At 38.2% G+C, this 72089-nt stretch overlaps 1 long non-coding RNA gene across 1 annotated transcript; it reads right to left on the reverse strand.

Annotated features, from left to right (window-relative positions):
* Positions 1-13915: 13915 nt before the first annotated feature.
* LOC137096643 (uncharacterized) lies at positions 13916-47970 on the reverse strand. The gene is made up of 3 exons (XR_010909574.1): positions 47819-47970; positions 36222-36413; positions 13916-15594 (listed from the first exon to the last, which is right to left on the reverse strand). It is a non-coding gene; the product is annotated as an uncharacterized lncRNA (long non-coding RNA).
* Between the last annotated feature and the right edge of the window lie 24119 nt (positions 47971-72089).

The raw sequence follows: 72089 nt of genomic DNA on the forward strand, positions 1-72089 counted from the left end.
TTTTTGTACCAATTGTAGCTTCCGAGAGGTCTTCAAAGGCAACCTCATGTAGAGTGCATTGCAGTAATCCATATGAAATGTAACTAAAGCATTGACAACCATGGTCAGATCTGAATTTTTGAGGTATGGTCAAAAATTGTTGGTACACAAGTTTTAATTGTGCAAAAGCCCTCCCAGCCACCACTGACATCTGAACATCTAAGGACAGCACTGAGTCCAGGAGAACCCCCAATCTGCAGACCTGTGCCCTCAAGGGGAGTGTAACCCAATTGAACACAGGCTGACTGGTAGAAATAATAAGGTTAGTTCAAAGGATACAATGTGTGCAATTCCCAGCAATATCTTAGTTAATATCAAGAAAGTTAGGAAGTGAATCCAGAAACTCTAACACAAATTCATTATACGCTTTCCTCACATCTCTCAATTCACTGTGAAGGGATTATGCAGATAAGAGGAAAGGAGTCTGAGTGTGATCAGACAACATTCCATAGACAATTGATACAAAAGGTTAATGTAAGACAAAAGGCATGCATGCTTGCTAGGTCCTAGCAGAGCCACAGCTTCTATTTCATATAATTTTATACATTTCATAATCAGGGGTCTGATTTTTCAATATCAATTATAGTGCTATTTTATTAAGTTATTCTTTTGAAAACCATTTTATAGAATTTATAAGAGTTTAGGAAACTTTTGACCACTGAGCAAAGCAGGCACAAAACTGAGTAATAATCATATCACTGTCATGACTATGAACACAAATTAGTCAACATGTAGCATTTTAAGCAAGTGTAAAACTGTAGTGCTGTAAATCAAATTCAGCCAAAAAAAAATTCTATGAAAACATTTATGGAAATGTAGTGCTTTGTATACTTTGTGGAAAAAGCATAAGCTTATCATTAACTTCTTTCACTGAAATCTATAGAACTGAAATATCTTAGCTCTGTTCCCTCCTTCTAATTGTATTATTGTTAGATTTATGATCTAAATCTATTTGTTAGATCAACACTAGAGCTGGACAATTGAATTAATTATCTGAATTGTAAATCAATATTTTTGTTAATATCAGTGAATCAATGGGTCTACTTCTAGTTTGGTCTAGCAATTTGGTCTAGTCATATGGATTTAGTAATCAAGTGAGCATTCTTGAACTATTGACTATGAATGCTCCAAATGCCTTACTTTTGAAATCTATTTTTGTAAGATGCTAATTAGGTGATCACAGAACCATGCCAAGATTGATTCACTATTTTTCTTTAATTAGTTACAGACAAGTGTTCCAGCATTATCCAAATTTAATTCTTGTTTTGACTAAGGAAGGAAAATGGTAACTATGTGTTTAATTTGTTAACATCCTGAAGTCCTGAGATGCTTCTAGGATAAGAATACACATCTTTTCTCATTTTCATTGGAAAAAATGTTTTGAAGAATTGGCCAATTACCACAAAATATTTTTAATTTAATTGGAAAAAATTAGTGGAACTTTTTTTGCCCTTTTGGTTATTTAAATCTTTGCTATTTTGTGGCTTTATTTATTAATCTGAGTCCAAACTCACCACTTAACTTAACATTAAGTTCCTTTGAACAGCATCATGTATAATGTCAAGTTTTTCTCAGAGCTAGTTCTAATTTGCAACTACTTTAATTATGTAGATGTCTGTACTCACTTGTCAATAATAGAGCTGTAGCCAGGTATAGATGTGTGTGTGTGTGTTGTTGGTGGTGGTTGTTGTGATGGTGTATGTGTCTGTGTGTGTGTGGGGGGGGAGGGTCCTGCTTCCCTTTTCAACAAAGACTATCTAAAGTTCTCTTAATCATTCTGCAAATCCTTGCTTAGAGAAGGACTTCCCTTACCTGACCTATATGGATGGATAAGTCATTTTACCTTAGAAAGTATAAAATTCCTGGACAGTCATCTCTATCTTGCAGCTTTATACTGACTCCAGAGGTTATCCAGGAGACATGTTTTGCCACTTTGGAATTTTTAATATCTTTATAAGAAAAATGATGGCAATAAAACCTGCAAACTGAAGCACATAGATTTTGGTGCTAATGGTTCGCCATTTTAACGAGAGTCCTTAATTGTAGTTATATATTCTGTATGTGCTCTTTTCCCATCTGCAAACTTATACAAAAGTTTTAAAAGCATTTCAAATATGAATTAAATTAAATTTGGTTAAGATCATGGCTATTAAAAAGAACATGGAAAAAGGCTCTTTCCTCTTTGGTATTAAAGCTGAGTATTCTGATGTAACCTCACTAGATAGGGAGCTCCTTCTTGGTGGGGATGCCATGGTGGGTCCATTTGAGGTGTGGAGAATGGATCAGGCAAGACCCAGCTCAATCACTTCAGAATACTCTGGAACTTCCTGGAATCTCTGGATCAAATTTCATGTCCTCTTCACCCACAGTAATGTTTAGATGAAACAATTTTGTTCCTAATCCAGCATTATCTGGATTCCAAACAGCAGCAGAATTTTAACTCCACTTTATTTTGACCATTTATAGAAAGCTCTATTTCTTCAATAAGAAACAAAGATGCCTTTTCCCCATGTATTTGTCCTGAATGTATGGCTGAAAAAAGGTGTGTTTGATCTCAATTTGCCCTCTTCTCAGAACCCTGTTTCCTGACACCCACACACAAAAATCAAAAGATTATTATGGCCAATCACACACGAGTATCCCTTCAAATTTCTCAAATTCACCCATATCTGAACAATTACTTTTAGTAGACCATGTTCTTGTGTTCTGAACAAACTCATACTAGTCAATAGGTTTTTATATATCTGTTGTCATTTTAAATCTAGGATGATGGCCTGGGTTCCTATAAGAAAATACCGCATTGGCTGATGTACATGTATGTTTGAGTATTTTTAATTTTTCTTGAATTAATTAATCTATCTTTACTCGTGATGTATTCTATGCCTCTAGATTCTAAATAATTATTTTTTTCTCTCTATTTCTCATTTTTATTTTTTTAAATTGCAATATTATATCAAAAATATTATTTTCAAAAAATCAGGACACAGTGGCATTCCACTCTGTAAACAGCAAACATATTTGGACATGTATACCCAAGAACACTCCCCACATCACTTTCTTCTGTATACACTCTTTGATGTCAATAAAACTGCCTGAGTGAATGGTGTGAAATTTAGAGTCTAGCACCCAAGTCCAAAACACATTTACTTGACAGCATGTCTCATTGATTTCAATGGCCTTTGCTTCAAATGAAGCATGCTTATGATTGCAGCCCGAGGCTGAACTCTTGAAAACAAGTTAGGAAATAAAATGAGTGGGAGTAGCATTGCAGCTTGTGGTTGCTTTCTGCAAGCCATTTATACCACTTGGTGATCCATTAGAGTCAATGGGCTGTCAAAGTACAAGTGACCTGCAGCTTTGAGTCATTGGTGTTTAATTCTATTGGCTCTAGCAAACCAGGTGATTTGGTATAGAGCCTCACAATCAAGAAGACTATTTGCAGAAAATAATGTAGGCTGCAACAAGAAATCAGAAAATAATTGTACCTTGGGTAAAGGAGATTTAAGTACTGAAAAAGCAAAGTAGAAAGATGGAAAATCATGACAAGAAGTGGCTGGCAGGCCAACAAAGGGATAATGAACAACCAGAAAGTTCAGTGAGTCAGGAATCACTGTATTCTTTCTAAATTCAGGATGCTTGTAATACTAAAGCACTGGGGTGGGCTGGACAGGGGAACCCACACTAAAACTCAAAGCAAAATATAGTACTTGTAAAATGTACAACCTTCCATGAGCACGTTGAAGAAATTAGTATTTTTTATTAATCTCAGAAATGTTTCTTTGGTAAATGTCTTGATATTTATTGAATTAAAAAGAAAGATTAGTCATCTTTTCTTTTAAAAAAATCTAATGGGATTTGTCCTTAATGCCTTTTCCTTTCACTCTCTTCCTACCCAATCGAAGGGAGGTCAGATAGAGGGTATTTATTTATATCTTTTTAGTTCCATAATTATCACCTTTAATTGCTAGTCATTTTCATGTTTATTGTTTGTTTGCTGACAAATGAGAGGGACTAGCATTTTTTAAATATTTGGATTCACTTCCTCTTGGAATACACAGGAAAGAGATTAAGATGTGAGCAGCTGCTGAATTCCTTCTCCTTCTTGCTTGCTGTTTATTTCTCAATATTAAAATGAAATCAGGTTGATTAAATCTTCAATGTTATGCATATTTTCTTTCATCTCTGGCTTTCACTCCATTATTAAATCTAAATTGAACCCTTATTTAGAGACACTTAATTTCAGTCGTTATCCTTTTATTTATTTTTTTCATTTATTTCCCAGATGGCAAATTCAAATGCCATGACAGTCTTTGGTTTAAAACAAAAAGCTAGGCTGCCTCATTGTGATCAATCCATGTGGTGTGTTTTTTAAAAAACAACAACAACATGGTAATTATAATTTGAGCAAACCTCCTAATACATTATCATTATTTAATCAATATGTCTTTATACTCAGAAACTGATGTTATACACCTTGATAATTATACTCAGTAAAGTCACAAATTGCACTAATTTAGGAATCAATTATAAACTGAACTATTTGTCTACCATTTAACCCTAATGAACTGTTGCCCTATAGATGTCGCTCTTCTTTTTCAGATACTGCAGGAACTGTTATTCTCTTCTTCCCTCTGCTATTCCCAAGAACCCCGTTCTATTATACTGCAAAATCCTTGAAGCTGACCCACATGGCCATTCCATGCTTTACAGCAAGAAGGCAGTATCATTGATCTATCTGACTTTGGACCTCATCATATTGAGATTGGAAAGCATGGGTGACCATCCTTTTAGCATAGAGAATCTCCCCTCTAGATTGTCAGCCATCCTATTTTGAGTTCTGCCTCTACCATCATACTCACACATGGAAATCTAAGATCTGGCAAAACATTAATCTTACATTCATCACTTTTTAATCAGGGAAAACTACAATATCTGAAAGTCAAGAAACCCCTTGTCCTGCACAAAGCTTCTTACATTAAAGGAGACTGACACCACATTAAACCCTTTTCTTTCCATGGGATAAAACTGTCCTGCTTCAAACCCTTTTTGATAAAGAAGACACAGTGCGCCATGTTAAAATAATTTCTTTCCATGGGATAAGCTCCATGCCTCTCCATGCTTGAAAAGAGGCTGAAGTGTCCTACAACAGGGACATTTCTCAATGTGATGAGGTCCTTCATCCACAAAGACAGAAGCAAAATGGTGATAACTGCAAAGAGATCCACGGTGGTCCTTTAATAATCCGGACACTTTTAGAATAATTTCTCTATAAAGAGGCACACAGAAACTTCTCCTGTTTGGTTTTTTTTTTCAAAGCATAGATTGGTCACCTAAGGTTTTTGCAGTAAGCCTGGGGAGTATAGCATGTCTGACATGTGGATATTTATGCTATCCTGAGGCATATAGGATTGAGGGTTATATCTGCTAAATTAGGAAATGGCCACCGTTTTCTGAAAAATGTGCTATTGACTTTGTATGTTTACTCTCGATTGTGTGTATTCACTTAAGTGGAGACAAATCCCAGAATCACATATTGCAATCATATTTATGACACAGTTTAGAACAAAAGTATTGGATCTCTTTCTGCAGTAAAATAATTAAATCACTGAGAATCAAATAGAATACATGATTCAGATGGATGGCTGTGAACAGCTTTGTAGCCTGGCTGTTCAAAATAAGAAGGCAGATCTGATGTGTGGGAATAAGAATAATGCTTTTGGCTAGCATGGGTGATCATAACATTTTGAATACCTTTTTCAATCAAACTCAAGCCCTAAAACCTTTTCTAGCTTGCTCATTTGATTTCATGCCTTTTTACTATGCTTCTTACTTTTGTTCTTTCTTTGTTTTGCATTATGGAGAGGTAGATAGCCTGGAAACGGCTATGTTGGCCAGAGCTCATCCCTATCGAAGGCACTTTACAATTCGAGCACAACTGGAGATGATGGTCTTTTGTGTCTCTCTGGCAATATGGATGGTGAGGTGTCATGCCAGGAAGAACAACTATAGAAGATCAATTGAAAATCTCTCTGTGTGTCACTGAGAAGAATAAACCCCCTTAAGATCCAAATAGAAACAATTCCAAGAATTACATCTTGGAATGCCAACAGGCATATAATATTTGTTCCAACCTTTTTGCTTGGTAATGAATTGTTTCATTTTATACCCGTTTTATATTTTTATTTAATGCAAATGAGATTCTTTTTTATTTCTAAAAGGATTTCAAAGATGTTTAAACAAAATACAGCTAAAAGATGATCACATATACCCAAAGGAACAGAATAGTCTCTTCTACAGAATGTTATTTCTCTATTGATATTTGGTTTGCAAATTTTTCTCCTATCTTAAATTATACCTGGAGTCATACTTTACTACCCTTAAGACAAACTACAGGCAGTCTCTGAGTTACAAACATCCGACAAAATGACTCAAAGATAAAACAGGGATGAGACAACAAGAAGTGAAAGAAATCTTGCTCTAGGGAAACAATTCACTCCTGAAAGACTTATCATGGGGAAAAGGTGTCTCAATTGAAGTTTTTTCATCAATCCTTGTTTCCACAGCAAACCAATTTCTTTCACAATTCAATTATCACAGGGACAGAAAGTGAGGTGAAATCTGAACAGGAGCACAAACAAAAAAACGAACCCCACAGAGATATTAACCCTTCCCTAAGCTATCCAGAGCATATATATATGGAGTTACATACAAATTGAACTTAAGAACAAACCTACAGAACCTTATTCTTATTCATAACCTGTATCTTTTGGCATCCCATTTTTTCCCCTCCTGTTCTGTTTTTAAGTCTAGTCTAGGGGTGTGACCGCACTCTTTGGTCATTAGCAATTGTTCAAGGATTTCCCTTTTCTTATTTAGTAGTGTAGTCGAGCCAAGACTCAAAAGGCTGAGATGAATTTTTGATAAGCATGCATAGTTATTTACTTGTCCAATCCTTCTGGTTACTTTTTTTTCTACTCTAACTTATCACCAGTCAACACAGTAGTTAGTGAACAGATGGATTTTGTTTCCCAATATAAAAACATTGTCTTGAATTATCCCTGTAGCAGTAAAGTATGCTGGATTATCTTATTAATCAGTAAACTGGGTAATACAGGCCTATTGCTTTTACAAAAGGCTTGAATCTGATTTAAAAAAAAAAGAGGGTAGGGAGAGAGAAAATAACAGAACAGTCTGGATTTTTGGATTCTCCTGTAGAGATGTGGCTACTGAGAATGCCATAATGAATGACTGCACAGCAAAATGTACCACTGTTCACACAGCAAGCTACATTTTCCTCTGGCTTTTCTACTGTATATTTTTCATCCTGATCTGTAATGTTATCTTCTGAAGTATAGTGCTTCAGTTTCCAGAAAACACACATATACAAACTAGCAATATATTTTGATTTTAAGACTCCTTGTAGCTGTAGTAAATTGCTTGCTTAAATATTTTTAAACTTTGGTTTTGTTCAACTGTGTATCCCCGCTAATTGAAAGATCTCCCACAAGAGACATAATCTTTTAGGCACAGTTATTTCTTTTTGTCTTTACGACATGTCATAGATTTCTCCTATGCAATGAGAGATGCCAATTCAAATCGTAAATGTGGTATTTCATTAATTAACTGTAACAAGAGAATTTGAGTGCTAGCATAACTGAATAAATTAAGTGACAAGACTCTCAATCCTCAAAGGAATTATATCAATAATAACTCTTTTCTTTACATAAGCCTTTTTATACAGGACCTGAGCTTTTTCTAAGCAGGCAATGGTCCAGCATGACAATTTAGCCATCTTTTGCCATTTTGAATAGCTTCCTTTCATCTTCAATAATGTCCCCTTAACTTTTGTCATTCTTTGATTCTTAAATACAAGAAGCTTATCAGAGCTAAGTAAGTGAAACGTCCCTCAAAAAATGTCTGAATAACAGAAACATTTGCTTAACTCTCACTTTGTTTTAGGAGATATGAATAGGTGATTATTTGAAGAAGAATTCTAAAGAGATGGAGGAAGGCCAGACCTTTCTGGAAAACAACTGTTGTTTTAGATAACATGCAGTGTTCCAGGTAAAAATTAAACAGATGCAACTTTCTTGTATTTAAAACAATGGACATGCTTTTAGATTAATAACCTGCATCAATAATCTCTGACATAATTCTTGGTTGCATGGACATCATATTTAAGTTGCTTGGAAATAGAACACTGGAACATTGGAATTGGAAAATGGAATTGCATCAGAGCATTGGACTCCAGGGCATGCCTTCTACATTGCACATGGTTTTGCCATTCCCATTTTGCTTCAAATGGCAAAACTCTTTCTACAGACTCTATACTGCTGCAACCAGAGAAACAATGAACTAGAAGAATCTTTTTTTTGGATCAGATTGGCCATCAGATTTTTTTTTCTGATGTAAACTAATCTGCAAAGTTGATTGTTTTGTATGAGATAGGAGGAGGAGGAAGAAGTAAGTGAAAGACAGCTTGAAAATCAGATAGACAACATTCAAGACAACATAATTCAAAATCATGGTTTATAAGAACTAAAACAATGTCCCTGTCATGCTCCCATGGAAACCTCTGTTTCCTTCTTAGTTAGGAGAGGTTAGCCTGCGTATTGTATATAGCCATTATGGGAGGTTTCCATAATTACCCCCTTCCCTTTAAGATATCCCCTTCCCCCTCCCCTTTCAGAATTTTCCCCAGGGATGGAGCCTCTCAGCTAAACTCAGCTGCATCTCTGTAAGTCAGCCATTACATCAGGAGGTGTCAGAGGAGTGAAGATGCTAAAATATCAAGGGTGATAGGCAATGGTTGATCGATAGAAGTTAAACACATAGTTGGTTCTGTAAGCAAAGGGGCTTTGTTGAAGACACAGAGAACAAAAAAGAAAAGAGGCAAGTAAGCAAAGATCACTGTTAGAGCAAATTCCAAACTTTTAAAGGGCCTTTTGCCAGATCAGGATAAGTTGGGATTGGAACCTTGCTATTGTTTTATTAACGTCTTTACCAATTATTCCTCTGAGCATATCAACTCTGTTCTCCATAAGATCACAACACCTCCATGCAAACAGCTTGGAGGGGCAAAAAAGTCCCTCTCAACTCCCTTTCTCCTAATTTCAGTGGTAACCAAATTACGCATGAATATGATAGAATTGCCTCTTTAAATCAGATGTTGGCTTTAAAACACTGCTTCTTAAACTGTGGGTTCCAACCTCAAATAGAGTCCCTTTGGGGGGGGGGGGTTATGAAAAATGTGGCAATGGTGAAAGGTTTTGGAATACCACCCATTTGCACAAATTTGTTAACAACATGTAATGTTCACAGTGGGCTCTGCAGCAAATGCTTCAGCTGTACTCCACAAAAAGAAAAATCAGTCTGTTTAACAAGCCCAGCACATGCTAATGTATTATCAGTAAATGTTTGATTTATATATCTATATGCCTGAGGTAATATACACATTTATTGAGTGGAAAGGGGTCAGGAGTGGAAAAGCTTTAAAGGAGACCTGCTTTAAAGAACCCTCCTGGTAGTGTTGGATGGAAACTAGGAGAGGTAGCTACAGCAGAATATGAGTGAATTTACCATCTGCTCAGGAGAAAAAATCCTGCCCACCCCCAATAACATTTCCATCACTCCCCAAATTTCTAGCACTGCTGTCCCTTAAAACTTCAGTTGAGCATTTAAAAATACAATTTAGGGGAATGAAAACTCAGCAAATATTAGAGTTCCAGATGTGAATTTTTTTAACGCCCCACTATTCTGCTTGAAATTTGGGAACTGTTGGGAAATGTTCATTGCTAAATTAGGTGCTATACTCTTATGTTGTCATTTTATCCCCCTTATATTTATGCCCTGGAGTAGCCCTAACACCTTATCAGAAGAATATTAGGTGTTGCAATCCTACCATCTAGTGGCCTGCACAGTTTCTGACATTGCTCTAAACCAGGGGTCCTCAAACTTTTTGAGCAGAGGGTCCGTTCACAGCCCCTCAGACTGTTGGGGGACCAGACTATAGTTTGGGGGGAAAACCACAAATTCCTATGCACTGTTCAGATATCTTATTTGTAGTGCAAAAAATGAAAGGACAGTACAATATTTAAAATGAAAAACAATTTTAACCAAGTGCTTAACTTAAGTGCTTTTGGATGATATAGTCAAGTTAATTAGGATTGTTATTGTTGTGTGCCTTCAAATCTTTTCAGACTTTGGGAGACTCTAAGCCAAGAGTTTAGGGCAAGTAAATGACCATGGAGAGCCACATCCAGCACATGAGCCTTCATTTGAAGAACAATGCAATAATTAAAATGAAAAACAATTTTAACCAACATTAACTTACCAATATTTCAAGGAGTCTGCTTTTGGATTATATAGTCAAGTTAATTAGGATTTTATTGTTGTGTGCCTTCAAATCTTTTCAGACTTTGGGAGATCCTAATCCTGGAATTTAGGGCAAGTAAATGACCATGGAAAGCCATATCCACCACGTGGTCCTCTGATCTAAATAAAGTCTTTTACAGATAATATATACATTGTTAAAAAAATCTCTTATGTGTGTATACATCTATCCACCAACAGTGGATACATATATAATTAAACACATTGAATTTGGTGTGTTAATCTCATCACATGGAATTAGGACAGTAAAAAAAGTATCAGTTTGGAAATATCCAATCAGTGATAGCAATTATAGCAATTGAAGGTAGCTTTAACACAGTCTTATTGTGATGACATGAGTCAGTCTGGTGTAGCTCTGTTGCTAGGAGACCATTACCATGAAAATAATTATATAGTACACATAAAAGTAAAAAAGAAAGACCCTGTTGATTAATACATGAATAAGAAGCAAGTATTCTCTTTATTGTTGGCAGAAATAAAACACAAGCATCAAAGAAGCCTGTTGTAAGCTAAGGGTGAGTGGAGAATTAAGATTTATATGTTGATCAGAGAAAAAAGCTACACTGAACAACCAAAAAGATAGAAAAAAAATCTCCCCAAGAGTGGTAGAGCATCTTAATCATTTGATCAAAGGAATATTGGCATATGGATCTGAAGCAAATGTGTATGTTGGATAGGACGAGATGTAGTTGGTATAATACTTTTACTCTGCCCCCATCAAAACAGTCAATAACTGAAGTCCAACATAATATGGATTGAAGAGCAGGGATTGTATGCTATAAGCAGATAAAAGAAACTAAAATCTTACTGATCAATGACCTTAAGGGAAAGAGGATTAGGATTTGTGATATGTGATAAATTTACTTTATTTAGATGTTGTTGTTTTTTTTTTAAAAAAAAAAAACACTTTCCAAATTCTTCATAGGATGTGCCATTGGGTGTTCATATACTTTTTTTTTGGACAAATTGTGTATTGCTGTGAAGTGGGGTGGGGGGGGGGGGAGAAAGAGTGAATATGTTTAAGAATATGCACATATATAGAAAACATGGGAAACACTATTTTCAAGAATTTTAGTAGTCCCAGGAAGACAACCTTACTTCAAGTGGCTACACTGAAAGGAAAGGAACATACACTGACATTTGAAAACAGGCAAATTTGCAGATAGAAAATTTCAGAAACAGTTAAAAATGAGTCATTTATAGTAGTGTTTCCCAAACTCTATTCCTCCAGATGTTTTGGATTTCATGTCCCCCAGTTCCTAACAGCTGGTAAACTGACTGGGATTTCTGAGAGCTGAAGACCAAAACAAATGGAGGAGCAGAGATTAAGAAACACTGATATAAAGCAAACCAGTATTCGTAAAACAATTCTATATCTATATTTATATATCAAATCCATTTTCTCCCTATGCCAACATCTATTCTTTTGTCCACAAATTAAAAAACCCACTCTGGTCATTCCATTATTCTCAGTTTGAGATTGAATCTTTGTTTCACCCACTGCAAATAAGACTGATTTGTAGGTCACTATCTTATTAGTGTAACTCAGCAAAAAGATAAGTTTTATTGTTGCTGGCCATTTAGCTATTTTGGTTAAAGTACACATTCAAAACTGTCTTTCCTGGAACTTTACAGAAGACACATTCAAGGGCATAAAAGACTGGAGCATAACCTTTGTTCCGTTGTAATGTTTCTTTTCTTTTTTTATATAATATATTCTTTATTGAGATTTTTTATATTACATAATAGTTAAAAACCAGAAAAAAGAAAGAAAGAAAGAGAGTACAGGCAAAGGGAGAAGAGGAAGAAAGAAAAGAGGGGGGGGGGAGCAAGGTTTCCCTTCTTCTTCAAGTTGACTTCCAGAGTTCTTCGAGGATAGTTTCTTCCTTTTCTTTCGTTCTTCTTCCTTCTTAGTTTTCTTAAACATATTTAGTTTTTTGACTAGTCTACTAAAGATAATTGTGTATTTACAAGTTTAACCTTTCTTTCTTTTTTGAACAGATTTTTTTTTATCATCTCACTTCTCTTGCATTAAGTATTCATTAAGTGGTGTCCAGTCTGTACATGTCTCTGCTATTCCTTTATTTCTTTGTAATAGATAACTTAGACTATCCATATTTTTAACATCTAATATTTTCCTTTTCCATTCTTCCATTGTTGGTATATCTTCCTTTCTCCACCTTTTGGCGTAGCACATCCTGGCTGCCGTTGTGGATAGGAATATCAATTTATCTGTATTTTCATCGATTTTCATATCTGTTATAACCCAATAGAAATAACTCAGGTTTTAGAGGGATTTTAATTTTTAGGATTTTTTGTAAATTATATCTTTTTGCCTTTTTGCATTGCCACCACATGTGGTAATGCACATGCCGTTCCGCATTTCCAACACTTGGGTTTCAAATTCTTATAGCATTTACTTAATTTGTAAGGGCTCATGTACCATCTATAGAATATCTTTGCCCAATTTTCTTGAATATCATATGCCCGTAAATATTTTATTTTTTCCTCCAAATCAGTTCCCATTCTTCTAATCTTATCGATCTACCCACATTTCTTGCCCATTTTATCATACATTCTTTTACTCCTTCCTCCTCTGTGTTCCATCCCAACAGCTTTTTGTATATTCTGGATATTTTTTTCCTCCCTGTATCCCATATTGCATCCCATTTATTTCTTTTTGTCTCAAATCCTATTTTTTATCATTTCCAAAATATTACTGGATCTGCCTATATTGTAGCCAGGTCATGTTTGGATAATATTTTTTTTATTTCCTCTAAAGCTTTTAAATTTATTTCTTCTTTCTCTTCTTTTATCAGTTCTTTATAATTTGGCCATTTGATCCAACCTTTTTCTCTTCTTTGGCAGGATTCCAGCGGCGATACCCATGTTGGTGTTTTATTATACATTCTTTTTTTGTGTTTGTTCCATGTTTTGATAATTGCAGCCCTAATGAAATGGTTTCCAAAATTCTTTTCTAGTTTTGTTTTGTCGTACCAAATGTACGCATGCCAACCTCTTCGTAAATCAAAGCCCTCTAAATTCAGTAATTTTTCATTCTTTAGTTTTATCCATTCCATGGCCCATGAGAGTGCACAGGCCTCCACATATAACCCAAGATCCAGTAGTCGTTGTAATGTTTCTAAAAATGCAATTTTCACAGTTTTGTCTACAATTTGAAATGGAAGCACAAAGGTCCTCCTATTGCTTGTAAGATTTTAAATTTGAGAGACAGTAAGGATAAATTCATGGCTGATTAATTAAACAGAGAGAAATATTTCACATGGTTGGCAGCATTCCTCCATGTCATTTTGCCACTTACTTTTCAACAATTCACTTTTAAGATTAAGAACCTAAGGAAGAGCTGTTCTGGACCAGATCAAAGACCTAACTAGTACATCTTTCTGTTTCCATAATAGTTAACTTTATTAATAGGTGAATGTTCTAAGAGAACATTGTCCCAATATGCATCCATTTACATTTGCTTACACTGTGCTTACTACTACTACTACTAATAATAATAATATAATAAACCTTTATTTATACCCTGCTACCATCTCTCGCAGGACTCGGTGCGGCTTACAAGAGGCCGAGCCCAAATATATCATAAAACATAACAACAGCAATACAACAATAAATAACTCACAACCAAGCAAAACAATACAATAATGACATGACATAATTAAAACCTGTGGCAGGGCCAAATGTAAGAATTAAAAATTTTAAAATGCTGGATATTTTAAGATAGGTGGGCGTGCAGACAGTACTAAATCTCTCGTAAAGTGCATTTGGGACATATTGCTTGGGAGTCCTTATTCTGGGAAGGCACACTGGAACATCCATGTCTTCAAGCTCCTTCTAAAGACTGCCAACGTTGGGGCCTGCCTGAGGTCCTTGGGGAGGGAGTTCCAGAGTCATGGGGCCACCACCGAAAAGGCCCTGTCCCTCATCCCCACCAATCACACTCGTGAGCAGGGCCTCTCCAGATGAAGGAAGAGATCGTGTGGGTTCGTATACAGAAATGCAGTCATGCAGGTAGATGGGTCCCAAACCATTTAGGGCTTTGTAGGTAAGCACCTGCACCTTGAATTGGGTCTGGAGAATGAATGATAGCCAATGGAGCTCCTTAAACAGGAGGGTTGACCTCTCCCTGTAAGGAGCGCCAGTTAACAGCCTGGCCACCGCCCATTGAACCAACTGAAATTTCCAGGCCATTTTCAAAGGCAGCCCCATGTAGAGTGCATTATTCACCATTATAATGTTTTACTTTAATCGCCTTATGGAATTTGGCATTATATGTAACCATGGACAACTCTCTTCTCACTTCTAAATCCAGACAGTTAAAAAAAACACTGGTTCCAATACATGTAACAAAAATTGAAATATTTTCTGTTCCTGGTTTGAAAGTGTTCTTATTTAGTTATTCAGTACCTACTTTGAAAGTAGTTGTTATCCTCCAGAAACTTCATTTTTGTGGCTGTCACAAACTATGATGAAGTGGTTGAGATTCTATGAGATAGTCATAGAGTCTCAACTATAGAAAACATAATGCAGGATGTCCCAGAAAACCAAAGTTTTTGCAGTTCAATAAACTTTTTCCATGTTTTTATGACAGAACCAATTAGGAAGTGACATTTAGAACCCAGGAACAAAAATAGTGTTACATACTGTTATAAATGAACAACATTTGGATTTTTTAAAAAAGAACATGGTCAAATATGTAACAAACTGAAAAAAAAGAAATTGTGTTAAAATGTGACTTGATATAAGTCCAAAACTTTTTCATAGTTTCAAGAAAAAAATCTGAAATTGTTTCATAGCAAATAATTACATCCATGCAATGCATATGCTTATGACAAACCACACTTTCTATCATCCAGTGTAAAAATACATGCAGATTTTTTCCTACACTATGATTTCTGTTTTTAATCTGTCACCAATCCATAAAACTGTCTCATCTCTTCAATCATGACTGTTGAGTGTGTTCCAGAGTTGTTAGGGATAGATGTTGACAAATGCTTCCCTGAAAGTCCATGGAAGCAATTATTGCAATCCTACAATTTTCCAGCAGAATCTAACTCCCTGTCTGTCAGCTTCACATCCCTCTGGCCCTCAGAAGTAAAGTTCCAAACACTGCCACATGTTTTCAGGACCCTCTAATGGCTGAGGGAGAGACAGGAGAAAAACCATAAAAGCATTAGAGTGGAAGAACAAAATAACTCTGACTTTACTTCATTATGATATCTCCTTCTATAAACATGAAAATGTCCCCAGGCTGATTTAGAGTGAGAGGTCGTACATGGAAACCCATTTACTTCTCCTCTTTGGATCTCATTGTTAGAAAAGCATTTACTATTGCCTGTGGTGAATTAGGCCTTGAGAGGGGGAAAATCTGGAGCTTTGCTCTCCACCATATGCAGAATAGTCCCAACCAGATGAGGCAGATGGATGAAAATGTATGAACCATTCTTGTTCCAATATTTGGATATTTATGGTCCTATATTTACAGACCTTCATGTATCAACACTTAATGAGAAAATTCAAGTGATAGAGCTTATGTAAAACACAGTAGTCAGGTGGTTTAATTGGTTTATATGTTAGACATCACAAATCACTGATATTGTATCCATTAATTTTGTTTTGGAGCTCAACTCAGGATGCTAATTTTGACCTGAAAAGTGCCAAGTAGTTTAAGGCCTAGGTAAGCTGAAAGATCAAGTCCTTCCATACAAATGATTTTCTTAAATGATATGTGTTACTGTTAGTAATGACATTACATGATAAAAACAAGGAAAGGATTCAATAGCACCTCTTGAGATTATCTTTCCCGCTGCTTGATAAAGGAATGAAGCCTCTGGTTTCCAGAATGGACTTGAAGTCATGACTCCATATACACTGACAATTACTATTTAATGTGATTGACTCAAAACTGCTGCAGCAAAGTCCAAGTTAAGCCCTCCAGAGCACCTTAACAGATCTTAATATATTTCATATCCCAGAGAGCAAAATCAGCTCTGCGAAATGCAGAGCACATTGTACAGTAGATACTTACCCTTACTGCTGGAAGTAGGAGTCTGAAAAAACACAAACCAAGAGCATAATTGATTAGCAGGAAACTTATTGACCCAATAGAATCCTCTTCCTGGCCTCAAATAAGTAGGCATGGTTAGGTCAGTTCGGAATTCTCGGAATTTGGATTAAATTTAGATCAAATTCCTTTTTGAAGCGATTTTGAAGTGATTTGGGAACCCGGAAGTATCCTTGCCCTTTCGAAGCCACTGTCGCCATCTTTGTTCTGAGTCAGGAAGTGAATCGGAAATGACTCAGTGTTTGGAGGCAAGCACTCAGTGAGGCAAGCAGCAGTTTGCATGCTGGGATGCTTGCCTTCAGCCAATGAAGGGAAATCATGTGGGGATGGGCGGGGTTACGGCACGTGTGCCTCGTGGGTTCATTGCAAGCAGGGGATGCTAATGGGTCAGGAAGGCAGCTTGGGTGGGAAAGATGCGACCGAGCAACAGGGTTACAGATTGGGAAGGAAGGGAACAACAAATTGGGAAGAGAATGGCTGGTAGCAGGCCCGTTGCCTGGGACGCTTGTTTGGGGAGGGAAGAAGGGCAGGGCAGGGCAGCACAAAAGGGCAACTGGGAGAAGTGTTCTTCTCTTGCCTGCCACTGTCTGCCAATTGAATTAAAGGTTCTAGAGACTTTGGATTTTGGGATCCCAGAAAGTCCCTTTGGATTTTCGGAATCCCCTTATCTGCTAACATTTTCAAATAATTTGTAATAATAATTTCTAATAATAATATCTCTGCTTGGGGTTGCACACTACTTTTTTTGTAATTTTTTTGTACTTTTTTACTTGTGGGAGATAGAAATCTGCTTTTATCTGTTCAAAATTTCCTTGGGAAACACCCAACACTACTTGCCTTGAGGCATCCCTGCTTTGGGGGACACACTGTGCTTGTGACAACTACAAATCTGCTTTTATCTGTTCAAAATACCCTTGGGGAAGCAGTTTTTCATGTATTGTGCAATTGCACCCGCCATTAACGAAGTGATTTGGAAAATTCGGAAAATTCTGACTTTTTCCGGGAAATTTTGAAAATCATTATCGAACCAAATTGCCAGCACCCCCTACATCCAAAATTAATTTTGAACCATTTTTTCTGTGATCAAACAAGCATAAAAATCAGTTACAGACAAGACACTTGTGCAGAGAAATTGGCTCCTCTCAAACCAGTTGCAAGCTGCATCATAGTATTGCCTCCCAATGTGTGCTGAGCACTGTCCACCTTTCTTTCCTTCCTATATACATCCACTCAGTATATTCCTTTAAATTTACTTGGGCTTACTCTTGTGTAAATAGATATCTATCTGAAAGTGATCTTGGGACCTATCCAGACAGCCCCCGAAATTGAGACCTATCTCAGTTTTACCGGAGGCAATCAAATGATGCCTCTGGAAAAAATGAATTACTTCAGAACAAACCATGGGTTTGTTCCAAATTAATTTCATACCCAATTAGATCAGGTCCTTCCTGAAAGTTTTAGGCCTGTGCTGACTCTTCCATGCAATCTCAGGACTACAGGGGGATGAGTCCCTATTGCCATCCCAAACCTTTTGGCTCCTGCAGGATGGCATCCACCCCTTCTCCCCAAACCCCCAGTTTCCCTGAAAAGTTAAGTAAAAGGTGTCTGGACATCATAAGGCCCCTCTTCACATCCTCCTGATCTGAGGAAATGACACATGAGGAGATGGGGGAGGAGGTTGTCTCCTTAGGCATCATTTCCTCCCATCAGAAGGAAGCAAGAAGGGAACTTGTAGAGGCCAGGTACCTTTTGCTTAATTTTTAGAGGGAAATTGGGGGACTTCGGAGTGGCTGAATACCATCTTGAATTTAAAGTTCATGTTTGGGGAGGGGGGCAGTGGGGACTCAAACCCACTTCAGCACAGATTTTAGTCCTGTCTGGAAGTGCCCCTGGTTTCTCCCTCCCTGTTCTTAATACAGGCAGAATACAAAATGTGGTTGCCAAAAGCATGGAGAACAAATAAACAACCATTTCCAACTTTCTTTAACAAGTGCTCAGATTAAGAGCAATGACACTTACTTATGCTGTGTTTGTGTGTGTGTGTGTGTGTGTGTGTGTGCAGAAATTATTGGATAATTCTACTACTTTAAATCCCCAACATACATAATACCCAAATATTATGCCAGATGCAGTTTTGGCTTCATTTATTGGCTAAATATACTGAAAAGCAACAGAGTAGCAGGTCTGTTTCCTGCAAAACATATGGGATAGAGTCACTATAGCTTTGCATTGTACCTCAATGTTCCAAAAATTGGAATCCAAGCTGCCTAGTAGTATCAACAAACTCCAAGTAGCACTGCTAGATTTCAATTAAAAACAAGCCAACTGGCAATCTGACAACTACATCTTACATTGTTTTTTCTTCCTTTCTTTCTCACTAGTTTTGTCCCCTTCCATTTGCATTATTCATATAGTTTTGCCTTCTTCCCCTTCTGGGCAGCAGGGATTCACATTTTCTTGTCCATTCTGTCTTTGTGTCCACATACTCATATAGGTATAGGTCACAGATCAATTTGAACTTCTGAAGGGAAAGGTTGACTTGGCAGCTGTGTTGTTCCAGGACTGCAAAATAACATAAGCAGATTTGTCCTGTAGAAGAGGGTTGCATCTTTTGCAGAAATCTAGACAGATTCCTAATGCTACATCTACTTTTAAGCAAGATTTTTTATTTACAAGCAACCCTATTACTATTTAGGAGGATGGGCTTTAGTGATTAAGCAAGTACAAATGATTACAGCAAAAGACTATAAACCAGTGTAAAATCACTGATAATTTCAAAGTCTTTTTCAATAACACATGTATCCCTCCACCCCATCCAGTGTTTTCTAAATATCCCTTTGAACTTGTCAAACACTGTTAAGCATTACCCTGTGAAGACAAATTCCCTTTCTGCGTTATATGAAATTTGACCTTCTAAGTGCATTATATATGCAGATATTTTGTCACTTGAAGTGATGCATTCAGACTGCATGATTATTTGTTGTACAAAAGCTTTTGCTTTACTTTTCTCTAATAAATTAAGAAAGAAAATTAAGTAAGATTTCAAGAACCTTTTTACAAATATTGTTCATGAAATCATATATACCACTATGCACAGTAGGGCTGCGCAAATGTTTCTTTAATGGTTGTAAGTCAGATCAAATTCATTAAATTCATTCTTATGACATAATATCCAATGTGTAGACATGGCCCACACCAAAAACTTAAGAACCAAAGCTTATCCAATACTATTTTATTTGAATTTTTAAACCTCGGAAGCCTCCTAAAGTCAGTTTCATTTTGAGCGCAAGCGAGCAAGTGAAGGTCAAAAAAGCTGCCATTTCTCTTTAAATTAATAGCCTCTCACCATTAGGAGAGGGAAGCAGCAGGGAGAAACACTGGGAAAGAGACCGAGAAAGCACAGAATTCTGGGAAATGTAGTTTGGGAAGGTGAGGAGCCCTATGCCAGAGAATTCAAAAGACTCTGCTCTAAACTACATTTTCCACAATCAGAACAGGCAAAAGATTTTCCCTCTATAGCAGCAGCCAGCTAGAGTTTCAAAAGGACTGAGTGATACTTCTAATAAGTAAATCTCTGTGTTGGGGTAGGAAAAAAAAACCCTAAATGGAAGTTCTATTGTTTAATATGAGACATTCAATGTGATAACTGGTGTGGTTCTTTAAAAATGTTCACGTCAAAACTTTTCTAATATTCCCTAAATTTCTTATCCTACAAAATTAAGATGTCAATTCTTACTTGCCTTGTTATATGTAAAGACAATTCTCAGTTGCCTACAAGGCAAGCATTTTTTTTACAGTTTTGAGACCTTTTGCGTTTGTGATTACAACAGGATAAATTGTGCAAGTTACACAGCCTAACTACAGTAGTCTCTGTTTTGTTACATAGACATGGAAGAAGCAAATGCATCAAATTACTTCCCCCCCCCCTCCCCTTCCTCCTGGTCAGTCAGACATTCCTTAGTGCCTGCTGTTATGTTTTTGGACTTTGCTTCAAATGAGAAAAATAGCATTTTTTTCATGGAAACATTTTAGGCAAATGACAGAGACTTAAATTAAGATCAAAGTATCATCCAATTTGCACTTTTGCTGAGTGAAAGAACTCAAGTGTGGGTTTTACTTTCTCAGTTTCTTGGTGTACCAAGACAACCTCTTTATTTAGAACTAGTTTAGGTACCCCACAATGCTCAGGTTACGTCTTTTGTAGTGCTGTTTATAAGAAAAAGTCATTGATTGCTTTTGTTTTTTTATTATTGTTTCCATTAGAAATGCATAAGTTTTTGGGTGAATAACTTCCGACAACGTGGGTCAATTCGCCACAATCCCTGCCAAGTTTGGTCTAGATCCACCAACAGTGTTAATTGATTGTGAGTGAATGATCATTTCCAAGGTCTGGGGTTATTCTGGGACCCCCCAAAATAAACTCAATAACAACTGTCCACTATTTTTCATGGTGGCTTGGGTACTAAGTTTGGTCCAGAGATACAATGATGACAGGATTCAGAAGGTCTCTGGATGCAAGGTGAATTATAATTTCCATCAAACAGAGTCACCACAACTTCCAAGTCCAGGGTCAATCACCTACCCCCCCCCCCAGTCCAAGGGAAAAGAGCTCTCCACTTTTTTTGGATTATGGAGGTTCTATGTTCCAAGTCTGGATCAGATCCATTATTGGCAGGAGTCAGAGGGTTCTTGATATGAGAGCCATTTTGGAAACATAGATGCATACATAAACACAAATATACATACAAATGTATTTTAGTAAGGCAGTTAAATTGGATTCATTCTGCAGCATAGATGCACCCCAGCATTTTCCTTTCAGTTGCTGAAAGCTTGGGTACTCTAACATTTTGTGTTTTTTAAAAAGAACTCTAAATAGGCAGCAACTGCAATGCACACCTTTTTGGCCAAAAAAGTCCACTTTAGCCACTGCACATTGCATTCACGAGCAAATTTTTTGGGGGTTTCAGGGTTTTGAAATTTCAGATGCACATTAGCTTCAATGGCGCACTAGACTCTTGTAAATACAAGTATCTCTTCCAGACCCCTTTTTTCTAGAAATTTCAGCTGCTGCTCATTTTAGCAAACCTTCACAGATAATCCCAGAAGGCTGTGATACTTTTTTTGAGGAGGAAGTCACACTAATCCCGTCCAAGTTTTCTGCAATACTGGAAGCACCCTCCTCTGCTGGAGACCTGTGCCCAACAGCAGCTGAGCCAGACCAGAAAAACTGCAGACCATGACAAAAAGTGGTACCATGTGTTTTGGAGATAAACCTATGCACAAGCCATAGTATGTTACAATACCAGCACTATTTCATATAAAATGCAAATAGTGTAATAGTAAGAGGATGGAACTAAGCATCTTAGATAGCAGATTCAGGATACATGAATAAAAAAGCAGGTTGTGGATGTATGGATAAACAAGAAGTTACTAGTTTCCAGGTGTCCATCACATCTGGAATTCAGAAGAAAATGTCTATATCATATTGGAAGTTGAGTCAGGTGAAAGATCATTGAAGCTGTGGATGGTGGTTTTTAGTGGTGTTTTTTGGTTTAAGTAGATACAGAAACAAGGTTAATATTGTATTGTCGAAAGCTTTCATGGCCAGAGGTCACTACCTCTGAGGATGCTTGCCATAGATGCAGGCGAAATGTCAGGAGAGAATGCCTCTAGACCATGGCCATATAGCCTAAAAAAACCTACAACAACCCAAGGTTAAGCTATATCTGTGAAAGTTAATTGAAATATTTGGAGACCGTATCATATGTTAACTAATTTTTATTCTCTGCCCTCAGTTTACAATCAATGTAATGTTATTGTTACAAATTAGAACTGAGTTTTTCTAAGTTTCATAGAAATGTATAAATAATGAAATGAACTGCCGGTTTATTACCATGAGTAAAGCTGCATATGTCTCTGAATATAAAATAATTTATAAAGAATGGCACATTAGCAATCCACACAAGGATATGCTAAAAATGTAACACAATGTGTCACTGCTTTCTATTCACTGCATTCCTTCATAAATGAAATGAAAAGATTTTGGCCAAAAGAAAAGAAAGAGAAAAAAACAGAGAACTATGCAAATAGCAAGGAAAGCAGTTTCAAAGAGATATCCTAATCAGTTTTGAATATTTGGTATTCTTAGCACATTATACAATGCTGCATTAGAGGTCTTAACCCTCAAGAGATGGCAACAATATTCAGTGTCAGCAAGCATTCAACAGCACATAACTCTTGACTGCAGAAACCAGAAAGGCAGATATCAGGCAACCACTAAAGGAAAGAAAATGCTTGTGAAACTTGTTAAAGCAGGGGAGAGATCACAATTAAATGGTAGAGCATATATTTGATAAGGCAAAAGCCCCAGCTCATCTAATTCAACAACCACAGGCAGCAATGCTGGCAAATCTGAATTACAGACTCTTTTATGCAAACAAGAGTTCCTATTCCAGCAACATATAACATTAAAGATACAATTGAAAATAAATGAAACAATATGACAATACTCATAAGGGGATCCAGTTAGAACTACAATATGATATAACATTTTTTGCAATCCTGTCCTAATGCTGTGGTCCAATAATTGTTCTCCTCCAGCACACCAGCTATTTGGCATCATATGGAAGTTGCTATTGGCAATTGCAGAGTGTTAGTTGTTGGGATCAATGGAGGAACCATTTTCATATTGCTATCCTGATCCCCACTTACCCTATACCATTCTAATGGAGGTTCTTAATGTTTCAAAAGGAATGATATAATCATAACGTGATCTAGAACAAGAAAGTTCAGGAGATAGTGAGAGTAGCAATCTGGCACATCTGGAGGGCATGAGAATAGTGAAGGCTGGTACAACATATAGTTTGCCTAGAGAAACTATATGTTGTAGAGAAATAATCTCAACAAGTTTAAACTGACTTCACATGCACTTCATCTGGGAAGCATACCTTCATTTAAAAAAAATAATAATAATGAAAATAAGTCCCAAATTATATTTAAAAATCATGAAAAAACATGTACTAAAATACCTCATAATTCTGCCTATTAAGAGGGAACCTTTTGCCATGTTTTCATGCTACATGCAAGTGGCAGGTTAAAACCTGGCACCTCAATTAGTGGCTGATACCACTAGAGAAAATCCCCTCCTGGGCACACAGAACTCTGGGAGACTTGAAAGGCACTGAACAGACTATGCTCTGGTACCATGTGATGTAGAGCCAATCTTGCCAATCTTAAGAAATCGGTGAAGTTCATGGCATGCAAGTATGGAGAGGAGCAAACCACAGGACACCTACTGCAATGCAGTCTGAGCCCTGCCACATGCACAGTGGAGGACCTTCTTAAAGCAACACCAGAGGCACTCCAAGTGGCCAGCTTCTGGTGAAAGGAAATCTAGCATAATGACAAGTTTCTAACTTTGTTTGTGGTTTTTTAAATACATTATAACTGTAATCACAATTTGCTTCTGACACGGTAAATAAATGTTATGTGCAAGAATGAAATTAATAAAGATTTGCACCCACTTTTAAAATGGGACTAGAATGAAAATAAGATGAATTTTCTACAGCAAAATATCGACTATATGTGTGGGTTTGCATGCCTCAATGTGTGTAGTTTATGGTGGGATGAAACAGTGCTTTTGTAATAGCAGTAAATGTAGCAAATAGGTGTGTGAGTTTGTACCCTGCAGGTGAAAATAAATATACCTTTCTCTTGACCATCTGGTTTTGGTCCTTCTTTATTTTGTTTTAAAATGCTGTTTCTGCAGGGGATTTTTCTTTCCAGACCAAGAATGGCTGTACAAGTTGATTTTGTATTCATGCTAAGGCAGCACTTTGAAGTCTGTGTTGTCTGCATGAGCACCAAATGGAGCAAGAACTACTCTCAACAGGGGAGGTTTTATCCCCCTGCCTTCCTAATCTCTTTAATTTTTCCCCTCAATATATTCACATATCCCAAAGTGCTGTGAAATATTATGAGAATAAAATATACTAAACCTTTGAATGGGCATGTGAGATGCACTTCACTTATTTTCCTGAGAAAGTCTGCATAATTCTTAAATTTAGGATAGTACTAAATAATGTATTGAAAGAATTAGGTTTCTTGGAAGGTATCTTCTCAGCTTCAGAGGACTGCAAAGGCAAACCCCCACTGAATACATCTTGCCAGGAAAATGATGTAATAAAGTTGTCATTAATCAGAACAACATTAAGGCACACAAAAACAACAACAAATATGATGAAATGTCATCTCCTAGTGAAAGATTGGAGAACCAGCATGGGGGTGTGGTCTTAGTATTGGTTTTGGGTGGTTCAATATGGACAAATTAAGTGGGCTCAATCCAGCATTCCAGATGCCAGATTAAGTCCATTTGGCAGTCTGACGGGAACTCCATTAGCTGCCTTAACAGCTTCAGAGAGTCCCCTCTGCCTAGCCATGCCAAATACAGTTTAGTGCCACCGAGCAGGGACCCTAAGGGATACCCTCCTCCTTCCTCCCAAGTTAATTAGCAAGGTGGCATTCTGACAGTAGTCTGTCAGACTTCTGAGGGCAGGGCAAGTGTGCCTGTTGCCAGCCATGAAGCAGAGGGAGAAGCAGGAGGGGACTGCCATCTCATATTCCTGAGCTGCCTAAGGCTGGGGAGTGCAGGATAGCTGTCAAGAGAGCTGTGGCTGGTTCTACTTAGGAACCAGCCCAGCTGTCTGAACAGTCCCTCAGAGGAATAACCAAATCCTATCTCAGGATATGGTTCATTCCCCAGACTGTTTTAACCCATGGGAAAAGCTGCATTAAGTAGTTTGCCCTGGGTTAATCTGGATCAAAGGCAAGCCCTCTTCAAAACAGAATTTTTAGGAGAGTGTTTCATATGAGTCTGGGGCCCCATCTACACTGCCATATAGTACAGCTACAAATTGCTTTTTATGTTCATTGTGGATTCATATAAGGAAATTTAACTGCTTTGAACTGCATCATATGCGTTCACACTGATCATATAAAGCAGTTTGAAACTACATTATATGGCAGTGTAAATGGGGCCTGAAAAAGTTTGATTTGCCCATAGTCACCCATCAGTCTTCACTGGATGAATGTGGATTCAAATCCTGATCTCCAGAGTTGCAGTCAAATACTCAAACCACTATAACATTTACACTGATCATTTAGCTCACTGTAGAAGAGGTCCAACATCGCAGTGGCCAAATACCACACAGGGCTCATCCGGGATAATGTAGGCTAATCTAATCTATAGTAAGGAAGTGGGATGAAAAAATCGAAAGGAACTGCAAAAGGTATGACTAGACAGCTGCAGGAAGTTTTCTTTTCTTTCCCTAATGACTCTCTGAGTTGTGCTATACCTCATAAGCATCTTGCCAAAGTTGCAGCACTGTGCAGATATAATAAAGTGTGCAGAAGCAGATTCTCTGTTGTTTCTTCTGACCCTCAATCCTGATTCTTCCAGGTTTGTCCTCATGAACCCCATTTCCCTTTGGGGTCATTTGCCTGTGGCATGCTGCTGTCCACTGTGTAATTTCAAGCTCTGATTTCTTTCAATAATACACAGGAAATGAGAATACATGAATACTTTAAGAGAGACTTTGGGAATTGCTTCCCTCTTGTGCTTCCATTTATCCACCTGTGTACCTGTGGCTACATCTTTTACATCCTTTCATAAGCTGTTTTGTGATTTTAAAATGAGAACAAGCACTGGAGCAGTCTACAAAGAATTCTCTTTTTTGGATGGTGGGTGGGAGGGATATACAGTGCTCTGTAGCAGTGCATTTTGTGCCCAATATAAGATTTTATGTGAACCTTTTATCATATGTTTTTTCATGTAACCCCATTATTAAGCACACATTATGGATGTGCATTTTGTAGTACCCTCTCTTTTAACCCTCTTTCAACCAGTTTTCAGTCCTGTTTAGATGGGTTCTTAGACTTGAGTCCCATCTCCAAGATATCTAATCCTTTTCCTGATATATCAAGATAGATCCAATTAAATCTGGCTGTTTGTGTGTGTGTGTGTGTGTGTGTGTGGTATAATCCATGTTCACTTATGCACAGTTCTTATTTTCTATATGTAATATTAGCAAAATATCTAAAATGAGCATTCCATTCACTATTCCTTTTCTATTCCCATCCAATTAACTTTGGCCAGTGAGCCCCAGTGAATTCTAACCTGCCTGATGAGATCCTCTGAGAGATATAACAATATAGCATGATTTGGATGAGGCAAATTAAACCTTCATTTAATCAACATCCAAGTGAGTTGTTCATATTTGCTAAGCACTGCATAATAGTATCTGTGGATGCTGACTTGATTCCCAGTCCTGTCTTAGTTAAAGTTCTCATTAATATGAATCATTTATTTTAACAAGGCCTAATTCATACATTACTTTGAACATGGTGATCAAGTCTAGTAGAAGAGGTGCCCTGTCTCAACAAATATATTAAAAGAAAGCATGCATCTTAATGAGTTTGGGGTATGGAAGATATGCAAAAAAAATTTAACACAGTTTAAAGATATCTGGAGAAGTCATTTTGTCCTTTCTGCTGACTACTGCATAGAAATAGTAGCTTCATTACAGTAGATATGGGGAATCAGGCATGTAGCCATGGGGGGAGCTAAATTTTGACGGTGGTCCGTGAGAAGGCCTTACTGGTACATTATTTAAACTGTTATGTTTATTCATATCATGATCTGATCACCATGCTCAATATATCCCATATGCATGGGGGTATTGGGGTAACAATACAAAAGGTTTGCTAGGGTAGACCCTCTTTCACTCAGACACAGCCCCCCAAACCAAACTCAGCCCCCCCCCAAACAAAATCCTGGCTACTGGCCTGTGGGGAATGTGTGGTTCTACAATCCCCGACTGTTGTTCATGATCTCTGGTAGTTGGAATATAGCAAGAAACAAAAGAGCATAAGTTGCCCACACTGTATTAGAAGTTAAGGTAATCTTTGCCCCTTCATTATACTGTACTGATATCTTTCTGCCACATCTATCTACATGTATTCCCTTCTATCTCAAATATTTTGACCAAAGAAAGTCACCATGTGCCTTAAAGGGCGGTTCCAGACAGGAAGTTATCCCAGGACCATTCACGCTTTAAAAATGTGGATGTTCCTGGGGACCTATCCACACCCACCCCAGGAAGTGTGCACTTTCAGAGGTGGGTGTTCAGATGCTCTCATGGGACTGACCCATGAGAACATTTGGAAGTCCAACCTCCCTCACTCAAAGCCCCCAACCCCCTCTTAACAGTAAAGAAAACTTACCCAGCCTCCAGCACAGTGTTGCAGCAGCTCTTCCGGTGTGTAGAAGTGACACACCAGGAGAACTGGGGGAAGGGGGGAAGAAAATAGCTCCTCTCCTTCCCCCCTCCCCCATTCTCCTGGTGCATCATATCTACACCCCGGGAGAGCTGCTGCAATGTTGTACTGGAGGCCGGATAAATTTTCTTTACTTTTACTAGGGTTTGGGGGGCTTTGGAGGAAAGGGATGGGTATTCCCACAGTTTTCCAGACTAATTTAGTCAGGAAAACTGTGGGAATGGTGTCTAGACTGCAGCCCAGACACTGGAAATAGTGGGTTTATCCCCTGCCTTCCAAGAAGGTGTGGAATAAATCCAATATCTAATTAATGAGCTACAAACCAGGGTTTTCCTTGTTTGTGGTGAATTAATTTGGGATTGTCCCAGATGTCATCTGGATAGCCCCTTCTTTATTGCGGGAGTCACCACAATAAAGGAACTGTATAGATGTGACCATAGAGAAACAAACAGTGACCTTTTCCTGCTTCAGCCTCTGTATGAGGCTCTGCTCTGTTTTTATCTGAAAGTTATCTAGATTTCTGAAGTCCCCATTATACATATGTTGAATCCACGATGGAATGCACATGAAAAAATATTTCTAGTTCAGCATGAACTTGCACGATATATTGTATTGAAAATTAAATTTGTTGAATATCCATAAATTCAGAGATAAAGCCATGTTTGTTTATATAACATTTTTGTTTCATGTATTTATTTATTTTGTTTCATGTATTTATTTATTGGATTTATATCCCACCTCTCCTAGACAGGGATTCATGAGAACTGAAGTATACCTCGCACTACCTGCATTCATACCCCAAACTTCTAAAATGAACTCTGGAGATTTCCTGGAGATTGTGTCCCTCCACCTTTCTGACTCTTTTTTAAAATATCAAACACCTTATTAAGCAGTACGTCAACAAACCCTCTCTTTTTCCTGTTTTCTCCTGACCCAACTATACACCAACTGTGATCAGTGTAGATGAACCATTGAGGCAGTCAATCCCATTTTTGTAGATATACTAGTGATAACAATGCATGAAACTATAGAAAGTGGTTTCATAAGATCCTGTGAGCATATTACTTTTACTGATGCAAGGGAATGATACTCAGATTTTCCTCAGAAATTATTCATGTTTCCTCAATGCTAAATCAGAAAATCTAAAGAGGAGAGTGCCTTTCAGACAGTGGAAAGGTCTAGGAGGGACAGCGGGGATGAATGGAGGTGGGAAAACATGAGCAACAATCTTCTCATTCTCAAGTTTTGATTAAGACCAGATAATGAATAAACCCCTCACCTTAGGTAGAAGAACCTTATTAGGATTACTGTTTAAAGTTTATTTATTTATTTAATCAGGTTTCCACTGTGTGACCATATGTAAACTGGGAGCTAAACTATAGGAAGCTTAACTGTAGAAAACTAAATTATAGGAACATCTAAGTAAAATGTTTTCATGTGGAAATGATATTTGAATCGGCCATGCAATTCTCTTTTACCCTAGCTCTCTCATAGTACAACTTGACTGATGTCTGTACAGGACTCTGGCCCATTCAGTCCAATGGGGTCTATCCCAGGCAAAGATGAACAAGACTGCAGCTTTTAATTTTGCACTTCTATTTCATTTTACTTGTGTCCACTTAAAATTCAGAACACCTCTGGATGTCTTTTTATCCCCCATTCCTTGTATAATTCTAAATGTGTTTGACCTCTTTTATTAGAGGGAGATTCTAAAAGTGTATTTATTAAACAGTGTGTTAAAAAATTTAAAACAATGCAGTTTTCCATTCACTTCATGATTATGCATTAGTTTCAAAATATGCCGAATAAGGCCAATAATAAATATTCTCCAGGCACCCAAACAGAAGCACTTTTCTACCTTCTTCCTCAGAATTGCCAGACAATTTGCATTTGACCTGTGCCTCTGAGTCAGAATGCAAATGCACTTTTTCCCCAGGTTGAATTCTAATCTGTCCTTAATTAAGGCAGGAAAAATTAAAGCAGTTATATTTTTTGCTTGACTAACTAATAGGCTCTGTTTGTATTTACTTTTAATAATGCAGTGATTACTTTAGTCCTGATCCTACACGACTAAATTCATTTTCCATAGTGTATCAGATTTCTTAGCTATCTCTTTGAAGACATTTCCTGGGGTTCCCTACAAGAGAAGTGTACTAGAGAAAATGAAATCAATTAAATAATATGAGGTCAAGCTGCCTTCCATTGCCCTCCATAGAAGTCTGGCTAAGGTGTTTAGTGACTGTAGGCCCATCTGCAAGAAAATGCAGTGCAAATGGTGCATTAGCCTGGCTGTGCAAATGACACAACATGGAAAATGTGGAGTAACCTGAAGTAATAATAATAATAATAATAATAATAATAATAATACTTTATTTATATCCTGCTACCATCTCCCAAGGGTCTCGGTGCAGCTTACATGAGGCCAAGCCCACAATACATCAATACGAGCAATAACAACCACAATACAAAGCAAAATACAAATACTAATACAAAGCAATTAAAATAAATCTCATACACAAATAGCGTAAACATTGAACAATAGCACAAAACACATTTAAAATCTATGACTGGGCCAAATGTAATTAAAGTTAAAATAATAATAATAATAATAATAATAATAATAATAATAAGTAAATAATGTAATGTGGGTTAAAAAAATGCCTGCAAAGATTTGAATTTTCTTTGAAGATCCAGATCTTTGCAGGTGTAGTCAGTGGAGACAGACATTTGAGGTCATCATACACAATCCCACGTGGCATTCCCACAGCTATCCCAAGCTTCACAGGCTTAGGCAGCCTGGGGTGGTGGAATGGCAGTGCTCCCCTTTCTTACCGCCCCCCTCCATTTCACTCCCAAAATTCAGAAAAACCTGATACCATTTCAGGAGGCTTCTCTGTAGGTCTAATCTACTCAGTGAGGATGTGATAGAGCTTTGGATAGGGAGGGGGGCTAACCTCTCCAAAGCTCCATTGCATCATCACTCAGGATGATCCAGGAAATGGAGAGCCTTCTGCTTCAATAAGGAGTATTTCACTTCAGTTTAGGGGGGAACGGGGGGGGGGGGGGCAGGGGGATAGAGGGACACTCCCCAAGCCCAGCTGTGCCAAACTGGTGTTGGCATGGCTGGCCAGTATGACTCATAAAACATTATTCTGTGCAATGTACACAACTGTTCTTTACTTGTCCCCAGGTAATCCAAAGTAGATTCAATGCCTGTTGTAAAAGTTTAGTTAACGACAATATTTCAATTTGTTATCTTTGAATGCAAAATCTGTTCTATTAGTCTGATACTTGTGGTCTCAATTCCTTAAACAACTGTGCAAATATCAGTGTGTCATGGCAAAATATTTGTCTTCAAAAAAATTCACACATGCAATTGTTTACAGGGAATCAGACTCATTGTCCACTAAGATCAGTGTCATCTGCACTGACAGGCAGTGACATTGCAAGACCTCTGCTACATCTGATCCTTTTAAGTGGAGATGTCAGGGACTGATCCAATGGGATACTTTCGCCTACAAAGCATGTGTTCCACGATTGAAGTAAAGCTCCTCTTTCAGTTCTTAGTCTAATAGTACATCTTAACAACTATGTGTGCTTTGATCTCATATTATTCACCAAAAAATCTTGACACAGCCAAGTTCAGTCCACATGCATTTCATCTTTCTACAAATGTTATAATCCAGGAAAGTACCACTTTTCTTAGCCATGCCTTTCTGAATTGCTTAATTTATCTTGAAATGAATGAAGTGTTCCCTATGCTGCTTGAAGTCATGGATACTATCTCAAAAAGGATTATTAGGGCCTTCTGTTTTTTCCTTTCTCTCTCCAGTCCACCTCTTTTATTGTTAGGAATCTTACCAATACTGAAAGATATTTTTTCCCTATTTCCCCCCACTTTTTAACCTCTGGTATTCTAGCAGCAATATCTTCATCCTCTCTTATTATCTGGCTCTTTTGCTACTTCAGGAATCTTAACAGCAGTGCCTCCAAAAGACTCTCCCTTTTAGCCATTTTAAAATATCTCATGAGTTATGAAGCTGGTTTCTTTTCACTACTCAGAAATGTTCCTTAATATAACTTGAAACGGTCAATTGAAATGTGTGTTAAACAATGAATCACATTCAATTCAATTTCAAAGTGAGTGCCATGTTTTCTCAGTGATTTTAATGGACTCGATTTTCTCTTTTAAGAAACTTTTTTAGAATTGTAACTACTGTGGGCCTTTGTTGGTAATTATTTTCCTACCACCAGTAGTTCTCATCCTGTCTTGTTGCCACACAACCAGTCAAATGTACACTTCAAAACTTTGTATAACCACAAAATTCAGTAAGACTCCCTTCTCATTATGAACGCATGCCTTTGCAGCCTTCATTCAGTTAATTGCAAATGATTAGTTGAACTTAACTCCAGAACTATTTGCTTAATTGGGTTGTGAACCGAACAACCCACCATCCACTTCCTATTTTGCTATGTGCGTTCACTGAATTATCATGAGAAAGTAACTTACAGGTCCCCAAAGAAGCATGTGTGTGCATTCATTAACTTGCTGCAGAAACTGGAATTGATGTGATTGTGTATTCATATCACAACATTTTCTGTGTGATCATGTGGATGTACCTCTAATAATTCACTCACATGCACAATCCGATGCATTGTGAAGCAGATAAATAGAAAATGAACATATTTCAAACTACTGACATACAAAAGAGTAAACAACATCATTTTTTTTAAAAAAGAGAGAGAAATAGCATGCATGTTGATGCCTTTCCATAAAAACGATCAAATAATTGAAAAAGTCATAATAATGAGAAGGATGATTTTGTAAATTTGCCTAGAAGTCTGCCAGGGCATGGCAGATCACCATATTTAGTGTGGTGAAGAGACAGGGAGGCTCTGAGATCATGCGTGAGTGAATGAAATTGAGTCTGCCAGCTCATTCTTTTCAATCTGGAACTTTTTCATTGTCTTTTCTTCTTCACAGTTTTCAGGAGATTCTCCAGTGCTATTAGGTTTGGGGTTTCAAGATACAGGGTGAGGCAACATAACTTCCTTTTTCAAAACTTAATAAAACCCATTGTATGAATCAGAAATTATACATACATACATATATATATATAAAAGGCCTGGGTAACAACGGAAAAAATTGTTTCTAAAATCGATTCGTTTTTTGGGGGTTTTTGCGTTTCGATATTTAAAAGAATTCCGAAATTTTCCTTAAAAAAAGTTCAATATTTACGAAATTTCGTAAATGGTAAAAAAATTACAAAACACTAATGAAACAATAACGAATCGATTCATTAATGGCAGCCGCGATCGTGCAATACGCTAAAAAAACTTCTGAAGCTTCCCTCTCCCTCTGTTGTTGACTGTTGGTGTGATATTATAATTTTTTTTCACTAATTAAACAAAAAACAACTATAAAACTTGCCCCAGACATGCGGAAATAATAACGAAACGACCTCAAACCAATAACGAAACGAATACATAACGAAATACGAAGCATTTACGAAACGAATTGAAAAATTCGTTTTGTTTTTACGTTGCTCCAGAATGGTTCGTTATCGCTTCATTAACAAAAAAAATAACGAATTTTTAACAAATTACGAATTAACTAAACAAAACCGCCCAGCCCTAATATATATATATATATATATATATATATATATATATATATATATTTTGTAGGCACATACATAAAGTTTTGTTTTACGTAGTTTTGAAGATCAAATTAGGTAGGTGATGTCCCACATTCTCCATTCTCCATACACTGAGTAAACCGATTTCTGGCATTTGTCATTATTCTTGCCAGCATAGCAGATGATATGTTGGCAATTTCTTCCTGGATGTTGGTCTTCAAATCTTGTAGCGTCCTTGGATAAACACAGGATTTCAAAAAACCCCGCAGAAAAAAATCACAAGGGGCCAAATCATGGAGAGCAGGCCGGCCACTCCAAATCCACTCAAAAAGTAGGCCTCAATGGCAAAAGGATGCTCCTCACTGTTCCAACGCATGATGGTGACTGAACTGTGTCGGGACAAAACTTTATACTCCTGCCTCTCAAATGAGACCACTAGTGCTCTGCTATGTCTTCAACCAACTGAATGGTGCGCATTTTAAAAAAGGAAGCTATCCTGCCTCATCCTGTATGAGCAGAACTATAACTGGTGGAACTACTACTTATGTGCTCATTGCTGAAGGGGTGATACCAAGCAGGAATTGAAATGGTTTGTTGGTTTTTGGAAGCTTCCTTGATTCCTAACATTGGGGGTGAGTGGGATATAAATGATGATGATGATGATGATGATGACGACGACGACTATAAGATATAAGTGGAATAGTTTTGTTTTATACATGTTCATCTACATCTTGTTTATTTGCTACTCCACTGTGTAATACACCTTTGAGTTAGCATCAACCTTGTTAATATCATTACAACACTTCCTACACTGTAAAACTTTCAGCAGTGTCACTAAGTCTCATTACATAAGTGAAGCTATTCGTAACATACTCTTTATGTGCTTTCAAATATTAAAATGTCATGTATGTTTATAGGTATTTACATTTTTCCATATGCTATCAGGACAACTTTACTGCCAAAGGGGAATTTTTTTCAGAAGGTAAATCCGAACTTCAGCTGGGTAATGCATTTGCATAATTATCTGTGGCTGATTAGAGCAAATTGTTGAATATCTATAATAATAATAACAGCAGCAGCAATGACAACAACTTTATTCTTGTATCCCTCCATCATCTCCCCAAAGGGACTTGGGGTGACTTACATGGGGACCAAGCCCAGCAAAAACAGAAGTAAGATATAGCACAATTAAAATACATTGCATTTCAATAATTAAAACAATAAAACCAAGCAACCGACATCATAAAAACATAAGGTCAACAATAACCATCAACCAGTAGCCGAGAACAGTGGGTGTGTTATGATCTAGGAGGGTGAGGCAAGGGCTAGTGAAATGCAGCTGTAAAGGCAGGACTGGTAATAAGGTGCTACAGAGCCAGACAATGATTTAGGGCTAGAGAGGCCTAGTCAATAGATGAACTGATTAATCAAAAGCACAGTCACAGAAACACATTGAAACATCCAAGTTTTCAGGTCTTTATGGAAGGTGGACAGGGTGGGCACTAATCTAATCTCCCTGGGAAGTGTGTTCCAGAGACAGGGAGCCACCACTGAGAAGGCCCTCTCCCTCGTCCCCATCAACCGTGCTTGTGATGAAGGTGGGAGCAAAAGAAAGGCCTCCCCAGCAGATCGTAACACCCGTGCAGGTTCATAGGGGAAGATGCGATTGCTAAGATAGGCAGGACCCAAACAGTTTAGGGCTTTGTAGGTGATAACCTGCACCTTGAATTGGGACTGCAAACTTAACAGCAGTATTATGGACTTGAGGGTGAACTCTCTGCTTCATTGTGACTAAAGTGCCAATGAAATACAACTAAATAATGGGCAATGGTCTTGACTCAATAGGTAATCATGCACCATCATATCACTATAGAGTTGGGCAATGATCAAATGCCAATACACAATGGCCATAGGGTGCTCATTGTACTCTGTGGTGAGTACTACAATGTGGCTTCCTGTTGTGTCCTGAATGTGGGATGCTATAATAATTTGCACCAAGGATAGGGAATCACTCAACAGTTTTTATTACACAATCTGTGGAAAGGAGCTGGGCTCATTGGTAATTCTCAAAAAAGAGTTTTAGTCCAAAATCCCTAGTTCCAAAATGATTTTACAACATCAGGTTTTCCCATCATTAGCATACAAAGCTAATGTGAAAATGGACATGTTAGGTCTCAACATTGTGCAAGACCATCTCTACTACAAAGCATTAGAGCAAAATTTGCATCTGTCATCACAGAATGCAAATGAAGACATTTCACCAAGGTTTCATCCCAAGAGGGGCTATAGGACCCATGTCTTGTTCTAAATCAGTTTGAACTGGAGAGACAGCAGATGTACCCCCTTATCTCTCAAAAGATTTTCTTCTCTGAATCCCTTTGTTTAAACCTAGTAGCCAGAGCCTATTGAGCTGGCCTTGGCAAAGACTTGAAAATAGTGTGCTATCATGAAAATGTCCATGTGTGTTTGTGTTGGCATTTTTTTGTCAGCACTAACCTGAATGTATCCATTGTGTAGTGGGCTTCTACTGGACATGTGCATCTACTCTGCACGTGTATGTCATCTTCAATGTGTGCTGATCAGTGCAGGACAGCCCTAATCAGGAATCAGGGATTATAATCTCCCCCCCCCCCAAAAAAAAAACCTGGGTACCCCCACCCCACCACACACACGCACTTAGGCTGTTCTTATTATAAGCAGTACAAAAGATTTTGTTAACAATTACATACCTTCCAGCATCTCACAGATGAAAATCGAGACTTGTGTTGTGAATGATCAGATGTCATTAGTGTAGAAGACACAAGCCAGGAGAGACTGCAGTAGTTCACTCTTTGCTGAGGCCTCCTGGGAATCGCAAGGTTTTCCCTTCTTCCTGCTTTCCTCCCTTCTGTTGCGCTGACTGAATTCAAATTATTTTTGTTCTTTGAAAAAAAGTTACAGAAAATAAATGGAAACAAAGAGGAAAGGTGGGAAGGGAGACTTGGACATTTTTAAAATGGGCCAACAGAGAATTAAATAAAATCGTTCCTGCCAAATTGGGACAGTTGGATGATATGCAGCAGATATTCGTTTTAGACCTAAACCACGAAACTCACATTTTTTCTTAATCCGACTTATTTCACAGGGAAGTTGTGAAGATAAAATGGTGAGGAGTGCCATCTGTGCCATCTCGATCTCATTAGAAGAAAATCACAACGGTAATGGAACTGATTAATAACTAACTAAATAAACATTTTAATAAAGCAGTGCACAACATTATTATCAAGTGGCCTCACAGCACATGACATCTCTGCTTTTTGTGTGGATGAAGTGGTAATATTGTCAAGCATGCTGCCTGCCAGGTACACTTATCTGCAACAAAGAACATGTTGGCTTTGCACTGCATCCAAAATGTGTGTGTGTGAAGGGGAACTGCAGATATTTCTTTGCAAACAATTACCTTAACACGGCATAGATTTCATTATCTTCTGACTAAAGCAAATCCAGCTATTTCCCTTCCTGCAACTCTTCCTGTCTTTTATGCTAGAATGCACTGCCAAAGCAACAGTCACTTTTTTAAATGGTTTCTAGAAAATACCAACTGTTCCCTGATGCATTGTGTTGTTTGGAACAATAATTTTCATGTTACTTAGGAACAGCATCTTGATTATATGAAAACAGCAGTCTCTGTCTCTGAGAAACTGTAATTTGATATGCCTTGCTCCAAGCCGTCACCCATCATTGTACAAAGGTGGCTACACACAACTTCTCAGCATCATTATGTAAAGCAGGCATGCAGAGTTGGCGCCTCACCTACATTTGTTTCAAATCACTGGCTCAGAAGAATTGAACAGAGAAGAAAGATTAAGAGTTATTCTGCCCTGTTTGCTTGGAATGGTTTCATTTGACAAAGAGCTTAACTTGCATTAAAGCAAGACTGATAAGAGTTCCTGTAGATATTACCCAATCTTTTCATTGTTTGAAAATGAATTCAAAGAGAGATTTTCTCTCCTGCACTGAAGTGCTAATAAAGCCCTAGCTCTCTTGATGAAGTTGTGTTTTTCGCTACTCAATTCAATTACATCATCACTATTTAAATACACTTTAATTATCTGCATACAGTGTTCCGCAACAATGTCTGAATTATTTCTTTAAAATAGCCTGGTCTTAACAGTAGAATCACAGTCACAGAAACACATTGTTGAGATATAAAATTATCTCAGACTTTATTGGTTTTAGCTGAGGAACCTTGGTACAACATAGCACAATGTATCCAAACATCAAGTACCCCGAATGCCATCTGATTAACTCCTTTCTCAGCCCATATACTGTAAGACATTGTGATATAGCGGGATTTTATTTCTATTTAGGCACAAGAAACTGCCTGGTTCCTTGACCACCTGATTGTGAATGCAGGCCCAAATCTTCCAGTTGGGATGATGGGAAAGGTCATGATTCTTTCAACCCTTAATAGAATCTCAACATTGGAGGAAATTGTCCTATGTCCTCCAAATGATAGTTGGTCTAGTGTTGTGACCACCAGCTAAGGTTGTGGCAGAAAGAGAGAAATGCAACCAGTTCAATAGTCAGCAACTACAACTGTAATCATAATCATGCAGACCAAGAACAAAGAAAAACCAGTGGAAGGACAACAGTCCAAGTAGTCGTAGAATCATAGAATAATAGAGTTGGAAGAGACCACATGGGCCATCTAGTTCAACCTCCTGCCATGCAGGAAAAGCACAATCAAAGTACTCCTGACAGATGGCTATCTAACCATTGTTTAAAAGCTTCCAAGGAAGGACGTTCCATCAGACTCTGAGTCAGAGAGTTCCACTGCTGAACAGATCATATGGTCAGGAAGTTCTTCCTCATATTCAGGTGGAATCTCCTTTCCTGTAATTTGAACCCATTGCCCTGACTCCTAGTTTCCAGGGCAGCTGAAAATAAGCCTGCTCCCTCTTCCTTATGACATCCTTTCACATATTGATACATGACAATCATGTCTCCTCTCAACCTTCTCTTCTGCAAGCTAATCATATCCAAATCTTAAGATGCTTCCCATGGGGATTCATGGTCTCAAAATATTTGAGCATTTTAGTTGCCCTCCTCTGGACACTTTCCAGCTTGTCAATATCTCTTTTAAACTGTGGTACCCAGAATTGGACACAGTATTCTAGGTCACCTCTAACCAAAGCAGAATAGAGAGGCACCATGATTTACCTCAATCTAGACACTATACTCCTTTTTGATACAGCCCAAAATCCCATTGGCTTTTAAAGCTGCTGCATCAGACTTTTGGCTCATGTTCAACTTGTTGTCTACAAATACTCAAAAATCTTTTTCACATGTACTGTTGTTGAGCTAGGTATCACCAATTCTGTATCTTTGCATTTCATTTTTTCTGCCTAGGTGTAATATGTTACATTTGTCCTTGTTGAAATTCATTTTGTTAGTTTTGTTCCAGTTCTCTAATCTGTTATGGTCATTTAGAATTCTGCTCCTGTCCTCTGGAGTATTAGCTTTCTCTCCTAATTTGATGTCATCTGTCCCCTTGATGGATTAGTAAGGGGGCTTGTGGGTACCAATGAACCTGTGGCCATAACCACTGGAGTCAAGCACTTCCAAAGAGGGGCCTCAGGGGAGGTTCCAGACCAGGCACAATCCGAAGACCTCAATTATGGATCACGTGGAAGACAACATGGTACATGTTACAATGGCTGTGAAGACAGAAGAAGGCTGTAACAGATTGAGAAGCCACCGTCATCATGTTAACCATGTCACTGGTTAGGATTCTCACTCTGTAAAGACTGTGTGTTGATCGGCCATGCACTGACTTTCACTACCCAGGTATTTAAAAAGCCAGAAGCGATGCCATAGCAGAGAGAGTAGAGGGTGTTGGTAATTATTTTGGGCTATCCCAGGAAGGTCTTACCTTTTGCCACACTGCTCAGAGAAAAGTATGGATCATTTTTTTAAAAAGTTAAGATACAGTATTCCCACTGATTCATGGCTAGGTTGATTCATGTTTTGTTTTGGGGTTTTTTGTTTTGTTTTTTTGGTCAACCTAGCCATGGTTTTGTTTGTTTTTTAACTAGACTTATGCATGACTATATAGGGTATAAGGAATGTAAAGAAAATATTAATACATCTCTCCTTTAGAAACTTAACTCTGACACATTCTCCTCAATATTTTTTGATGCTATGCTTCCAAAAATGGTTAGGTTTAGCCAATGGTTTCTGCAATGTGATGATTTTTTGCATGTGGTTTACACAAAAGGTACTTATTTTCACACAGTCCAAACTTGACAGTCACTTCCAGCTTTGTAAGAAAGGCAGAGTATACATCAATATCCACTCCTGTCCTAACATTTAGTCTGAAATGATTAAAGTCATACAACAACAATCCTAATTAATTTGACTATCTCATTAGTCAAAAACAGACCCATACTTCACATTGAAATACTGTTACATTCATGATGAATAAAATTGTTATTCATTTTATATATTGTATTGTTCTTTTAGGAGGCTTTTTGCACTACAATAAGATTTGTGTGGTATGCATAGGAATTTGTGGGGTTTTTTTTCCAAACTATAGTCTCCCCCACCAACAATTTGAGGGACCATGAACCGGCCCTCTGCTTGAAAAAATTGAGGACCCCTGTACTAAGGCTTTGCTTTAGGGTAACACAAAGACTTTCACTTGTGACCAAGATTGTGGGAAGCTAGCCTACTCAGAGCTTAGAGAATAATATTTTTGGGCTACAGCTCACACACTCTCAGAGAACATAAACACCAACTTGTGTTTGAAAAAGTAACACTTCTGAACTGTATATGAGAACAACACACATTAGTTATGCACCCTACACTCCCATATAAAGTATATTATAATATAGTGTTTGTTTGGATTATCTCCAACTTAAACACCACAGCCTTCTTACCTGACTTGCACTGGGTCAGTTGAAATGTTGAATCCTGTAATGTGCATAATTGAATCCAGCTGAAGTTGCAAACCTGAGTGACCACAAGAGCCCAAAATCTATTAACAGCATGCACTTCAGTGCTTCTCTGAGACTGAAAGACCTTGGCTTTGTTTACATTCAATAACAGCCAGACAAGGAGTAAATGACCAAACTGCATACACTTCACAACATACTTAAAATGTCTTGCTTGAATTGTGATTGGCTAGGGCTATGTTAGCAAGAAAGAATCACTGTTCAGGATGGTACTCAGTAAAGAGAAGTTAGGTGCTGCTTGTTTTGTGGCATCGTTGTTTAAGAATGGCTGAGTGTCATAACCCTGGATATTGAATATCTTGGCTACCTAGGTCCAAATTGCTGCCATCCTCAGAACTTCCAAGCTTAGTAGTATGTGTTACAAATAATGAAATTAGCAGATTCTGTGGTTTAGTGGTGGGGAACCTATGGCATGCAGCACCCTCTCTCCTGAAATGTGTGCTATCACCCACCCCCCACCCCTGCTCACTCTCTTGTCTACCCATTCTGTTCACCCCCATGCTCCCCCCCCCAAGTGCCCAACCCCCACCCCATTTGGGCACTCATTCTCCAAGAGGTTTTCTATCATTGCTGTAGGGTATATGTCAGGGGAAGATAAGTCAAAGTCACTTCTGAATATTTTCTGCCTGAAAAGAACCCTACTAAGCACATGGGCAACATAAGTCAACAGGCAACTTGGAGGCAGATACATACATATAAGACCATGGTAATGATCCTCTTTATCTACTGTTGACATTAATATAAACATAGAATAGTACAGAGAGAGATAGGAGACAGAAAAAATACCAATAAAACTAATTTTGAAAATTACACTAGTAACACTTATGTAGAATATTTACATATAAAATAATGAGTAGTGATGTTGCTAACATGTCATATATTATAAAAGCTATAAATAATGCTACAAAGATGCTAGAAATGAATCCATGATCTGACTTAGGTTGTTGTGATCTTGATTCAGCCCCACAGAACATAAACACCAAACACCTGCTGTAATGTGGCTTTCCTCTGGATTAAGCTATTGGAGGAGGGGGAATCCTGAGCTAAGATTCAGGTTGTCCCCTGAGTTATGGGATGTCAAGACAGCTGAACCAGTTCCTAAATGAAACTGTCCACACTTACCATGACTTTGCTAGGGAGACTAGGTGAGGAAGAGGGGAGCGTTCCCACTCCTACCTGCTTTAGCAATAGGTGATTTGACTGATGCCAATCAGTACACACCATGACTGAAGTAAATCATGAGGTGCTCTGCTCGGTAGTTGCTGCTCAGTAGTGCTGAACAATTTTCAGTGTGACCGGGCTATGGTAACTTACTGCCACCACTGAAGAAACCAGCTTATCTGTTTGAACGCATCTCTCCCTATGAACCTTCCAGGAAGTTGAGATCGTATGAGGAGGCCCTGCTCTTGATCCCGCCTGCCTCACAGGCACGTCTGGCAGGGACAAGAGACAGGGCCTTCTCTGTGATGGCCCCCCGGCTGTGGAACTCCCTGCCTAGGGATATTAGATTGGCCCCTCCCTCCTGACCTTTCAGAAAAGAGTGAAAACCTGGCTCTTTGAGCAAGCATTTGGAACATCAGCATGATCAGATAAACTCAAACTGGAATATGAACAAGGAATGGCTAAGACGATGGAAATGGTTCAGGAATTGAAAAAAGAAGACATAGTTTTTATAATTGTATTGTTTATTGTTTTATGGTTTTAAACGTATTATGATGTGATTTTTGTTTTTTGTTTTTAACCGATATATGTATTTACATACGACATCTAATTGTTGCTGACTTGTACACCACTCTGAGTTGCCTTCGGGCTGAAATGGGTGAGATAAAAGTGACGTAAATAATAAATAAATAAATAAACTAAGGGAGTCCCTACTGAGCTCAATTCAGTGTCCAGGACAGTTAATCAAATGCTTTTGGGGTCAGTATAGAAAATAACTTGATGTCATTCATGGCTGGTAATACAAATCACTAGCTGAAATACCTAACAGCCAGCCACTGCATGGAGACAGCTTGAAAGACAAGATACATACTCTATTACATACCAGAAGATAGTGGCAGATATGAGGAATGCAGCTCTGAAATTAATACTATGCATCCTCTTAGTTGCTAAAATCATAGTCATGCCATCTTCTTGTAAGATCTTATGATATCAATCCAGTAACCACAAACATTTTTCACAAACAATTTTCACTGGTCAGCATCACTCATATTTTCCATCAAGGCAACAAGATACTAGAAGAACTCTATGCTCTGCCATCATTTTTTAAAAAAAACAGCTTTTACTATGGCCAATAACACAATCAGGAGGTCAATGACTGGGAGCAATATTTTTCTTGATTCACATGGCATACACAGAATACCTTCCTGGTGAATTATATCTTTAATCTATCTTCTGTGGCTTGACAGAAGTTTTTTTAAAAAAATAATCTCAATTTTGTGTTTTCAGGGGAAAAAATATGTATTTTATACATCTGCCTTTAACTCTTGGTAATAGCTTTCACTCACAAGCAAGTCATGGTAAAAACAGGCATGCATTCCATTCATCATAGCTGTTTGTTTACAATACCAGAAAATAGATATTACCAAGATTTTCTTCTACAATTTCACTGTTATATGAAATTGCTAGAAATGTGTCCAAGACATCAAAATTGAATGATATTGGCTGAAGGTTGCATTTTAAAATACTGGGTTATGCTCACCTTGCAAATGTATTGGCCCAGAGTTTTTTTCCCCTTTCATCCCACCTTGAGAAGATTAACTAGCATAAATCCAGGAAGGCTGCTGAAAATAAAACAGTTTTCTATGTTTTGTAAAAGAAAAGGTGAATTGACCCTTAATAGTGTGGTCAATTGCACATTACATCAAATACGACTCTTCATTTGAAATACAGCCTCAAGTTTCTTCTCTTCACAAAATTAAAAATAAAATTCTGAATAGAAACACTCTGCAGAGTAAGGGATCAGAGCAGGTTTTGTCTTGATGACCCTTCATAGGAGGAAGGTTTAGGAAGGCAACATTCATCCTGCTGTTCAGCTGCATGTTAGCAACACCTGCCCCTCACCTTTACTGTGCTGACAAGCCATTATTTTTACCCTTTGGCAGAAGGATCAGACAACTTTGGCAGCACTTTGTCTTTTCCACTGAACACTTAACTCAACTTAGAACCCTCTGCTGTGCTCATGTTTTGTTGTCTGCTGGATTTCCCTCTTTCATTGCCCCAGTACAAGACACATTTTACTTCAAAACAGGCCTGCCACTATTCAAGACACAGTGGAACACATGCACAGATCTGTAAAAATGGTATCTGAGGTTAATATTAAGTGAATCTCAATACTATTTAAATCCTTAGTGCTAAAAATGACTTAAAATTAATTTTCAGAAGTTATTTCCTATAGCATGTCCATAATTAAACGAAAAGTTGATACACTAAAGACCCTTCTACACTGACCACTAATGCGGACTGGGCTGAATTTTACTCTTCCATTCTATGTCTCACTTTTGTTTTGTGTATTTTAATATGCATTTATGGAAATATGTTTTAATATGCGTATTCTACAGAGTATTTTTCAATTATTATGTTTTGATTACATCTTTTAGAAATGTTGTAATCGTCCTCAAGCCATGAGGAGAGATGGGTAAGAAATAAAATCATCGCCGTCATCATCATCATCATCATCATCATCATCAAGCCCCCAGTGGCACAGTGGGTTAAACTGCTGAGCTGTTGAACTTGCTGAAGGTCAACAGTTTGAATCTGGAGAGCAGGGTGAGCTCCTACTGTTAGCCTTAGCTTCTGCCAACATAGCAGTTCAGAAACATGGAAATATGTGTAGATAATAGGTACCTCTTCAGAGGGAAGGCAACTGTTATTCATGCAGTCATGCCGTCACATGACCTTGGAGGCGTTTATGGACAACACTGTCTCTTTGGTTTAGAAATGGAGATGAGCACCACCACCTCAGAGTCAGACATGACTAGACTTAATATCAAGGGAAACCTTTTTTTTTAATTATTATTATTAGATGGCATCCAGAAAAGAAATCCCTCAACAATCGCATTGGTGGAAGGGAGTCCTGACTACAAAGCTACTAGGTAGTAGGATGTGCAAAACTTTGTAATTCATTTGTCATATCTATTTTGTAAGATTTGTATATATGAACAGATATTAAGAAACACAGGAGGAAGGCGGCACCCATTCAAAAACTTAAGAATCAAAACACCTAATACCTTTGGTTTAAATTATGTTATCCTCAGAAGCCTCCCAAAGTTAATTTCATTTTCAGCACAAGCGAGGGAAAGCCAAAAAGACTGTCATTCCTCTTTAAGGGAACTGAGCGAGCTGGGAAAGAGACAGAGAAAGCACAGAATTCTGGGTAATGTAGTTTGGGAAGGCATGGATCCTATTATAGACAATTCAAAAGGCCCTGCCCAAAACTACTGTTCCCAACATTTTGCTCAGCATCAGAAAGCCTCAATTGCAATAAGGGAGAGCTATTTTCCCTTTGTAACAGCAGCCAGAGATCTAATAAATGATTGAATCTGCAAAGAGAACTGAATAATACTAGTAAGTAAATCAGTGCTGGACTGGGAGCAAAATCCCTAAATTAAAGTTTTATGGGTTATGTTGTGCCATGTGTCATACAAAGACATTCAAGGAGATAGCTCATGTGGGTTTTATTTTTAAACATATTGGCCAAAAAATCAGTGAATGTATGAATCTTTCTGAAACTTGGTGGGAATTATCCCGTTATCTTGTGTCATTGTAAAGAAAATTCAATGAGATAGCTTTTGTTTTTTAAAAAAGAAATTTGGTTTGTAAATAATTCACAAATTTCCCCAAAATCAATGGACGAGTGAAACATTCTGAAACTTAGTAGGATAACAATGGTCAATCTGTTCTATAATTGCAGCATGTTTCATGCTAATAGCTCTAACAACAAGGGAGAAAGGCATCCCTGAAGTTTCCCCATTGGCACAATTACTTAACAAAAAATAACAAAAAGTAGTTACCTAATTATAGTTACAATACAGACCCCATTTATTTTCAGAAGTACTTTAAAAATGAATCCCCCCCCCAATTTAGTAATCTGTATTGAAGCATTATTTTCATTGATCACATAGGCCTACTGGGTAATCACCCAAAGGATACATCAGCCAGAACACTACTTCACTAAGAACCTCATCACATTAAGGATGGGATTTGGCATGCATCATGGTGAATTCAGCAGAATCCTTCATAGGGACCGTGTCTCCCCATCCCTTGAATCATGCAGCTTGTCCCTCACCCCATCCCACCACCAAGCTTCCCCCCGTTGTTGCCTATGTGACACAGGAAGCTTCCCATGTTGCTGCCATGGTGGTTCACCATGCTTTCACTTCAGTTGTGTCATTGAGCCCCATCAGAAGCTGGTGGGCTCAGTGCTGCACGTGAAGTGAAAGTGTCATAGGACAAGCAATTTTGCTTGTCTGATGAGGCTCTTAGAGAACTGAGAATGGGGACAACCACCTTCCCCTTCTTCTGTTGGCATGTGGGTACTCTGGCTGATGTTAGCCCATGTGTCCAAGATAAGGTGGGTGTGATTTCACAGCTGGGGATAGCCATGGCATGGGAGGGGGAGTGACAGTGGACTGATATATAGTACTGTGGTGGGCAACAATGGCAGATTCAGAGGCCACTTCATTGTTTCTGAGACCCATTGGGGATTACATGGCCTACATAAATGTGCCCTGGTACATACTACTGCAAAAGTTTTTTTTAAAAAAAAAACCTTGAATATATCTAGAAATACACTTCTGGTTTTGAACAATGTGAGTTTTTAAATATTAAGTTTCAGATATAGATCTATACATCTGAGCTGGAAGAAGCAGAGTTCCTCAACCCCTCCATCCTATTTCAAATCCACCCTCTGTCCCCTGATCATGTTACAAGCTGTTATAAGGCTTGGAATCCTACTGAATAGTGAGGGTGATGTGTCTGTGAGCAGGGCTTTCTTGCATTAAGAACAAATCTTGGAGGCATCTGTCTCATTAGAACCATCTAATTTTAGCTGGACAAAATGGCAGCAAAGTCCTGGTACCATTTTACAGTAACTTTGCCATACAAGTAACTGGTGCATCCAGCAGCAAGAAAATATTAGTAGCAGCAAAAATCACTCTCAATCGGTACCTCTCCTAGACAACAGAACAGAAAATGTCAGAGGAATAGAAATCTGGCCTTTGAAAACCCAAAGGAAGATATGTCTTTTAGTATCATTTGCATGTGTAAAATGTCAAGTCAACCTGTCACTTTGACTTTGGTACACATTTATAACAGATCTGTGGTTTCAAGTAATTTACTTCTGTTCTTGCTATCAATAATGCATGTGTTTTCCAGGAAGAGAGAGGGGTGGGTGGGGAAATTGTTGTTATGATAGTTCTCTATCTGTAACTAGCAATGAGTTGCACAGTAATCTTAAGGATAAAAAAAAGATATGAGTTGAAAAATATATCAGTTGGAAAACTGTCCTGTTTTAAGAAAACCCAGCTGTGTTTCTAAATTCTGTCTCTTGTGATAAATGTGAACAATGATAGCTTTGCCACTTAGAAAGGGGAAGTTATATCCTGCAACAAAGAAGAAATGGAAATAATATTTTTTTAAAAAAATTAAATGGGAAAACATGGCTGTCAAGTGTACAGAAACCAATATGAGAAAATCATTAAAATTCCAGATTTATTCTGTACAATATTTGCATGTGTTTGTTTTGCACAGAAACCAATATTTCCTTCCCAGAAACAGCATCTTCTGCACAGAAACCAATTTTTGGCACAGATTAATTGCAGAAAATGTTGCAGTTGAACACTTACAGCATGCAAAACCATTTTTATTATTGTATAATTACTGGATTAGGGTCTATATGTGGCTTTAGGAATTAGGTGTGGAAAGAATATTTTTAAAATTTTGAAGAATAATTGAAAATATTTTTAGTAAATGTTGGGAAATCTTGACAAAGAGAACTGTGGAATGAAGAGTATGATTGTGCTTTGTGACTTATTATTTGCAGAAACTATAGTTATTTAACTTTTTTTTCACAGAAAAGAGCATTTTCTGCTGAAGATATAGAATTATATTCTGTCCTCCACTAAGAAGGAGTGCATCAGCATTTTATTTTATCATGGAAAGCAATCTGAGGGAGGGAATAAGAATTCCTGTTCATTCTGTCAAACTATATCCTAATACAAATTACAATTCCTCACCACTGGTATGTGCAAATGAAATAAGGACCAATACGCATATGGACCAACACACACATGCCCAACTCACTGACCAAAATGAGGAAATGTGTCTCTTACCTTCTGAAAATGCCAAGGAACTCTCACCCCTCTTATACCCCTTCACTTTTATACAGACCAAATAGTGCTATGAAAATGAGGAGGAGAAAGGATTTCAGTCTCTCTTTAGTTGGAAATAACCTCTGAGCTGTCAAGAGAGAATAGGACAGACCTCTATTTACACCAGTCAGCAATTCAGGAATCAAGATAGGTGAACTCACATTCTGCTCAATGAGAAATGATTAACTTGCAGGAAGGGAGGTCAGAAAACTTTAGGAAAGTATTGATATCAAGCTCACATTTATGTTGCTTCACATTTTCTGTTTTCTTTTCTTTTTTTTGAAATACCTCCTTGTGTATTGAATTTATTCCTTATTAAACTAGCCCCAGGAATCACAGAGTCAAGCTCATGAAATGTGAAGGGACCACAATACTCCGTGCCCATAAATATAGTTTTCCAAATGAAACAAAGGAAGCTGAATAACACGAATAAATGAAAGTGAATGCCCAGGACAGTATCACTTCCAGCCAGGATATAGTTCACTTATCTAATGGAAATCTCTGGGCATTGCAGCCATATAAGTTCAAATATCATGGTCAGATTGAAAATGACTGAAAGCTCCCAGAAGATAAATGTGGGATTTTAAAGGGGATATTATAATATCCTTATAGCTAAAGGAAATTCTGCCCTGAGAGACACATGAATGGGTATCAGTTATTTAAACAGAATCCATATGCACATGGATACAAGAGTTCAATTTGATTTCCTTTTTAAAAAATTAAATAATCATTAAATAGCTATGTTATTTCTGTTATTTTTATGTGTATATTTGGGCCTACTCTAAGCCATTACTACAACATGTTCATTCAAGAGAATCTGACTGACGTTCTGAAATCGTGGATGGTGTTTACTCTTACCACTATCCCACTGGCAATCTCCTTATACACTTGCTTTTATCACTAAAGTAATTCAATTACCAATATATTAGCAATTAGGTAAACTATCTTGACATTTCAGAAGGGCAATGGATTGCAAAAGGTGATTGTGGTGTCCACCTCCCCAAGGCCACACTGTACAAGCAGATATTTTTAGAAACTCTAACCATCCCTTCGTTATGCTTAAGAACCCACAGGTTCTCTGTTAGTTTTCAGTAGTTGAAACTAATAACTGATTTAAGTATATGTCTCAGTGAAATATGATGTCCTAACTGACACAGAAAGGTGGGAAAACTAATATGACCCTACTTTAAGGTCTATTTTCATATGGTTTTTCCTAATTAAGTAGATATTAAAATTATGCATTTAATTGATATTTCATTAGCTAAGCCTTAGAACTGCATCAACACAGGAATGGTGGCAATTGAAAAATCCTCAAATTTATTTTAAAGTAAATTTCGCTTCTACAAATTTTAAAATCAGTTGTGCTAGTTTTGATTTGGATCTACTTTGCTTCAATATTTTTTACCAGAATAACAATTAATTAATTAATTAATTAAAAGAGAACACATGCAATTAAAGGAGATTTACATTCTAGTCTGCTGTGAAAAGCTTTGCCCACTGATCTCATATTTTTGCAATCTATGCTACAGTATTATCTTTAAAGCTACTCTTAGAATAATGAGAAAATGCATTCTATGAGTTTTCAAGTTTTGTATAATTAACTAGTCAAAACCAGATAAATTCAACATTTTTGTTTCATAGCATTCCAACTACAGTACTTCATTATACTACTGATTTTCAGTGTCATAGGAAGCTTCTGCCCCAATTGAGCCACTGAGCCCTATCAGATGACAGGTTAACTTCTGGCAAGGCTCCATGGCTCATCTAAGGCACAAACATCCTACTATACTGCACTGGGAACATGGGAGGCTTTGTGTATTCCATTTGAAATCCCAGGGGCAGCGCATGGGGAAGCTGTGCAGTGACACTTCCCCATATGTGATGGGGAAGTGTTGTTGCCAGTGAAGTGGGGTATGGGCCACCAGGATTGCCCCACTGATTTGCCATGGAGGCTGCTGAATTGATGCAGGGGACCTCATCAATGTGATGAGGTCCCTAGTCCCTGTCACTACTGCTAAATTACATGAATAAAGAATATTTGAATTACAGATCTTTGGCTCAATATTTCTCCTTGCACTCATAATATCAAATCTGGCTTAATGTACTGAATGCCCATCAAATGTTTTTCTTTGCTTCATTTTTGGTATATTCAGACACAATTAATGGCTCTTCTGCACTATATCTTAAAGCACTTAAAGCACGGATTGAGGGCTACATACACCAAGGTTGTTTTGTGCCCCTTAATTTACAAGTAGGAACATTAGAGACAAAATCACATATGACAATGATGTTACAAACTCACAGTCCCAAATTCTCCATTTTAGTTTTGTGACACATCTCTTAATTCCCCTTGTTTCATTGAATTCAAGCTCCCAAAACTGACAATTTAATCAGTCTGTTTATGACAGAAAGAGGAGTAATTTGGAGCATTAGAAAAGATGGAGCTGGAGAAGTTAAGCTGGCAAATTTTGAAAAATCCATCTGTTTCCCCTCACAAATTCTATGAGCTAGATCCAGATTCAAAAGTTATTTCCCACTGGCACTAAAAGCAAAATTAAAAGCTTGCTCATGAAGCCATGAAATCTATGCCAAACCCTTTTCTAAAGAAAGGTTTAATGAAGAACTCTTGGAAATGTATAGGTTTGGTTTTACTTGTGGGTAAAACCAACAAGTCAATATAATAAAAGAGGCACTTTGTTTAAGGAGATTTCTATTTTGATACTTTTAACTCCTATGTAAGTGTCAACATGTTTCTTTTTTATCCTTTGAAATGCCCTATCAACTCTGTTTACCTTTGAAATGAATTCAAGGTTTTACATTTAAATTACAAAATTATGGCTTGACACTTTCCCATCCTATCAACTTATGTGAACTCTAGAGCATGTACTAAATAATAATGGCGATATTTCATAAGAATCCATAGAATTGTATTCTAACAGTGGGAGGTGAGAGGGCTACTTTTACCAAGCAAACATTTGTTTAAAGTTTATTTGATCATTCCACCAGAGAACCCAAATATGCTGAAGAAGCTGGTCTAAAAATTTCTTTAGGGGTGCAGATTAATTCTTCTGCTGGACTGGGGCAGGACCAAGGCAACCATAAATAATTAGTACCAGGATGATCCAGAAACATGAAATGATTTATAACATAGCAGATGTACTGGTTTTTAATGGATGCTTTTTCCAAAGAAACGTATTCTGGCTGCTAGGGGACTGAATTGATAATTTATTATGGAATAACAAGACCAGACACAGACAGTCATGTTAAATGTGGGCCACTTTATTTGACCTATATCCTTTTAAAGTTAATTGGACCTGAAAAGGAGAAAGAGGAGGAAGCAACATGATGTGGGTCCAGCTGAGGACAAACCTTCAGCTATCTCTTCAGCCTTTACTTAGGAGAAACTCCTGAGCTCCTGGTGCAATACACTACATGGGTTGCTCCCCCTGCTGGTCACTTGCTGGAAGGTAAACCTAGAGTACTCCCACCCAAATTCCTTGACCTTTTAAAGAAGAGTAAAATCCCCAAGTTTGCCTTGACCAGATACCAGGACATGTGAACTCCATTCCAGAGTCCCACCTTTCAAGAAACAGGAAGTCCTTAATTTTCTTTGCTCTTCTACCTGCCAATTTATAAAGACCACCAATCATCAAAGTTGCTGAGATCCAGTATGGAATAGGCATAAAAAATGTAATGGGGAGAAAATTCCTATCTGATGACCATGGAAGTCATTGAAAGAGTACCTTTCCTCAAGCTTGTACAGGTATGCAATCTCTTAACATTTGGGTTTGACTTCGGGATATCGGATGCTACAGGTACCACCATCCATGATAAATCAAGTTTCTCTAGGTGTCATGCATACTTCCTTTTAGAGTGATACCAAAAAATATAGTTCCAAAGACCAGATTTTGAACAAAGATGTACAGAAATATTTCTGTACTGTGAAAGCACATTCTTCCAATTTGCAGAAACATTGGGAGAGAAAGCTAATTCTGTTTCTAGGTTTCCCAAAATTAGGCTGATTATGTCATACACTTATCTGGCTTCTATAAAGTACAGGGAGGCCTGTTGCCTATGCTAATAAAGTTAATCCTCTTGATATTTATTTTTGAGCGGTATCAAAGGTTTTGTTGGCTAACATTTTTGCGAACATTCCACCCTCAAGCCAGCTTTAAATTGCACTAGCATACGTGTAGTGCTACCCTGAGAGACCAGTTTGAATCCCCACTCAACTTTGGGAACCTATTGCATGATATTGAGGAAATCACACTCTCTCGGCCTCAGCTAAAGGCAAGGGCAAATTCTCCACTGAAATAATCTTGCCAAGAAAATCCTTGCAGAAGCAAAAAGTGCTGCACTGTAGAATATAAGCTGCAAGGATTTGTTACATACAAAGTACTTTTTTCCTTGTGAAGTTCCCAGAATGGGCAAGTGAGAAAGGGGAGTCTGTTAGTCTTGCAGATAGCAAACCTATTTTTCCTCCAGTTACAACCACTGCTCAGTGTCCAGGAGTTCAGCAAAGATTTTGATCTGACAGTTATCCCACTGTGCCCCTTCTTATTCTCTTTTAGTTACTTAGCCCAAGTATAGGTCACATTTGCCTTTAAAACTCTAATGCAATACTAATTCTAAAGAGCATTGTAATATTTGCATGCTGTTAAAAGCTTAGCCTTAGCTTTGCAAGAATCAAGGGATATTAATCCCTAAACAGATAAATCCCAGATTAGAACGACTTCTGTCTGAATATATTATATCTAATTTTCCCCTACAGTATCTCCTCTTTCATAATATAACCTGTAAAATAGCATATCAGATTATAGCAATGTGATGAATCTTCCAATATCACCCTGCTACTGATTATTAAAACAGCATTTTACAGATGTGTCCAAATGATACCAACACTTTCATTTGTCATAATGAACTCTACAGTTTTTGGCTTTGATATGCATGGTGCTGGCTTCAATTAGGATGACTGAGAATTGCATTGAAAAAAGTGCAACCTGACTGACATGGAAATGAAATGGATGCCAAAGGAATGAAGGGTTGAATTTGCCCCAATTCTTTATTCTCAAAGATACATACAGGCAGTCCCCAAAATACAAACAATATAGGTTCTGTGGGTTTGTTTTTAAGTTGAATTTGTATATAAATCAGAACAGGTTCACGTTTCAGTGTAACTCGAGCCAAGAATACACACACACACATACACACAAACACACACACACACACACACACACACACACACACACACATATATATATATATATATATATATATATATATATATGAGAGAGAGAGAGAGAGAGAGAGAGGATGGAGTTTGGATAGCATAGGGAAGAGTTAACACTTCTGTGGTGCCTGTTTTGCTTCTCCAGTGTTTTGTCTGTGCTCCTGTTAAGAAGATTTCACCTCACTTTCTTTCCCTGAGATGGTTGGATTTTGAAAAATGTGGTTTATTGTGGAAACAAGAATTGGTGATAAGGCTTTGGTGGAGACACCTTTCCCTCATGATAACTCTTCCAGAAGTTAATTTCCCTTCCTAGGGGTAGATTTCTCCAACTTCCCATTCTTAACTATGAATCATTTTTAAGCCAGAGGCTTGTAACTTAGGCACTGCCTGTGCATCAAAACTGTATGATGGTGCTAATTGTTCCTTGGTCTTTTCCCAAAAAAGTGGGAAAAGAAGGTTGTTTGCTTAGAGACCAAAGCAAATGCCTTCAAGTAGAGCAAAGAAAAAGTTTCAGGAGAAACAAGAGAAGTAGCATGAGACAAAAGGGACTGGGACTAAGTTCTATCTATATTCTTATTTAGTACATTTCAAGAATGCAACAAAAAAAACCAGATTTATTTTCTAATCACACTTTAACCTTTAGAAACATGCTTTTAAAATGTTGAGCAAGTTGGATTTGAATTCTATTATAAAGACAAGTTACTGATAGAAAGCTGAGAGACAATTTAAACCGTAGTGGAATAACCCCTTAAAAAGTGATCCAGGGAGATTAAAGGGCATGAGAGCCATTAACTTGCCTTATTTAGGCCAATGGGCCCAACTTTGCCTGGCACTATGTCAGGGTAATTGTATTGTAATGCAAATTATATAGGAACTTTTAAAGTAATTGGAATCATGGTGTGCCACCAGTTATATGGTCAATGAAAATGTAGAGCCTTGAAGAAGTTTAGAAGAGGAGGAAACGTTGATACCTCACAGAATGACTAAGCTTGAAATAAACAACTAATAAGCAGTTGGATTTTCCCTTTTCTGCCCATAAGATTGTTAGAAATCTCATCTAATTCATTTTTTTTACTGTTTTGTGGGGGTGAATTGGGGGAGAAGTTTCTGTGCAGCAGCACTACCCTTGCTGATGATGAGTGTGGTTTTTTTTTGTTTATATTGTTGAATCTCTATAATAAGGAGGGAGGGATGGAGGGGAAAGCAGGGGGATTAAAGTCATGTCTATATTATATTTTCAGTCTTGTTCAAGAGACCTGTATCTGTAAAAAGGTGAAGTGGTATAATCCTACAGAATATTTCACTCTGTATGGAATAATAACCTATTCCAAATTCACCTTTTTGAAGTGTGTATATCCTGCAGGGTTTATAGTATGCTCGACTACAGAAAAAAATATTCAGAAAAGTTAATCCTATTCAAAGTAACCCTAAATATCTGTCAGTCCTGTTGCAAAGACAACTAAAATTGTGGCTCATCAATATATTCCTATCACTGTTTTTTCCCCATAATAACTATGTATTTAAGGAACAGTAACTCTAAGTGCATGATTTCTTCATTAGCTGTCTGTTCCCCACTTCATTAGCAAATTCTTCCAATGAACTATGATCAAAATGACATGACTAAATTGATTCAAGGTAAAAAGAAAAGAAAATTGCTATACTATTGCATCTGTTTATGAATGCTTTTGTCTTCTCATTATCTCACTGAAAGTTGCAGAAAACAAATAAATGAAGGCAATAAACACAATGATATTGTTGGAATTGCCACATTAGTTACATTACGAGATTGAACTCAGTTTACAGACAGTTGTCATTTGTGAAAGATCACATGGTGATTTAGTTAGAAGCAAGCTGCCAATTTGAGATTCAGAGCATGACATCGTAGACATTATGTGCTAGATGCTGCTTCTTCGGTGATATTAAATCCAAGACAAATCTAAATCAGTTATGGATCTTGATTGCTGGAACTGAATCTCATTTGTGTGTTGTGCCCTCATTACTGGAGAGGCTGAAATCAAATCACTTACAATTAACTTTGATAAAAATGACTGTGAACCAAATTATTTGACACCAATATTTGAGGAAGTTTCTCCAACCTTTAGGAACCTGCCTCTTTTTACCCCACCCATATACCTATATCCATGTAATTGTCACAAAAGATGCAAAGGAATCACTACAGAGAATATTTTGACGCTCACATAACAATTGGTAGCATGGGTCTTGTGCAACCAAAAGCATGGGCAAAAGTATGTCACTTAAATAACACCAGTAATACATTTACTGGCTTTTAATCGATCTGTGCAATGTGTGAAATGTCAAGTTGAATGCAACTCACAAGCTACATCTTATGACTATGACTGTGCTAAAATCCCATTTACCAGCCCCCACCTCAAAAAATGTCTAAAATAACTTGAATTAAAAAAATAATGCAATAATGCTGTCAGATTTCTTTAAGTCTAAAGTTTGGTGTATATGGACCTAAATCCAAATTGCCAGTCCCAACTAGAATAGATGCATTCAATTCCTTGCTGTAAGTCAACAGGGACATGCATTCCATTGATTCAATGCTTACTTTGCTTCTTGGAACTATCAAATAGATTTAATCCTTCTTTTTTTGACAAATGATTTTAAGCCATATTTATTACACTATGTTTTTGGTGCTGAATTTGGGTTGTATTCCCCTCTTCTTTCTCTCTGAAGAGCTCTCCATCTTTGTATATGGCAGAAAGGAACAAAATGGTCTGCATCACTGAACTTAGTTAGTGAAAACTGGGGAACATAGTATATTTTTAAAGTCTTGTGAAAATTTGTGTTTAGGAACTGTTAAGATGATACCATTAAAATATATGATAAAAGAGATCTTGCAGGTTTCCGCATCCATGTTTCTGTCCCAGCAATCAACCTGAGTGGGACAACAACAACAATAATCAGAAAGTAAGCATTGAATCTAGGGAACTGTCTCACGTAACTGTTGGATACTTTTAGCATTATAGGATACGGATTGGACAGAGTGAATCTTTGAAAGAGTATCAAACTTTTTTTTGAAACTCAGAGTAATAAAATAATGTTTGCTGAAAGGAATCTTGCTATCACTCTAAAATGAAAAAGAAAATTACCCAATGGAGAAAATGACCAATGAAACCCAGCTCTGAACTGTATATCAGTGAGAACATATAAAATATAATACCTCTTTTCAGCCTGTGATACTGAAAAAAATGTATCTATCATACACCTTGATTTGAAGAGAGCAACCAGATGGACAAGATTTACCCCCACCCTCACTCCTTTCTTTGATGGGGTTTTGCACAAATGTCCTTATTTTGACATTTATGTGGAGGTGAAAGTTCTGTTGGCTGTTCCATGAAAGCTCAGTATGTCTTAAGTGGACTACAGAGAGAATGAGAACCATTTTGCGAAGGGGTGCAATTTTTTGTTATTGCTTTGAAGAATCTCTGATTTAGGGAAAATGGAGGGAGTGACAGAAAGAAAGAGATGACCTTTTCTCTAGATTTTTAACTTCACAGGAAAACTGAAATGGCATCTCGATGGACTCTTAATGGCAAATCCTTGTATAGATTTCTCCAAAATAGCTTTGTCACTTAATCAAAAATTGAAGATGCCTTTTGACACTGAGGGTTGTTCTCACGCATCCTTCCCTTTGTGACCCCTCCCAAATGTTATGTTATGTGAGAACATAAGAACATTGTTCTTGTTGTTTTTAAGGTACTTTAAAAGGATACTTTTTAAATTCTTAAGAATAACCACCCACATTATAATTATATCAAATTGTTTTCAGGACATGTTTTTTCTAACACCTGAAATTATTACCATCTTCACCACAACTCTTAAGTTGATTGTAATACTGCAGTGTGACTTCAGAAACAATATTGTTATCATATACCACAATCCTGGGCTGACAGCTGGCTGTTCATTGCTCTTAAAAAGAGTTCCTTTCAGGATAGATTTTTGTTATCTTCACGAGTATTTATTTTCAAAAGATGAAAACTATCTATCTGTAATTGGCTGCATTCTTCTGATAGCATGGGCAGTGCTCCTATCAGTGTGGGTACATCCCCTTTCCCATACATTTATTCACAGACAGATCTTAGTTATTTAGTTAGCTAGGGTATTAGCACTGGAGAGAGAGAAAAAGAGTAAATGATGCCTTAAAACTGAGGCTTTACCACTTGCTTCTTTTTGGGGGTGGGCCGTGCCTTTTGCCTTTCATCTTTTTAAAAAAAATTTGCAGCATTTTGAGGGTGTCTTCTAGGTACTGCAAGCCTATTTTTTGTGTGTTGGTTGCCACAACCTGGACAACAAGTTGTTTGAGGAAGGCACGATCTTTTTTTTTTGTTCATTTTAAAGGCATCACTATTTTCTGTTCCCTTTCCCTGCCCAATCACAAATGAAGGGAGCAATACCCATGACTCCCCCCCCCCCCCACCCTCAGCCCTGATTGGCTGAGAGGCAGGGCAAGATGTTTGGCTTCACCTCCCGTTAGTTCTTGGTCATTCTGTGAATTAAAACTGTCACAGAGAGTTACAACATTTACGTAACTTGCAAAATATACCAGGTAAAAGTTTCAATTCTCAAATTTTTGTCATGGGCAATGCCCGCACATCAAATATTGTGTTGTATGCAGTTCAGCAGTGGAACTCTCTGACCCAGAGTGTGGTAGAGGCTCCTTCTTTGGAGGTTTTTAAACAGAGGCTAGATGGCCATCTGTCAGGGGTGCTTTGAATGCAATATTCCTGCTTCTTGGCAGGGGGTTGGACTGGATGGCACATGAGGTCTCTTCCAACTCTATGATTCTATGATTCTGTGATCTAATGAATTAGATCCGACTTACAATATAATAGTACTCCATGCAGTCGTGCCAGCCACACAATGTCTACGGAGGTGTCTACGGACAATGTCAGCTCTTCAGCTTAGAAATGGAGATGAGCACCAACCACTAGAGTTAGACATGTCTGGACTTAATGTCAGGTGACAACTTTTATCTTATCTACAATGAAGAACTGAAATTTGGCACAGCCCTAATAGATAGCCATATTGAGTGTTATGCAATTGCTTCAGGAAGGATACTTTTCAAGAGATGGCTTTTCCTACATTCAGTGTCTATGAAGTATTTAGAACAATAAGCCTAAGGAAAATGAGCAGCGTGTCGACAGACTAAAACTAGCACTGTGGATGGCTTCCAAAGATTCTCATCAAGGATAAAGATAAAGGTAAAAAGACTTCTTCATTATCAGCAACACATACTAGATATGAGTAAGCACACTTATTCATGCCCATATTGTTTTTATCATTTCTTTTATTATCCATAAAATAATCTGATAAACTTTATATGCATTTTCTATGGTACATAAGACAATTAAAACAATTAAAAGAGGTCAGTTTCTTTCCTTAAAAAGTTGCATTTGCCTGCCATCTATTGGTTTAATTCAACTGGTTATACCTTTCATCCTTTTGTTATAACAGGTTGTAATGAATAATAATTTAACTGTTTTGTTAGAAAAGGAAAGATTTAGTTTTTTCAGCAATTAGTATGTATTTTCCTTATTTGTTCTTCTTTTTAGAATGAAAAGAAGAAAACAAATATTTTGTATTTGTTCTAAAGTATGTAACATTTAGTTATCTATTCTTGCTGTGTATTAGTGTATATATTTGTGTGTGTATGGCTTTACATAACATGTTAAAAGTTTTCCATATACAGTCCAGTTCCAAAAGACATGAACCTGCAGTTATTAAGGCAGTATTTCCACAGTGTGTGAGTGTGTATGAGAAGAGTTTTGAACCCTCAGTTCTTCCAACATTTAAACCAAAACACATATATTATTTAGATAACATGCATATGTGTGATATTATATGTTGGGATTGGTCCCACTATCTGACCACTATATAGGACTATATAGGGATTTCTCTTATGTCCTTGGATATAAAAATAAAGAGATAGATTTAATGAATTTATCAGTCATGCAACTGAAGCTACAATTCTATGTTGTCAGTAGCCACACAGTAACCAATACTATTCACATATTTATCTGAGTATTAGGTAGTTGTTGTTTAACTGAATTTTATTACATCTTAAGAAGGCTATGATCATGGGTGTTCTGTGTGCCAAGTTTGGTCCAGGTCTGTAATTCGTGGGGGTCTCAGTGGTCTGTGAAAGACTGAGCTGAATTGGTTGAAGGTACTTTAAATTCCATCAACCATTGGCCATATGCCTCCAAACATATTGTTTTTGTGATTAATTACTATCCTTTAATTATGTCCAATTTGTAACAATGAAAATGCATTCTGCATATCTGATATCAACATTACAGTTCATAAAAATAGCAAATTACAGTTATAGATTGTGTGATTTTAATAATTGATGTAATTGTTTTTAAACGTTTGTAATTCTTTGGTTTTTAACATAAATGTTTATCAACTGTATGTTATTTTTAAGGCATTGAATTGTTGCCGATGTGTGAAGCCATTCTGAGTCCCCCTCGGGTTGAGAAAGGTGGGGGTACACATGTGTAAATAATAAGTAATAAAATAAGTAGCAATGAAAGTATTTTATTATTGGGTGTCACCACAACATGAGGAATTGTATTTAGGGATTATGGCATTAGAAAGGAAGAGAACCACTGCTCTAAGCAATCTGCCACGTGCCCCTCACTGACCACCAGTTAATTTTCCCTTGTTTGGAGAGCTGTTTACCTTCAAGTGTGGGGGTGGGCAGAGATAGACAGCACAGCAGCCCCAGTCCCTATCTTCTCCAATTGCCAGTCTGCCTGCCAGCCAAAACCCTGCTGCTTGAAATCACCCTTCTCCCCCTGTCCCTGAGCCTATACATGACATAGTGACATGCCCTCCACTACCATATATGAGGATGACACCACCTACTGCCTTATGAATCAGTGAAGCAGATGACCTGCTGTGGCGGGATGAAGACTTTTTATTACTTCTCCAGAAACACTGGCTTTCAAACTTGGCTGAATTTCCCACCCACAATACATTTTTAAAATTGGTTTTCACTTAGTTAATAATCGAACTGTTGGGTTTTTTTCTTATAAGGGACATGCTGCTTGTGGGTGATGGCATTTTTCAGTATGTTGACAAGCGTGAGAAGAAGAAATGCAAATGCTTAGGAAAATGTTGGTGTACTACTTGTTTTTAATAGTAAAGGAAGTATAAAAAATCCTGTAAATAAATTGTGGGTGTGTGGAACTGTGGATCTTTGACAGTTGGTACTTAACAGGAATGTGCCCTGCTGCTACTGCTATCTGTTACTGGAGAAATTACAGGGTGGGGTTGGTGCAGGGGGATACCTTTTGGGGTTTTTTAAAAAAGATTTTACTTTTAGAGTAAAATCTATTTTCCTAAAACCCAAGGGGTGACCCAAACATTATGAAACTTGGGGGGCTGACAGTGGTAAATGTGTCCTCCAAGTGTGGCTATTTTCATCCCAATAGCCCTAAAAATGATAGAAAGAGGAGCCTGGGATCTCCCCCATTGCCACCAATGAGCTGGATCTTCCCAGATCAAAAATGGATCTTTCAGTTGCCATAATGGAAAATGGATTTTTGCCCACCTAAATTCAGCAAGCTCCCAATAAACTGATTGAGAGGGATCCACTGAATTTGGTACATTGAAAATGCAATGGGGTTAAACCAAATTGCACACCTCTAAAAGATAGATAATCTTTTTTACCAGCTCAGGATGTTTGCCCAGGTAATCTGAGGCTGAGAGTCTGCTATTCCCATGGAAGCGGTGGCTTAGAAAATGTGCATACATTAACTTTCTACACTGACAGCCAAGTCGTTGATTGCCTAAGATCAAAAGCATTGTCTTTTGAGCGCTGCACCTTTGTTTCATACAGAATTATGTGTGATTAACTTTGAGTTAATCAAAAACTCATCAGCATAGCTGTACTATTGTTTCCACTTGGGGTGCGCCCTCCCAGGGGGCATCTCTACAGCTCTTCACACAGCCCAATCCCCAGCCGCTATCCTTCTCTCCCCAGGAAACCCCACCTATAGGTTGTGAAGTAAAGGGATCCTCCAACCAATTCCAGTGTTCATCCTGGCCAGCTTCTATTCCAGACAATCAGGGGAGGGAGCGAGAACTCTGAATAGCTGTCAGATGTCCCGCATTTCTCTATATATTTATGCTTATACCTTTTGCTTTTACTTGCATCCTTTTTGGCCAAATCCTAATAAACCTCTGTCACTTGTCTTATGAGTTTCTCTGTCCTGGCCTATCTGGTTTAGCTGGTGCTTGCCAGGCATGGACTTTTTGAACCATGGCTAAATGCCATAATACAAATTATGCTGCAATGCTTATCTGGCATAAGAAGAAAGATGAATTATTTCACAATGAGAAAACTTAAACTTGAAATCCAAATAACAATTAGAAATGGTGTGGGTACTTTGTTTTGCTTCATTTCAGAAGATGAAGCTTTTACTAAGTTTTTTAAATCTCAAACAATGTTTTACGATTTTCATTTCATACCACATTCAGTCAATAAACTCCCTTTTCATGACTCCAAAAGTCCCCTCATGTCATACAGTCTCCCTTCCCCTATATTTTTTTAATAAAAAATAATTTTCATTCTTGAAAACTCTAATAAGAACCTTTCCCAGACACAGAAAATACTCCCAGCCCAATGCAGAAAGTCCCCCAACACACCAGAGAGGGTTAGGATTAGGGTTAGGTTAGGGTGGCACATTTTAAAACCAGCTGAAATAGAAGACTGTCCCTGTCAAACCAGACATGATGAGAATATAGAAAGACACATATGACCAGACAGCCAATATACTGGGAATATTGTCTTTTGTGCATAATATCACACGTTTGGTTGGCACTGGCCATATATCAGGGTTATTTGATTGTGTTCCAGCATGGCAGGGGATTGGACTGATTGGCACTTGTAGCCTCTTCTAACTTTATGATACTATGATTCTAGGGTGAGAATATGAAGTCTGAGATCCTTCACATGCTCTTGGACTGCAAGTATCAGTAAATCAGGTCAGGATAGCCCCCATCTACACTGTCATATAATGCAGTCTAGACTCATTTAATACAGTTCAATGCAGCTAAATTGAATTATATGAATCCATACTGACCATATGGGGTTGAAGATAGGACCACTAAGGCCATAACCAATGATGAAGAATGCTGGAAACTGCAGTACAACAAGATCAGAAGAACCACACAGTTTCCACTCTTGTTTGGGAAAGAAATGATAAAGCCAACATGTGACAATAATTAGATAGTCCTAATGCAAATACTGCAATATTTGACACTAAAATGGGCAAATTGTAAAATTTCTAAGTTCCTTAACAAAACAAATACTTGTGATAGATTGTAATATTCTCTGCAATCAAATGTCATTTCTATGGCTTATAAGCTATTTGTGGTCATACTTTATCCATCTATTAATTAAAACAAACTTCACAAAGAAACAGATCTGTCAGTATTTGTGAAATTAAAAAAAAATATTTAAGAAAATGTATAATTAAACCAAAAGAGCCTTTGGAAATATTAACACACAATGATGGATGTATTTTTTTATGAAAAATGGAAAACTAATCCTTAGCTTCATTTTCACAGTGTAGTCCCCCCCCCCCCCCCCATTTAGGCAAATGCATTGTTTCATAGCACACTGTCCCTCGACTGTTCTGCAATTTGGCTTAAACTAAACAAGTTATGTTCTAACAGATCTATGAATGAATGAAATGTTGCTCAGTTCCTGTAACATTGGGATGCTTTTGGGCTTTTTGCAGTGATGTAATTGAGCTATGGCTCTCAGGAGCAAAGTGTTGGAACATTTTGATTAGTACGGTCAGCAATGTCAGCTATAACTCCCCTGTTCCTTCTGAGGGCTCATCTACGTAGACCAAAGTGTGCTGCAGTGCATGTTAAGAGAAATAAAGCAAAGTTGAGAGGAAATTTCAAATGAGTCAATGCACTGCAGTACAAATGCAATCTACACCACACCACACAGGAAAATCAGCTCTACAGAATGTGAGTTCCATTGTGGACACACCACATTGAATCACTTTGTAAAGTCCAGAATGAGGGAGCAGGGGGTTGCCATAAAAGACTGGGTAGTAGAAAGCAAAGTGATCCATGGGACAGATAATTGATTTGCTCTACAGCTGTCATGTTCCCTTCTTGGTTCCTCCTTGTATGCCTCTGGAGTACTGGTGCACATCTCACCCAGAAAGTATTCAACAGCTGCTAAGTGACCAATATTCTGGAAACAGTTCAAAGCAACCATCCATCCAGATAAAGTACAAAGTGTTTGGTTTTGACCTTTAAAGCCCTACATGGTTTGGGTCCAGGTTACCTAAATGATCACTTTCTCCTGTACAATCTGCCTTGCACATTGAGGTTCTCTGAGGCGCATCTGCACCAGCCAACTCAACTGGCAACCGTCATTCAGAGGACCTTTTCATTGGTCACCCCAAGACTGTGGAATTACCTGCCGGTAGAGCTCTGACACCTAAATCAGCTGTTGGAATTTTAAAAACCTTTCTGGCGGGCCTACCCAGCCAGTCTTTAGGCATGAATCTTAAACTCATATCATATGTTTTGGTCTCTGTCCTGTGTTATTAATGTGTATTTTACAGAAATACTTTGCTCTGTATCTCTTACAGTACTAAATTTTAATGTCCTATGGTCAGGAATTCTGGAAACTGAAGCCCAAAATACCCAGAGGACCACAGGTTATTCAGGCCTGATCTAAGTGATCAGTATAAATGAGCCCTGAGTCTAGTTGAAATACTCAAAGTACTTCCTCCTCCTCCTCCTCCTCCTGCACAACCTGTGACCATGTGCACATGGTACTTTAAAATCTTTCATTCTCCTTACTTCTTACTGCCCAGCAGACACTGAGATTGGTTAGGGTCTGTTGTCCTGTTACTTAGAAGGAGTTTATAATCCACCCTTTCCCCTGCCATATACAAGCAATATCTGCTGCAAGTGTCTATTGTGGCAAGGAACCCGTTTCTGCTTACTCAAACAAGAGGATGGATGTAGATCTATGTCAATTGCACTAGCTGGTAATTGAGTTTTGGGGTGGTTCATAGCTGTGTAACTATTATTGTGTAACTACCCCTTCAATAGACTGTCACCTTGTTGTGGTGAGGGGGCTTGCATGTTCCAATAGACCTGTGGGCACAACAACTGGAGTCCTGCACTCCCAGGAGTGGCCGCGCGGGAGGTTCCAGACCAAGCACAGTCTGAAGACACAAAGATTTCAACGGCGGAGCAGGCAGAGGATAACATGGTACAGGTTATAATGGCTGTGGTGAAAGAAGGCTGCAACAGATTGAGAAGCCATGGTCATCTTGGTAAACTATGCCACCCGAGGAACCTCACTCTGTGAAGACTGTGTGTTGATCAGTGTGCACTGACCTCCACACATTAAAACAATTCACACACAGGTGTCTTTCCAAGGGGAAAGAAACCCCAGCAAAAGTCCCATGGCGATCAGAGAGTGGCAACGGGGGCAGAACAGTAAAATCTGGAAGCCCCTAGTCACAGACTGGCACACGGGCGGTGGATATGGACTCAGTCGTTCTACCTCAAGGTCCGAGGCAGTTGAGTAGTTTGGCAGCTGTATCCATGACTGAGCAGCCCTTTTGAGGATCCACTCTGCTCACCCCACATGGGGAAGGGGCTATAAAAGGTGCTCTAAAGATAGCCTGCCTCTCTTATCCCTGACTGGACTGCCGCGTCCAGTGGGGTCACCACCCTGCGGCCAAGAAAGAAAAAAGAACTTCGGTACATGGAATGTATGGACAGTGATGGACAACACTAACAGTGAACACCCCTAACGCAGAACTGCCATCATTACAAGGGAGCTGGGACGCTTTAACACTGACATAGCAGCACTTCAGGAGAACCGGAAAGCAGAAGAGGGGCAGCTGAAGGAAGAAAAAGGAGGCTACATCTTCTTCTGGAAGGGACTGCCTGAAGAAGACCAAAGAATGCACGGAGTTGGCTTTGCTATCAGAAATGATCTGTTGAAACATCTGACCGAAGCACCCACCGGCATCAATGAAAGACTCTCAATCCTCTTGCCAAAACTTGCCAAAAACCAACAGCCAACCATCATAAGTGCCTATGCATCAGCATTAGACACTGATGAAGACATCAAGGAAAATTTTTACTGTCAGTTGGACACCGTCCTATCGGAGATACCTAAAGAGGACAAAATCATCCTCCTGGGGGACTTTAATGCAAGAGTCGGGTGAGACTTCGACCTGTGGCCAGGGACCATAGGAAAAGACGGGGTTGGAAACAACAACTCTAATGGCATCCTGCTTCTCATCAAATCTGCGGAACACAACCTTGTCATCACCAACACACTCTTCCACCAGAAAAACAAGTTCAAGACATCATGGAAGCACCCCTGGTCAAACCATTGGCACCTCTTAGACTACATAATCACATGGGCCAGAGACTGCCATGACGTGTTTCTCACAAGAGCCATGACAGGTGCCGATGACTGCTGGACAGAACACAGGGTAATCCGATCCACGAGGGCTATCAAAATTGCCCTCAAGCACAGACTCCAAGGAAGAAAGACAAGGCATGAAATGAACACCCAAGCCCTTCAGGAGCCCTCCAAACGAGCCCATCTCCAAACAGCACTCAAGGACCATTTACCCATAGAACACCCCGAAAAAGTTGAGGAACATTGGAACAAACTGAAGACCTCCATCATCACAGCCTGTGAAGAAACTATTGGATAATATCAAACCAAAAAACATCAAGATTGGCTTGACGAAAATGACAATGAGGTCCAACAGCTAATTGACAAGAAAAGGAAAGCCTTCCAAACATGGCAGAGAGACATCAACTGTGCTGCTAAGATCTATGCCAGCACAAAAGCTGAGGTCCAAAGAAGGACAAGAAAACTCAAGAACATCTGGTGGATAAAGAAGGCTGAAGAAATTCAACACCTGGCAGATATCCATGATGCTCAGGAATTTTTCAAAGCCACAAAGGTCATCCACGGACCAAGAAACCATGGCATACAGCCTCTACATTCATCAGAAGGAACAAAACTTCTGAAGGACAAAAATTCAATTGCACTATGTTGGAAAGAACACTATTAAAGGCTCCTGAATCGCAGCTCCAATGTGGCCGAAGAGGTTCTCTCACAAATCCCACAACAACAAACCAAGGATGAGCTTGCAGCACCACCTAGTTTGCAAGAAGTCATCAATGTCATCAGCCAACAAAAAATAACAAAACCAGCAGCCCTGATGGGATCCCTGCTGAAATCTTTAAAGAGGGAGGACCTGAGCTGACACAACAACCCCACCAGCTCATAGAAAATATGTGGGTGACCAAGAAAATCCCAGCAGATTTCAAGAATGCCACCACCATCATCCTCTTCAAAAAAAGGGGGAAAGAACAGACTGCGGAAACTATCAAGGTATCTCCCTTCTAACCTCTGCTGGGAAAATCCTCGCAAGAATCTTTGCAAACCACCTTCTACCCCTCTCAAAAGACACTCTCCCAGAATCCCAGAACGGCTTTCAGCCCTCCAGAGGAACAGTGGACATGATCTTCACTGCACAACAGCTCCAAGAAAAATGCAGGGAATAAAATCAACCTCTGTACATAGCATTCATTGATCTTGCAAAGGCATTTGACACAGTGAATCGCAGCGCTCTCTGGACCATCCTCCAAAAAATTGGGTGCCCTAATGAATTTGTGAACATCCTGTGGCTCCTCCATGATGAAATGATGGCAACCATCTTGGAGAGCAATGGCTCCCAAAGTGACCCATTTAAGGTGGAATCAGGTGTAAAACAGGAAAGTGTTATTGCCCCAACTTTATTTTCCATCTTCATCGCTATGATACTTCATCTTGTTGATGGGGAGCTTCCCACTGGAGTGGAAATCATCTATCGGACAGACGGCAAGCTGTTTAACCCCAGCAGACTGAAAGCCAAAACCAAGGTTACAACAACATCTGTTATAGAACTCCAGTATGCTGATGACAATGTCATCTGTGCGCATGCAGAGGAAGACCTACTAGCCAGTCTAAACACCTTCGCAGAAGCATACGAGAAGCTCAGCCTGTCATTAAACATCGAGAAAACCAAAGTGCTCTTCCAGCAGTCACCGACCAATCTCTCTCCAATGCCAGAAATATAGCTTAATGGTGTAACATTAGAAAATGTTGACCATTTCCACTACCTTGGCAGCCACCTCTCCACAAAAGTCAACATTGACACCGAAATTCCACACCGCCTGAGCTCTGCGAGTGCAGCATTTTTCCGAATGAAGCAGAGAGTGTTTGAGGAACGGGACATCCGTAGGGATACCAAGGTACTTGTTTATAAAGCTATTGTCCTCCCAACCCTGCTATATGCCTGCAAAGCATGGATTGTCTACAGACGTCACATGCAACTCCTGTAACAATTCCATCAGCGCTGCCTCTGGAAAATCCTGCAAATCTCTTGGGAAGACAGGCAGACAAACGTCAGCGTTCTGGAAGAAGCAAAGACCACCATCATTGAAGCGATGGTCCTCTGCCATCAACTCCGCTGGACCGGCCATGTTGTCCTGATGCCCGATCACCGTCTCCCAAAGCAGTTGCTCTATTCCGAACTCAAGAACGGAAAACAGAATGTTGGAGGACAGGAAAAGAGATTTAAATACAGGCTAAAACCCAATCTTAAAAACTGTGGCATAGACACTGAGAACTGGGAAGCCCTGGCCCTTGAGTGCTCCAGTTGGCAGTCAGCTGTGACCAGCAGTGCTGCAGAATTTGAAGAGGAATGAATGGAGGGCAAAAGAGAAATGTGCCAAGAGGAAGGCGCATTAAACCCACCCCAACCGGGACCGCCTTCCACCTGGAAACCGATGCCCTCACTGTGGGAGAAGATGCACATCAAGAATAGGGCTCCACAGCCACCTACGGATCCACCCCCATAATACCACTCTTGGATGACCATCATCCTCAGACTACGAGGGATCGACTAAGTAAAGTAAGTGGTCAATTTTTGTATCTTCTTGGTATTAGGCTGTTAATGTGGCTTATCTAATGCAATCTGAAATTTAGGTGGAGGCTTTTCAAGAATTGAAGTTAAAAGGAGAAACTGAGCTTGATAAGGTAGAATTATTAACTGATTCATCTGTCAATAGCTGAAGTGAAGATTCATGAGGTCTTTGAAACCTCCCTATTGTGGCCACCCAGCATGTGACAGAAAACTTTAATCCCAGTGTTTAAAAATAAAACCCTTCAATCTATTTTATGCATGTTGTGAGGAATTCTGTGACAATTTAGAATGCTCTAACTTGTCAATTAATGCACCTATACCTTATGAGATGTCAAGGTGGATGCATATTGTGTGTGTGTGTGTGTGTGTGTGTTTAAGCTGAAAGCTAAAAACACACTGTTTGGGCTTTCATATATCATAGGCTACTTCTAAGTATCATTGAACCCTTCAAAGTATTTTCTTCTGCAGTGACTTGCCTCAGTTCAACTTGTCAGCTGTACAATGGTGTATAAAATTTTAATGGTGGAGCCAACTCAAACAGAAGCCTTTCAAATGAACTTTGAGATGAATAAATCATAACAGTTACTGAAACATTTTAGTGATGAGGCGAGAGGAAGTGGTGTGAAATGGCATTGGTGTGAAATGGCCAACATTTTGAAGATATGTGTGCATCGCACCCATGCCAAGTATCAAAATGATGCATATATAATATCAATAGGAAGAAGGAGATTGGCATATTAATTATGATGAGAGACCAATGTTTACTGCATTTTGAGAAAAGAAAAACAAGATCTCAGAATAACATAACAGACCTCTTGGATCATATCAAATATTTCTCTATTCAGCCTTTTACTGATTACAGAGGCCAATGAAATATGTGTAGGTGGCCTGTAGGCTTCCAAGACAAGGTATAGCTACTCCCTTCCATAATCCTTTTCCCACGATTGGCACTAGGTATTATCCATTGGGGATATGCCGTCTTAAATAATTAGTGCTTTTGTTCTCTCTTGAAAACATCTGTAATTCTCTAAGTTTTCTCAAAGCTGCTGATATCTTTCGATGCATGGAGAAACTGCTTATGAACAATGAAAAGTCAATGTGTTGTTGAAGGCTTTCATGGCCAGAATCACTGGGTTGTTGTAGATTTTTCAGGCTGTATGGCCATGTTCTAGAAGCATTCTCTCCTGATGTTTCACCTGCATCTATGGCAGGCATTCTCAGAGGTAATGAGGTCTGTTGGAAACTAGGAAAATTGGGTTTATATATCTGTGGAAAGTCCAGGGTGGGAGAAAGAACTCTTGTCTGTTGGAGCTAGGTGTGAATGCCTGACAGTTTTTAGGTGTGGCTTGCTACTGCCTGGGGAAATCTTTTGTTGAGGGGTGATTAGCTGTCCCTGATTGTTTCTTGTCTAGAGTTCCCCTGTGTTTGAGTGTTGTTTTTTATATAGTTATAATTTTAGAGTTTTTAAAATACTGGTAGCCAGATTGTGTTCATTTTCATGGTTTCTTCCAGCCATCAAATGCTAATCAAGGTGGCCAATTGAAACATTCACACCTAGTTCCAACAGACAAGATTTATTTATTTATTTACAGTATTTATATTCTGCCCTTCTCACCCCAAAGGGGACTCTGGGCAGATCATGATGCACATATACATGGCAAACATTCAATGCCGATTTTGACATACAAGACATACAGACAGATAGAGGCCATTCAGCAGTTCTTCCGCTTTGGATCCTGGAGGTTGCTCTATTCGACCACAGGGGGAGCTGTTGCTTCATCCACTATGATGCTGAGCCTTTTTGATCGTAGTATTTCCCCCTTGCTCTCTGGCATTTTTATGGTGTCATAAATTAGCCTCCCTGCTTTAAGCGGTCCCTAATTTCTCTACTCGCAGCTGACAGCTGTTTTCAAACTGCTTAGGTCGACAGTGAGCTGGGCATTTTTTAACAGCTATTTTTTTAAAACACCTATTAACAATTGGGCACTCAACCCCAATTCAGGCTTTGAACTTGCCACCTTTCGGCTGGCAGTGATTTATTGCAGCTGATTTAAACAGTTGTGCTATCAGTCCGCCCCTAACATTTTTTTTAACTCCAAGTATTTTGATTTGCAATGTGTACTTTGAATTTTCTTATTGCACAATAATTAAAATGTGTATCTCTTCCTATCAGGAACTAGGAACTCTGAACATTATACTTCTTTCTTGTAGAGTATTTTTAAAAGGATTTTTCCTTTCTCCCACTTTGGACTTTACACAGATGTGTAAACCCAATTTTCCTAGTTTCCATCAGACCTCACTACCTCTGATAATGCCTGCCATATATGCAGGTGAAACGTCAGGAGAGAATACTTCTAGAACATTGTCATACAGCCTGAAAAACCTACAACAACTCAATGAAAAGTCACCCATTCCTTCATTCACTCAAACACTTTTATGCTGAAAGGTGAAATCTTAATATGGTGAAATATGTCCAAATTTACAGTTAAGATACGCACCATTGCCATATACTTTAACAGCAACTGACCATTTGGTTGCCAGAGAAACAGCTAAATATTGTAATAGTGACTAGGGAAGTTATTCTTTTCATTCAGATATTTCCACAAATGAGTTTTCAAAGGAATGACAGAGAGCAGCTGTTGAGGTGTTAATTAGCAACTCTGTCATCTGAGTTTCCATTCGAAAAAAAATTCTGAAAGAATGTGAACTGCACAAGAGAGCTTATGTTGTGATTCTGTTTATCAAAAAGTATGCTTTCATCGTAATTACATCACATGACTGTTAAAGAGCTATTACCTCTAAATCAGTGTTTCTCAACCCGTGGATCCCCAAATGTTTTCACCTTCAGCTCCCAGAAATCCTAACAGCTAGTGAACTGGTTGGGGTATCCGGGAGTTGTAGGCCAAAACACCTGGGAACCCACAGGTTGAGAACCACTGCTCTAAATAATCAGCTTCATATTGTAAAGGGTACTTTTTGTGTTGTATGGATTATGACCATACCAGTAGACAAGCTGGCTTCATATATATATGGCAGGAAGAATATTGTGAGCTATTTATATTCTTATTTTATTTTTATTGTTCTGAAGAGGAGGTGCATATGGGATTTTCTTTTTAAAATCCTACCTGAATTTTGGTAGTTTATATCTAAGACACATGACTGGATAACCATTATTTATATCAAGCAGACAAAATCCTTTCTAGCAGAATGGGTTCTGTGCTAATCTATACATAAATTATAACATTAGACAGTCTTTTAATTTTCTTTTCTCCTGAGTTCTCAAAGATAAATCATATAAAATGTCACAGATAAATACAAAGAACCAAGCTTGCAAATGCAGTAAATGAAGTATGACAATCAAATGCAACATGCAGGATTGCATTGCATACAACAATCCCTGATGATTGCAGGCAAATCTGTTTTTATAGTGCTTCGTTTTGAAGAGTTCTTGATATTAACAACAATCTAGAGTGAAATGTACGTTCATATGTGGACCCCATGAATTACTAGTTGTGGTCAGTGAGTTCAGGAAGAAAGGGATTGTTGAAGTTGGTGAGGAGCAGTAATTCTCAGGGCAAAACAGAAGACCCTTTTTACCTTGAGTGAATAGAAATAATTTGAGATATATATTTAGGAAGTAACAAAAGATATACAGTACATTCTTTGTGATGTAATTTCTATGTTACATGTGCCTGTATTTGTTTGTTTTTTTAAGTTAGAGCTTTAAGGTTATATATAAATATTGAAAGACTACTGTCCAACACAGGTAGAAGAACCCTGTAATCAAGTCATATAATGGCACTTCACTGGATGTTTGTGACTTTTAGAACAGCATATATGTACCAGTTTGTTTTATTATTCTCTCTCTCTTTTCTCAACTTAAAATGTGCTTTTGTTTGCAATATTAAATTACAGGTGGCTCCACAGGACACAGAAAGTGCACACATATAACTAAAGAAGACAGTGGAATAAAATAAAGAGA

This window comes from Anolis sagrei, chromosome 3 (genome assembly GCF_037176765.1).
Source record: "Anolis sagrei isolate rAnoSag1 chromosome 3, rAnoSag1.mat, whole genome shotgun sequence".
NCBI classification, from domain to species: Eukaryota; Metazoa; Chordata; class Lepidosauria; order Squamata; family Dactyloidae; genus Anolis; species Anolis sagrei.